Source organism: Hyaena hyaena, unplaced genomic scaffold, assembly GCF_003009895.1.
Source record: "Hyaena hyaena isolate Hyena2069 unplaced genomic scaffold, ASM300989v1 scaffold_21, whole genome shotgun sequence".
Taxonomy (NCBI): Eukaryota; Metazoa; Chordata; class Mammalia; order Carnivora; family Hyaenidae; genus Hyaena; species Hyaena hyaena.
In genome coordinates this window covers 446,300-509,727 of record NW_024080653.1, presented here as the reverse complement: position 1 = coordinate 509,727, position 63,428 = coordinate 446,300, and the positions used below count along the sequence as shown (strand labels likewise).

The window sequence follows — 63,428 nt, the reverse complement described above, 5'->3', positions numbered from 1 at the left end:
TCTGTTGATGGACACTTAGGCTCTTTCCATGTTTTAGCTATTGTGGAGAGTGCTGCTATGAACATTGGGGTACATGTGCTCCTATGCCTCAGCATTTCTGTATCCCTTGGGTAAATTCCTAGCAGTGCTATTGCTGGGTCATAAGGGAGAAGAAGAGTCAACTTTTTGAAACACTTGGCAGGGAACCATAAGTCTTTTAACGGGTGCCCTTGGGCTTCTGACACTTATTTATTTTGGCAAGAGTGAGGGGCAGCTCAATGAATGTTATTTAACTTTTCACTTTAAGCATCTGTGCACATATGTGTATACTGTTAACAACACGGGTATTTGGGGATGGCTCTTCTGAGCCTTGCAGAATATGTGACATCCCTGATGCCTCCCCCTGGTCCAGCTGCTCAGTTTAGATAGGCGACATGCCCATCTAGGTAGGGTGAGGTGTGTGAAGCGTTGGCCTGGGGCTCAAATTTTACAGGGACACCAACAGAATTCAGTAATCAAGGTAAATAATTTAATGCAATAATTACAGAAAATCAGATCCACAAACTATGGCCAATGGTGTCACTTAGCTTCATGGATAAAATTTTATCAGAATCAGGGCCAGGTTTAGTCTGAGGGGTTACAAACCAGGTAGTGCAAGTACTGAGTCAGATCTGGTCTTTATTTACCATTTTGATACTGTGTCCATCATAGATTTTTGCATTCATTTTGATTTTGTAAAATATTGCATTAAAATATTTATCTTTTTTTTTTGAGAGAGAGAGCGAGCACACATGCAGCAGTGCAAATGAGCAGGGGAGGGGCAGGGGAGACGGAGAGAGAGAATCTCAAGTAGGCTCCACACCCAGAGCAGAGGCTGACATGAGGCACCGTGAGATCCTGACTTGAGCAGAAATCAAGAGTCAGAGGCTCAAGTGACTGAGCCACCCAGGTGCCCCAAATATTAATCTTGATTACTGAGTTTTTTTGAGCCCTTTCTTAAATTTTGTGCCTGAGGTGAATCCTTAGTCCTGGGCCTGCTCAAAATGCACGTTTCCTGGCTGCTTGGTTTGAGAAGTCCTGGGACTTGTATAATCTTTAGCAAATATGAACAGTATCCTTATCCATCAGGAAATGAAGGCTGAGAGAAGTTATGTGTTTCTCATCTTCACATACCTGGTGGAAGATACTTAGCCTCAAAGAATCTTCAGGCTAAAGGGAAGGTTGAGGGGCTCCTGGTGCCTCAGTCCATTGAGCATCCAACTTCGGCTCAGGTCATGATCTCACGGTTTTGAGTTCAAGTCCTGCATTGGGTTCACTGGTGTTAGTGCACAGCTCGCTTTATGCTCTGTTCCCATCCCCATTCTGTGCCCACCGCCCACTCTTCCTCTCTCAAAAATAAAAAAAATAAATACAGTGGAGGTTGAAAATGGAAGCAAATGGAGGAATAATAGAAAGACTCTTTGCTTCCACCTGGATACAGGGCTTGCACAGACTTCACTTAGCAAAGGGATGGCAGAGGGAGGAGAAGGAAGTCAGTAAGCAGCTGCGTCAGACCAGTCACACCCAGCCTGACCTGGACCCAGGAAAGGATCTGGGTGGCCTCCCACCCTCCAACCTCTGCAAAGCTTCCATCAGTCTTTGGGTCAATGTTTATTAGGCACCTGCTTTCTTTTTTTTTTTTAATATTTTTATTTTATTTCTAGGAGAGAGAGAGAGAGACAGCGTGAGCAGGGGAGGGTCAGAGAGAGAGGGAGACACAGACTCTGAAATAGGCTCCAGGCTCTGAGCTGGCAGTCAGCACAGAGCCCGACGTGGGGCTCGAACCCACGAACCGCGAGATCATGACCTAAGCGAAAGTCGGATGCTCAACCGACTAAGCCACCCAGGCGCCCCTAGGCACCTGCTTTCTGACAGGCATGTGCTAAGCACGAGAGGCATGAAATAGGCAGCCTGCCCCTAGGTCCTATGGAGGATTCACACATGAAACAAGTGGATGCCAGGAGGGAGGCATGCAGGGGTATTATGGGAGCAGAGAGGAATGAACCCCACTTGGCTTAGGGAGAGGGGGGAATCAAGACTGGCTTCTTGGAACATAGGGCATCTTAGCTGTCTTAAGGGCCATCACAGTACATGAGAAGTGATCAGTAAGGGGGTGAGGTGGAAGGGGGCTCCAGGCAGCGGGAACAGTATGAGCAAAGGCCAGCAGGGAAGATGCTTTGGAGGGTAGAATGGGATGAGGGCTGGTAATGGGGCCCATGAGAGCTACCGGAGACTGATGTTTGTATCAAGGAGATGGGGGTGGAGTTGGGGTGGGACTTAGGCCAGCAGAGGAGGCTGGAGATGGCTCACCTCTCCCTAGCTGCTAGAACCTGGTGTTAAACTTATGCTCTCTTGGGTGAGATACTCCTGACCACCGTCAGGTGCCCACTTTATGCCAGGCATACTCTGCCCAAGGTTCCCTTAGACATCCTCTCCCTTCTACACCCAGCCTGAGCACACCCTCCCTTTTTTTCATTTTGAAAGTACACAAATGTATAAGTTTTCTAGAGCAAGTGTGGTATAGGAGAGAGGGTATAGCATAATGGTTTGTTTTTTTTTTAAATTTTTTTAAAATGTTTTATTTATTTCTAGGAGAGAGAGAGAGAGACAGCGTGAGCAGGGGAGGGTCAGAGAGAGAGGGAGTCACAGACTGAAACAGGCTCCAGGCTCTGAGCTGGCAGCCAGCACAGAGCCCGACGCGGGGCTCGAACCCACGCACCGCGAGATCATGACCCGAGCGAAAGTCGGGCGCTTAACCAACTAAGCCACCCGGGCGCCCCATATAGCATAATGGTTTAAAAAAAGCTTAGATATGAACCCTGACTGCTCAATTATATACCTTCATGACCTTGGACAAGTCACTTAATCTCTTTTCAGTTTCTCAGTTTCCCTATCTATTTATAAGCTTATGAGGATTATGTGAGTTCATATTTGCCATGAACTTTTCATTTGCCATGCACAGTGGCTGACCTATGGTAACATGCTGTTGTTACATAAAGGCAAAATTGCTTTTACAAAAATGTAAAAAGGTTAATTTTAAAATGACTCAGTAATACAAGATCAAAATCTTTTTGTAAGGTACAACATGGACATTTTCAAAAGGAAGTGATCCTTGGAGACAGATTAGTTTACAGCCTGTTCAGATTCACAATAAAAAAAAAAATTTTGTTGAGTGTTAAGGCAGAGCAGGAAGGCCTGAGAAGTGTGTGGGTGGCATTCCAGGGACACTCCTCTCCCAGGTCTCTCCACTGTGCGAGGTTGGGGGGGGGTCAGGGGTGGGGTTTACAGATGTAGATTATCCAAGAGCACTGGCTGATCTTTTATCTGGAAGGACCCCTCTCTGATACTTCCTCTACCAGCCACATGCCCAGCCATGAGCAGAGAACCTGCCATTTCAGTTTGCTGGCTTGCCGGCTGGCTTTTTTTTTTTTTTTTTTTAATGTTTTATTTGTTTCTGAGAGAGACAGCATGAGCAGGGGAGGGTCAGAGAGAGAGGGAGACACAGAATCTGAAACAGCCTCCAGGCTCTGAGCTAGCTGTCAGCACAGAGCCCGACACGGGGCTTGAACCCACAAACTGTGAGATCATGACCTGGGCCCAAGCCGGACGCTTAACCAACTGAGCCACCCAGGCGCCCCATGCCTGTTGGCTTTTTGAAATACTAAAAGTACTTGAGGACCCCCAGGACTCTCACTGTGAATTCCTAGCAGCCCAGGAACTGGGAACGAAGAGCTGTCTAGGAAAACAATTAATTTCCCTATTAAGTTCAGATGTTGATTTCACCCCAACAAGTGCCTGAGGGTGTCAGGATGGTTCCAGCCTGACACAGTACCCCAGGAGGAGCTGGCAAGGGTAGCCTCCTCGTCAGCTCCCGGATGGAGAAGAACTCGGAGCTCCATGCAGCTAGCTAGTGTAGACCCCTGTCTCCTTGTACCCTACATTCACCTCCTCAGCACTTCTTGACCCCAGCCCGGTGCTGCCCAAGCCTTCAGCCGCTTGAGCCAGGAAGAATGAAGATTGGAGGTGGGAGCCAAGATTAAGGATTTGGATGTGAAAGGCTCCTCCTGAACGTTGGGGGAAAGTTTACATTTCATTTCTATTCATCAGCGCGGGAAGCAGCCCTTGAGGAATAAGAGTCACGGGGCGGGGGGGGGCGGAGAAGCGATTGGAATTGGTGCTGAGTGAAGACTCCAGAAATGAAGGTCAGCAAGAAACTACAGCCACAGCTTGCTCAGAAGAGCCAAATGGGGGCCCCCTTATATCTGAATCGGGTCTGGCCTCGCCCTGGGCCCAAAATGATGTCTCCTGATGGGAAAACTAGGGTCACTAATTTCTCTTCCAACAGGCCAGGTGGGGATGGAATTCAGGCACATCCCCTAAGAGCGCTTTGGGGCTTGGTTCTGGACTACATTGATTGCCCCAAGAGTTTTTCTCCCTTGACTTGTATCATTTCCTTTTCAGAGCCAATCATTAACCTGAGAGGGTGGTTCCCCAGAGGGGGAGTCATGCTCCTGCCAGGGTTGCTGGCGGGGACCCAGCCTCTGGAGGTGACTCCCACACCCCCAGCTGGGCGGGTGGGATTGCAGGGGCCTGGAAGCAGCCCCTTTACTTTGGGACAGTGCTACACTCTGGGGGTGGAGCGCACTGGGCAGATGGAAAACAGCTGCCGGCAACACAGAGGAGGGTGGAGAGTGGATGGCCTCAGTTCCGCATCTGCTCCAGACAGAGACACCAGCTGTGTGACAGGCCTGCTCTGGGCAGTAGGCCCTCACCTTTCTTCTTTGGGCCTGAGATCGGCCTGGGTTCTTTGGCTTAACTTCCCAGCCCCCATTTAAGCAACTGGGACAGAACACCCCTAACCCACCTGTGAGGTGCCGCTCTCAGTCTGGCCCCCTGGAGGGGGAGGAGTAGTGAGCAGCCATCTGCAAGCCCTTTGGGGACAGATCCCTGGGCCCCTGATGCTGAGAAGCCAGGACCGGCCTGGAGAACCAAAGCCTGAGGCCTCCGATGGGCCTTCGCGAAGGGGCGGGGGGTCGCCACAGAGCGGGAGGCTGTGCACCCAGATCGGGAATTCCCCCCTCCGGAGGCCTCTCCGGAGGAGGAGGGGAGTGGGGTGGGCCTCCAGCCTGGCTCAGAGCCCTTCTCCTGTGGCTCCGGGAACGGAGGGGTCTGCCTGTTTCCTGGGATTCCCGGGGGGTCGGCCGGTCGGGAGGCCGGCTCGCCGCCCACCCCAGCCCTCAACCCCGGGGGCCGGGACCTCCGGCGGCGCGCATCCCCGGCGCCCCTTCCCGCGGACCCAGCCCGCGCTAGAGTCCAGCTTTATTGGCTGCCGCCTAGGCCTCCGCCTCGGGGCGCTGCTTGAGCGTGACCGAGGCGCCGCTGCTGACCATGACCGCGGGGTAGAGAGGCTCCAGGAAGGAGGCGAGGAAGCGGTAGAGCAGGCTCGCGCCGCCGGCCACGCCGTAGAAGGAGAGGCAGCCGGCGCCGCAGTCGAGCGCCACGCCGAGCGTGCGGTGGTAGCCGCCGTGCAGCACCGTCTGCGTGTTGTTGTGCCACACGGAGAACTTGAGCGAGTCCCACTCCAGGCACCACGAGTACGGGTTGCGGCCCAGCAGGTAGACGATGTTGCGGCGCGGGCGGCCGCGGAGCGGGGGGCTGCGGCGGTAGGTGAGGCCCAGGCACACCCACGAGTTGGACACCTCGGCCTCCCAGTAGTGGCGGCCCTCGGACAGGCCGCGCGAGCACAGCACCTGCGGCCACTGCTTGAAGCCGGGGAAGGGGCCGCCCGCGGCGAAGGGCTCCAGAAGGATGCCCAGGTTCAGCACCGAGTGGGTCTCCTTAAACAGGAACAGCTCCTCGCTGGCTGTGGTGGGGTCGAAGTTCAGGTTGCAGTAACCTGGGGGGGCGGGAGGGGAAAGGGAACTTGGATGGGGGGGGGAGGGGGGAGTAGGGCTGAGGAAGGGGATACTAAGCTGCATGGCATCTGCACAGTAGTCACCAAGTGCTTCCTGCCTCCTCCCCAGCTCCTGGGAGTGGCCCTTCTTTTCCCCCGCGCCCCTGCTTCTTTTAGTTCCACCCCCAACTCTGGCCCCAGGCCATTGACTTCTCTGGAGAAAGGAGTTGTGTGCTGTCCAAAGGTCTACCTTTCTAGAGTAGCTGAAAATCAATTCCTCCTCCCTGGCTCCACCAGACTCTAACATAATCTCCCTTTTCATTTATTCAGGGCACAAGACTGAGGGGAATCCAGGGAGAGTCAAGGGCTCCTGGAGGAGGTGACTCAGGGGTTCACCAAAGAGACCTATGATATCTCAGAGAAGTCGCTGGGATTTGCCTCCCAGCCCAACTCAGGAGTGGGGCTGCCTAGGCATCAAATGAAAAGGGAGATTGCTTGAGGAAGAAGCGGACAGGGTCATCCAAGCTGGCTTGGCTAAACCCCGGTGGGGAGGTGGGGGGACACTGGCAGACACCCAGCTGAGGGCAACAGTTGTGCCACACCAGAGCCAGGGAGAGTGGGCAGAGCCAGCGTCTGGGCAGGAGGCAGGGCCTTACCCTACTCATGGCCTGTCCCTATCATGGCCTTGAAGTCACAGGCTGAGTCCTTCTGAGGTCTCCAGTCCCAAGTACAAGTTCTGGGCAAGCAAGAGCTGACATCTCTCTGGTGCCCTGGACTGAATGGAGATGGGACTAGGGAAGTCAAGGCACCTGGGGGTCCCACCCTTAGGTCTGGACCTTGGTACTGAGGACTCACACTTGAGAAGTGTTTTCCTGTCCACAGCTGAGGGCAGCAATTCATAGGAGTTCATCTTAATGCCTGGGGGAGATGGAGGGGCTTTGCTGAGGACACTCTTACAGCCCAGCGTCCTTTCCGAGAGGGGCTTGGGATTCCAGGAGGCTGCATCACCTGGGGAAGGTGCACACGGGCAGGCAGGGCTCTCCACCAGTGCCTGCAACCCCAAACACTGCCCCGCAGGGCGGTCCCACCCCCGGAGTGCAGGCGAGTCTCCAGGGGCCCCAGGCTGCCAGATACTGACCCTTCAGAAGGAACTGATTGATGAAGCTGAGACCCACGTCCATCAGCCGTGTCCGGAGCTCCGCCAGGGTCTCTGGCAACTGGAGGAAGCTCTGCTTCTCCTCGCAGTTGGTGCCCATCAGGGGTTCCGAGCAGGCAGGAAAGTGCTTCAGCCTGGGGAACTCCTGAATGCAGGGAGTGGCCGGCAGTGCCGCCCGTTAGCCAGGGGCCAGGCAGGTGCCAGGAGGTCCTGCTTATGCTACGGGCCCCACTGAGCCCAGAATCATGGGGCAGGTGGAGAAATGGCTGGTTTTCAAACCTGGACATCTTTCCTCGCCCTGTCTCTCCCCTCCCCTACCCCCACCCCAGTAGTGTCTTAGATCAAGGCTTTGCCAAAAGTATGGCAAAGTCCATTGAGGAGAGTGGATTAGAAAACATGGAAGGAGGATTCCTTTTAATTGCTAGTCAAACACCTTGCCAGATCTTTCCTGTGGTGTGTGTGGAGAGGTGGACACTGTGAGCAAGAGCTTTGCTCAGAGTTCCCGGGCACAGGGTTTGGGTAGCCCTGGGCCCCACTCATAGAGAAGGTTGCTGTCATGCAGCCTCCGTCAGCGACCCTGCCTGGCACCCTCTTGTGACAAGGACCGGGCCAGGGCTGGCGAAGGAAATGGGGTTTCATTCCAGGCTACATGGATTGGTCTGGTCTCCTTCCCATCCCTGGTCTGGGGGAATCTGGAGAAAGTTAGGCTGTGGCAGATGCCAGGAATCCCAGGGTACACTCCCTTCTGTTCCCGGGAACACGGAGCCGGGCAAAGTTAGGATAAGAAGCCAAGGATATTGGTGTAAGCTCCGGACCCACGGCCTGGGGTGGGGAGGCTCCCTGAGGCAGAAGAATGGACGAAGAGTTGCAGCCCCAAATGCTGATGGCTTAATCCTAGGCCTGAGCAGATCTGGGGTGTCTGGGGGTGGAGAGGGAGTGGAGTTTGTGTCAGGGCCTGGGGCAGAGATAGGAGTGAGGGCGCACAGCTTGCCTGCAGAAATTGCTGGTCACTCTTGTTGGCGAGCAGGGTGCGAAGCCAGATGCTGTCCCCTTCTAGCTTCAGGAGCCGGTTGTGGCTCTGCTGGATGGAGCTGCCCAGCTTCCCCAGAGCGGCTGCCTCCTCTTTCTCGACAAAATCCAAGACCTTCATCTGCAGCTGTTTGACCTCCTGGATGATCTCTGAGAAGCAGGCATTCACCTCATCGCGTGTTGTCTGGATCAATTTCTGTAAGAGTTGGGGGGGGGGCGTTGCAGAGGGTGTGTCAGGAGGCAACTCTGAGCCCCAGACCCCATTGTTGTGGCCCGGAGCCTGCCTAGGCACCCTGTTGCCAACTGCCGGGCCCCACGACATCCACTCCAGGCCCTGAGGGTGCCCCTCAGCCAGATGCAGGGCGCTGGGGGGGAAGCCTGGGCCTGGGAGAGGGTGGGCCAGCCTTACCGAGAGAAAGGCCACCTGCCCCCGGTGCCTCTGGCTGTCAGAGTTGATGATCAGCATCTGGTTTTCCACACTGGCCTGGACCTTCCGAACCTCCACCTGGGGTGAGGCAGGGGGAGGAGGAAAGAGGGCCCCTGATTCTCACAGGTGGCCTTGGAGAAGCCCTTTTGCAAACCCAGAGGAGACATATCTCTTACATTCTTAAGATGCCTTTATGAGATACAGAGAGAAAGGCAGAGCTGAAGGGCAGATGGCCGGGGTCTACCCTACTCTCTCCTCATGGTCTCTCACTCCCTGAGGCTCTCTCCCCATTCTTTTTTTTCTTGAACTCACGAACCCGAGATCATGACCTGAGCCAACATCGAGTTAGACGCTTAACCTGAGCCACCCACGTGCCCTCTCCCCATTCTTAGGAATCAGGTTCCCTGTTCCTGACAGTGATGACCACAGGGTTTCAGGTCACCAAAAGGGGCTGCAGAGGGTTCAGGGGGTTGAGAGGAGGCAGCGGGTGGAGGAGGGGCCGCATCAGACATGGAGCCTTGGAGATAGCTCGCTGGGGTGGTGCTGCCGGGGACACGCTGTGTCCCGAGTTCTATGAAGAAGCCTCCGGTCTCCACCTATTCTAGGAAGAGGCATGTTCTTGTTTATAACAGATGATAGAAGCGTGTTGTGCCAAGTGCCTGTCCAGTGGGACTGCCGCTGGCACACAACAAAATGAGCAGCTTGTCAAGCCAGACCACAAATCAACACACTACCTGCTTTGTTGCCAAAGTGTTACTCTGGACAAAGTGTCAGCTGAGCTGAACAGTGTGGTCAGTTGGTTTACATGCCCTCAGGAGCTCCCTGCAGGGGACCATTAAGTGGTGGCTATGTGGGAATATTACCATTACCGAGTACACTTGATAGAATGACTGAAATAGAAGTGTTGCGCCGTGAAAAGCAGTTCAAATATATTAAGCAAAATTTGAAAGTAGAGATTTGCCCAAACTAACATGACATGTTTATACTTTGACATGTTTTCTTCCAGCCTTTCCTTGATCCATGTGAAAAAGTTAACATGGAACTCACACATACATACAATTATGGACGCTCATTCACCGAACCCGCCAACCCTTTTCTTTTTGATCATTTAATTTTTTAAAAAATTGTACTTAAATCCAAATTAGTTAACATATAGTGTAATAATGGTTTCAGAAGTAGAATTTAGTGATGCATCACTTCCATGTGACGCCCAGTGCTCATCCCAACAAGCGCCCTCCTTAATGCTCGTAGCCCATTTAGCCCATCCCCCCACACCTCCCCTCCAGTAACCCTCACTTTGTTTTCTGTATTTAAGAGTCTCTAATTGTTTGCTTCCCTCTCTCCTTTTATCTTATTTTTGCTTCCCTTCCCATGTTCATCCGTTTTGTTTTGTTTTTTTAATATTTTTTATTTATTTCTAGGAGAGAGAGAAACAGCATGAGCAGGGGAGGGTCAGAGAGAGAGGAAGATACAGACTCTGAAACAGGCTCCAGGCTCTGAGCTGGCAGTCAGCACAGAGCCCGACGCGGGGCTCGAACCCACGAACCGCGAGATCATGACCTAAGCGAAAGTCGGACGCTTAACTGACTAAGCCACCCAGGTGCCCCAATCCGTTTTGTTTCTTAAACTCCACGTATAGTGAAATCATATGATACTTATCTTTCTCTGACTTATTTCACTTAGCACGACACACTCTAGTTCCATCCACATTGTTGCAATTGGCAAGATTTCATCCTTTTGATCACTGAGTAATATTCCATTATATATATCTTCCATTATATATTATACCTATTATATATTACAGAGTGTGTGTATATATATATATACATTATATATTATATCTCCTTTATCCATTCCACAGTTGATGGACGTTTGGGCTCTTTCCATACTTTGGCTATTGTCGATAGCGCTGCTGTAAACATTGGGGTGTGCGTGTTCCTTCGAATCGGCATTTTTTGTGTCCTGCCACCAAGCCTTTCTCAGGTCATGGGCGTGTCGACCCTCCTGACTGTCACCTTGATGGTTGCGTGATTTCCCTCCAAGGGAAGGTGTGCCAGGGCTGGTGAAAGGCTTTCAGGGAGAGACTCAGAACCAGGAGTCCCCTGCGCCTCCGCCCACCCCTCCCCCACCTCCGGCCCCACTCCCTCTTCACCTCCTTCCGGGCGCGCTCCTCCTCCAAGGGGATGGTGTCGTGGTTCTTGTGTTCCTCCAGCAGGCAGGCCCCGCACACGCAGCTGCCTTCCGTGCGGCAGTACAGCCGCCGCAGCTTGCGGTGCTTCCGGCACAGGCGGCTCTTCAGATCCCACACGGGCTCCAGCAGCTGGTGGTCCTGGAACATCTGGTCCTCGAAGTGGCTGCTCAGGTGCTTCTCGCACAGGGAGGCCATGCACTGCAGACACGACTTGACTGACTTGAGCTTCTGGGGGGAGCAGAAGTCGCAGGGCACGTCCCTGGGCCCGGCCAGGGTCCGTGAGGGCCCCAAGGCCTGACCCTTGACCTGGATGAAGCAGGTCACCATCTCCTCCAGGATGACATTCTTGCAGAGGCGTGGCCTGGAGGGGAAGCTCTCCCGGCACTGGGGGCAGTACAGGGTCTCGCCTGTGGTAGCCAGGTGGTCCCAGAAACCTTGGAGGCAGGTCATGCAGAAGTTGTGCCCGCAGGCGGTGGTGACCGGGTTGCGGAACACCTCCAGGCAGATGGGACAGAGGACTTGGTCCTCACATGTGTGGAGACTGCTGTTACTCATCAGGAGCTGAGCCTGGGAAGGTCTTGAGGGCTGGGCCGGGGGCTGCGGGGCTGGGCTGTGGTCCTGGACTGGCCCTGAGAAGATAGAGCAAAGGCATGAAGAAGCCAGGGCAGGAGCTGAGGGGTCTTGGAGGGGCACACCGCTCCTTCTCATAGAAGCAGCTTCTGCCCATGGGGTACAGAGACCATGTCATTGGTCAACCAACCTGGGGGGAGGGGGCAGGGCATAACGGGGATTGTGTTCTCTGTGTCCCAGCCCTGACTCCTGCAACAAACCTTGGACAAGCAAGAGGGTGGACAGAGGAAGTCACATTGACGTAAAGGAAAGGAGCCAGTTCTTTGGCCCTTCGGAAGGAAGGCAGGAAGCGCAAGTACTTACGTGAAACTTTCTGCATGTCAGGGAAGGCTAGAGGCTTGGTTGCCCTGTGGTGGGACAGAAAAGAACCCCCAGGCACTTAGGTGCAGGGGACTTGCCCTGGTCCCACTTCACCAGCTGTTGGGAGGGTCCCCATCGGGGGGGGAGGGGTCCCTGTGTGCCCCCACCCCGGCCCTCTCCATCTCCTGGGATCTGATGACCATCTTCTCACCTTTCCCTTCGGCTGCTGTTCTGTTATCTCCCTATCAAGTTGGCCCCCCTCCTCGAAGACTACCCCCAGTTTTGTTCCCTGACATCACAATTCAAGTATGCCCAGACCCCAGCATGCTGCTTGTGATGTCAGTAGGGCAAAAGGTGTGCCACCGGACGTGCAACGGGTGCTGACGTGTCCTGCCTCTCTGTGGGTGACTCTTCACTCCAGAGCAGTGTCGCTGATGCACCTGGAGCCACTTGCAGTGGACCTAAGGGACTCACATTAGGGACTGGAGAGGAAAATGGGAACAAAGTGACGGTAGGCTCTTGGGCAACTCTTTAATGCGTCTGGACCATGGTTCTTTTCTTGTGAATTGACAGGGTTGTTTTAACGATATTCCAAGGCCTCTTCTTGGTCTAAAGTTGAACGATCAACACTATCTGATTGGTGATTCTCAAGACTGTTGCTTCCACTCTGATTCTGATCTTCAGAAGGAGAAAATGGATGAGCGAAGCAGAAGAGGGACTCTCCTGGCTCTGTGATTGCTTCCTTGTCGGTTTCTGTTTCCTTTTCTCCCCCACCCAACAGGATAAATGCCCTGAAAAGCCTGCAATACATCACCGTCTTGCTCCAAAACATTAGAGTGGCCCTGTTTGTTGGCTAGAAATGGTAAATAGAAGGCATCTCCTTTCCCCATCTTAGAAGAAACATTTTCAACATTTCTCCGTTAAGAATGATGTTTGTGGGGTGCCTGGGTGGCTCAGTGGGTTAGGCATTTGACTCGACTTCAGCTCAGGTCATGATCCCCTGGTTCGTGAGTTCAAGCCCTGCATCAGGCTCTGTGCTGATGGTGCAGAGCCTGCTTAAGATTCTCTCTCTCTCTCCATCCCTCTCTCTCTCTTTTTTTTTTAATTTTTTTTTAATGTTTTGTTTATTTCTAGGAGAGACAGAGAGACAGCGTGAGCAGGGGAGGGTCAGAGAGAGAGGGAGTCACAGACTCTGAAACAGGCTCCAGTCTCTGAGCTGGCAGTCAGCACAGAGCCCGATGCGGGGCTCGAACCCACGAACCGCGAGATCATGACCTAAGCGAAAGTCGGACGCTTAATCGACTAAGCCACCCAGGCGCCCCTCCCTCCCTCTCTCTCAAAAGAAATAAAATATACAACAAAAAAGGCTTCTGATAAATTCCTCTTAAAAACAAAATACTCTTTTCTCCATGTTTTATATTAGAAATCATTAACAGAAAAATGACATACACACATTCTGGTATATGAGACATAGACTCTGAGCAGTCAGGTTTGACTTGGGGAAAAGAAATACAGAGGAGGGAATAGCCACAAAAGAAAGCCCACAAAGGCAAAAGGTACAGCCCATAAGGGCAGGCAAGAGCTAGAATTAGGTTGAGTTAAATTTCCATGGTAACATCTCATAGAAAACAATGATCTTAATAAAAATATTTTAGGGTAACAATGAAAATAAAAACAAAACTGAGAAACAATTTAACGGCAATGAATAGTAAACTCATCAGGGAATTGGGCTGCGTGGGTGGCTCAGTAGGTTGAGCGCCTGACTCTTGATTTCAGCTTAGGTCACAATCCTACTGTTCATGAGCTTGAACCCCATGTTGGGCTCCATGCTGACAGTGTGGATCCTGCTTGGGATTCTCTCTCCTCCCTCTCTGTTCCTACCCCGCTCATGCACTCTCCCTCTCAAAATAAATAAACTTGAAAAAGAAAAAACTCATCAAAGAATGAATGGGGCTTACTGGAGTTATAGTTCACTCCAAGGGAAAGCTTTACTGATGAAAATCTATGTGGTGGGATTCTTATTAAAAACTTAGCTCTGGGGTGTCACCTGGGCTTTATGACGGAGTGGCTTCAGCAATACTCAAGTGAATCTCTTGCCAAGGCTGATGCTGTGTGGAGCCTCCAGCAAGCCCTGACTGGGGAATCACCATGCAGAACTCCAGGCTTTTGGAAAACACCCCTGCCTTCTTTTGCAAATAACTCTTCTTTTGCAAGCCAGCTACCAAACCACGGGACATCAAGTGACCATGAGGCCTGAACCTGCAATGCACTAGGTGTTGCCTAACCTACCAAGCCAGTTTGAGGAGTAGTCAATCCAGCCTGGAAATGGATGTGACTCTCAGACCGGGAACACTGACCTTTGGCACTGTTTCACACTGGGGAGAGGACAAGATCACCTTTGTGTGACGAGTAGCTGCATCTTGTTACGTAGAGGCATGGAGCTGTTTTTACCGTTTAAGTTCAAATATACAGAGAAGTGTGTATATGGATGCGGAGCAGCCCAAGATGGGGCAGAGGTGGCTGTTATTAGGTCTCAGCTCCAAGCCGCCCTCCAGACTCTGCTCTGTGCGTCTTTAACAGGTCATTCGCAGACAGGTGCACCCATGGGGAACGTGAGAGGGAGACTGCAAGGCTGGGGGCAGGGGTGCGGAGGGGAAGAAGGGACATGCTTCTTCCTGTTGCTTATGGGAGACACCACAGCACCGCAGCCTCGCTCTGGCAGCAATGGCTGGGTGCCGGAGTCTTGTGGTCCCAGAGCCCGCCTTGCTGGGCCCCCCCGCCCCCCCCCCAGGCGGGAGCATGTCCTCTGTGCGGCCCCTCCTCCAAGCCTGTTACATTGTAATAATCCCACCCTCTTCCTTCTGCTCCCCTGTCCCCGGAGCCCTGTGTCCTGCAGTCACTCCATCTGTGACACCTCCGTGCCCCTGGGGGCCTTTTCCTCCTCTTACCACTTGTCAACAGCTGCTGTGGTCTGTCCCCCATTGGACCCTGGCTGGTACAAATATACAGCTTGTTCGCTCCGTGTGTGTGTGTGTGTGTGTGTATATCTCCCTGGCTGTAAGCGCCCTATTGGGGGTGGGGAACTAACATCTTTTGAGGGTCCCACGCCTTGCCTGGTGCCTTAAGTGACCAACACCTGGCTTGCTGGTTACTCATTTCACCTCCCTTTTATTCCTCTTCTTCTACCTTGCAGAGAAAATGGGCACCTAGTCACTTACTCTCTTCCAGGAAGACTTTTTCCCCCCTTAAAAATGGTCTCCTACTCTTCCCCTTCTCGGCCCAGCTCCCTGGTGGGCAGACCATCTGTCTCCCCTTCTGTCCCTCACCACTCTCCCAGTACTGAGGAGGAAGGCCCAACACCCCCTCAGGCAGTCTCGGCAGCAGGAGAGAGATGAGGACTTTCTAAGCAGCTGCGGTGGGGCAGGTGCCGTGAAATTCATCTCCTGAGAACAGTTTGAGAACCATCAGTGGTGACAGGAAACCAAGGAGATTCAGATGTTTGTGTCTTGTCTTTATTGACAAAAAAGGGTCACAGCATTTCAGACTTTATTCAAATACACAAACAGTAACAAACAATACCCACAAGTGACAGGCATGGTCCCTAACCTCTGCACCCAAAGGCCATGTCGGAGTTGGCCAACCCCCAGCATCTCTGTCCCTACCCCCCCACACCTTGCTGACACCCCTGAGATCAGTTAAGACTGCAGAAACGAAGTCACTCTAGAGGAGGCTGGGCCACGCCTCGCTGCCAAGGAGAAAGCAGGTTCTGAGAGACAGAAGCGCGCTATCATGGCATCTCCTAGGAGAGGCCGGGCTGCTTCGTGAGCTGGGCCTGCATTGCCCGCGCCCTCAGGCCTGGGCACGTAACGAAGAAGACGCTCACCACCCAGCAGCACTGGGCTGCTGGAGAGAGCATGGGTCACTGGACATGTGACAGCCCCAAACCGATGGCCATGCCTCCCTCTGAAGTCATCAGCTGGGAGGAGAAGGCTTTCAGTAATTAAAAAAAAAAAATACTGACTTGGTTCATAAAAGGCTGGGGTGAATACTTTTCCAGAAACCTTAAGAACTGAATCGTCCTCAGATTCAGGAGCATTGGAATAAATGTCATTGGGTGGCCTCATGAAAGCCAGCCCTCTAGGGGAGCAGAAATATCACTTGTGTTGGTTTCTCAGAGCACCGAGCGAGGGGCTCAGCACTCTTTCTACAGGATCCACTGGGGGACTCTGCAAAGACAAATGACTACGTGTTCCTGAGGGGCTTGGCCTCTGCCCTCTGGCCCACCTCGCTTCATCCCTCCGTGCAGGCTTGGGAGCATGGGGAGCGCAGGCTGATGCCCCAGGAAAAGCAGATCTGATTGGGCTCAAGGCCCCAGATGCAGCCACTTTCCCTCCGTAGAGTCAAATGTCACTTTTTGGACTTGGCCAAAGGGCAAGTCTTCTAGGGTCCTCTGTCCTACTCAGGTCAGTCCTACTCAGGTCAGAGAGGCTTTTCCTTGACACGTGCCATCTTGTGCTTTCCGAAAGATGACAGAAAGATGCCTGCGACCTTTTTGAAAGATGACTGCTTCTGCTGCAGGTAGAAGTTCCTCTAACGTTTATAGCTGTAGAAATCGTAGGCATTAGGCCGGAATACAAGGTGCCAATGTCAACATGCACGTTCACGTTGGTGTGTAGACACACACATATCAGCAGACACCCTTGTACACACTTTTCTATCCCGCTCTACACACAGAGATAAGGTCAGAGTGAGAATCCCGGAGAAGAGTTACACCATCTGCACACGGGCAGGTCACGAGCTCATAAGACATTTGGCATCGTCTGTGAGTCATTTCCAAAAATTACAGCCCCACACCCACCTAGTAAGCATAGAGCTGTGGAGCAGAGAGAACCTCACTGCGAAGGAAACCAGGAGTGACTGACGTGAGGTGGCTCTTACAGGTGCAGAGGTCCCCAGGGGCACCTTCTCTGGGCCATTTGCCACACTAGGAAAAGTCATTGAAGGAAGAATAAGGATTCTCCAGCCCTTTGCGTTCAGTGACTGCTCACTAAGGCTCAAAAGCTCAGAGAGGAGGCCCAGATACAAGCTCTGTGGTCCCAGGGCTTTACTCCCCTCCTTGGTCAAACAAGCACTTGATTCTCGAGGACATGGCACTCTGTAGATAGAAGTGGCGGGAAGGGGTTGGGCTCAGAGACGCGGGGAGTCCTCAGACTGCCCAGCAAACACATACACCCCACTGGGGCTGGTGTGGGGCCACGGCCACGGCCACAGCCGCGGGGCAGGTTTGCCAAGGTTAGAAACCAAGGGACGGGGACGGGAACAAATATCGAACGTTCAGTCAAGGCATTTCCAAGAGACAATCACAGAAATAACAACACTTGGAAACTACAACAGAACACATTTGGCAACTTTCAAAGAAATAGCTGTCCCCACCCGGGCCATCAGAGGATCCAGAGTCCCTTTATCTTAGGTCCAGTTCAAAAAGTCAGGGAAGGAAGATGGGCCAACGGAGGGTGAGCAAAGGCTGCAGACCAGTGACACCGGCCTCCTGCAGCTCCCATGTGTGTGTGACACAGCGTGGGATGCCGCCTGCCTCGAACCTCCACCTGAGAAAGCAAGCTACCGGACGGTCCGGGCTGCTGAGGGCGGGTGAGGTGGGGATGCACACGGCAGCTGAATGCCCCGAACCCAGAGCAGCGATCCCCAACCTCCACCTGCAACCAAGGATGCCCTGTCCTCCCCTTCCTCAAAGAGGGTCTGTCCACAGGAACATGGGGGATTCTGCTGACTCGCTCCTTTACCCAAAACCTCAATTCGACAAACTGAAGCTAGAATCCTTGGCATCTGCTGCATCTGTGTGGAGTGCGGGCAGGACGGGGAAGAGTGTTACAAAGTGGCTGCCAACATCCAACGTGGCACCCAGGCGCACTCACGGCACAGCCCAGGGACGATCCTCTGTAGCTGCTGCGGCGTCCCCGAAGCACAGGCGTGTACAAGGACCTAGGCCTTCCTCTTCCCTTCCCCCAGGTTCCCCGTTAGGGCTCCCACTGGGAGCCCAGCCCAGCTGCTGTGGTAAGGATTTGTTCTAACACTGGCTAAGAAGACAAAAGCAGGTTTCTGAAAAGGTATTCTGCGGCCGGAAGTTGTGTCTGTCTTCATGTTCCTGGGGTGGGTGGGTGGAGGGGGGAAGGGCAGGGGTTCCTTTGGTTTTGACCAGAACACTTCTCCACTGGGGGGCCAGGCTCAGCTTTGCCTTGCAGGAGCTCGGTTACTGTACAGGAGCAAGAGTTAACTTCACGAGGTGCTCTGCCGGCTCTTGATGGTTAAGAATCTGGAATTTACATCCGAGATCCCCTCTCCTGTAGAATCTGCAAGTGGAAGATGGGAGAGACGGCTGAGGCTTGGGCTGGGGAGCCAAGCAGACTACTTTCAGGCTGAGGAGCCAAACAGACTGCTGAGGGAAAAGGGACTCGCAGCTGCTTTCCAGACCGCTGAGCAGCACAACAATCCTGTTACCGCAGGAAGCTCGGCTGGGTTCAGCCCTGGCCTCCCCTGAGGCACTTCAGCTGGAAGAGCCTCTGGCCAACAGCACTGTGCCCTCTGCGTGCGTGCGTGCTGCCGGACCACTCCTCCCACACTAAAGGAAATGGTTCAGACGCACTATGCATTGCTGACTTAGAAGTGTGTGTGAGAGACAGAGAGAGATTCGGGGGGGGGGGGCCACAATACAGGAAAAAGCGGATAACTGTACAATTTTCCAGTAACTTAAGGTGGGGGAAGTCACAAAGGTAACCAAATACCTTTTCTCTTGAGACAGGACAAAAAAAGAGAGAGAATAGTTTCAAAGAATGAACACAAAATATTTTCCAATTTTAAGTTTCAGAATTCTCACTTTGCAATTCGATTTTTCCTTGATTTGATAGTGGGTACGTAAAGCCGACCCTATTTCAGTATCCACTTCCTAACTTAAAACTCTCGGTCCCTGCCCCATAAATCCTGATTTACTTATTTATTTACTTAAATGTTTTATTTATTTTTGAGAAAGAGAAAGAGAGAGACAGTGTGAGCAAGGGAGAGTCAGAGAGGGAGATACAGAATCTGGAATAGGCTCCAGGCTCTGAGCTAGCTGTCAGCACAGAGCCCGACGGGGGCTCGAACCCACGAACTGTGAGATCATGATCAGAGCCAAAGTCGGACGCTTAACTGACTGAGCCACCCAGGTGGCCCCATAAATCCTGATTTAAATTCCAACAGTCAATGACTAGAATAAAGGAAAAATGTGAACCTAGCTTTAGAAGGGAAGGAAGAAGCCAGGAGCAACCAACAGCCCAGGCCAAGCCCACCAAGGGGCTGGGAACAAACGAGTTGGAGACAAAATTCTAGTGACATGATTTCTTACCTTTGCCTTTTCGCTTGGCTCTATGACAATGCCATTGGTAGAATTATTGAGTTCTCTGGAGACAACACAGAGGAATTCGGCCTGATCCTCATTTCCATAGTTATAGGAAGATCCGATGCTGATTAGCTGACAAAACAAGAACATGGTGAAGTCCCCCTACAGTACTGAAGTGCCACACAGATCCAACCCTCCTCCTGACTGAACTTTGGGGTTTTGCTTCTCACAGGATGATGGGCCATCTGGGACTACCAAGGCCCAAGGGATAACTGGATCTGTGATTCACTAGCGCATCCTCGATGAGGCTTCCCCAGAAAGGAAGAGCACGGGTTCTGCCACTGTCCCCCACCCAGGCACTTGAAACAATCCGAAAGGCAGCAGCTAGGATTAACATGATCGTATTTCTTCCAGCAAACACTGAGGTGAAAGAGAAGGTTTGTGTGAATGAAAATGGACACTTGCTTCAGCCAAACACCTACACAGAGCTGGCTCATCTTTGAGCAGAAGTCCTAGACAGGAGACTGGCACTCAAAAGGCTCTGGAAAGCACCGAGTGAATCACTGAAGAGTTACCATAAACCATATGCTGCTGGGACTTTTAACCTTTTCGGCAAACTAAATTCAGGATTTAACTCTAAATAGGAAATAAACATGCACGGAGAAAAACGGAGCCCAAGGGTAAGGTCCTCCAGGCAATCATGCAGGGCCTCAAGTCAGAAGAACACGACTGACTTGCTCTATGAATGGGCTATGGGTCCCTCTGCCTTCCTGTGCCTGAACTTCCTCATTTGTAGAATAGAGTCAGTGGGAACATGCTTCACCGGCCCCTCGAACATTAACAAGATGAGAAAAAGAAAATAAAAAAATCATTCACTGGTTTTCATCAAGAACGCTTAAAAAACATTTTTGTAACATTCTTTGCTTAAGACTTGAGAAAGGGCGCCTGGCTGGCTCAGTCGCTAGAGCATGTGACTCCTGATCTCAGGGTTATGAGCTGGAACTCATGTTGGATGTAGAGATTATTTAAAAAAAAAAAAAAACATTAAAAAAAAAAAAAAGACTTTTATCAGGGAAAATATTCATGGAGTGAAAGTATGGCAACATTTTGCCCCCACCTGAGTAAAAACTAGGCTGACATATAAAAGAAGGGGCGCCTGGGTGGGGGCTCAGTTGGGAGAGCATGTAACTCTTAATCTCAGAGTCTCAGGGTCGTGAGTTCAAGCCTCACACGAGCTGTGGAACCTACTTAAAAAAAAAAAAAAAAGGGAAAAGGAAAGAACTAGGCCAACATACACAGGCAGAATTGATTCTGCAGCAGAGGGGTGAGGAATGATTCAGTGTTGGCTCTGAAGATCAAGTACCTGTGTATTTGATCTGTAACACAGTACCGTTAACACGACGAACAGCATTTATTTGAGAAGGTTAAGTTTATGGTGACAGTTCAACTGACACTTAAACTCTACATTAAAAATAGGCACGATCCACATAACATATATCCCTTCTATATATATCCATTCTATTCATGCCAGCCTCCCTGCTGTGCACACAATAGATGAACTGAACAATTCTGCCATCTAATGGAAGAAACAGTACAATTCTGCCTGCCTGCCTGGCTTTGTTTTGGTAATTCTGCCACCATGCAAAGCTAAAGGAACACAGAAATCCACAGCCTGATGGGAAATGGCCAAGCCCCACTTCTCATCACGTCTGGCTCCTCTCACACCTGCTCTTGTTTGTGGCAATGAGTTATATGTATGTTCGTAACGACAGTTCTTAGCCTGGGGGAAGGAAAGGAAGGGTAGTTTCTGAGTCCTAGTGTTCTTTATGTACTTATTCTAAAATATTTCAAGTGAGCACTTTTGAAAGGAATCCCTCTGAGGGAGAAAAAATACCCCAGAGAGACACTTTCAAGCCTCAACAGGCTGGCTGGCTCTCTTGGGACACAGTCAAAAACTTGGATAAGAAGTTGGGAGACATGATACTATTCTGAACTCTTCCCAACTCATCCTAGACGACGAGCGAATAATCCCCATGTTTCTGAACAGGTGCACGCATGGCCCTATGGACCCCCGGGGTCAGCTGGTTACCGATGGCAGCTATTTGAGGGGCGTCGACTCCTGGGCTGAGATGCTGCGGTGGCTGCCACTTAGGAAACATACCTGTTCGAATTTCCAACCATCAGACATAGTGGAGACCATCTGTGTGAGCTCCTCTTCCTGGCACTGCAGGACTCTGTACACGTGCTTCACGGGGCCCTGCAACAACCAATGGACTTGGGAGAACAATTTCAAGGACAGGACAGTTCGCAGCTGCCCTGGGGAGGCTCATCCAAAGAATGAACACTGAAAAGGAAACTGCTTGGACTTTTCTTCCAGACAGCCATACACTGTCCCCTCTTACAAGCAGTAATGTCATCTTTCTTTTTTTTTTAAGACCTTAGTTTATTAAAAAAAAAAAAAATGCTTACTTTTTATTGTGACACTAAGAGAGCAAGTGCATGTGCGTGTGAGCAGGGAAGGGACAGAGAGAGGGGGGAGAGAGAGAATCCCAAGCAAGACCCCATGCTTCCTGTGGAGCCCGATGAGGGCTCGAATTCACGACTATGAGATCATGAGCAATATCATCTTTCAATAAAAACTTATCCAAGAAAGAAAAGAAAAAGGCCCAAGGATATGAATTAGTGGGTAAAATAATTCTGAAGTTCAGAAAAATGAATTATGTGGTTAGATTTCATCTGTTTCCCAGAGTAGAAAATAGAGGAAAATTGCTTTGGGCAGGAAAGCCCCATTTTCTTTTTAAGTTGTTCCTATTGGACATACATGCTGAAAATGTAGACCATACTTTGGTTTCTTCAGAGTAATACCTTATTATGCCTAATATATTAAATAGGAACCCTGCAACATACCAACGTCCAAACTATTTTCACATTCTGCTGATGGTACCTGAGTGTTTCAGTGTTAAATGGTAACACTGCTGTTACGAAAGTGTGTAACAGAAAATAAGTATTTGGTCTTTGTTCCTGGTTCCTAGCACAGAGCTTCTAAAACCCTTGGAATTTCCTGAGTGATAAAAGTATCTTTTTTTTGTGCCAATGACTGGTCCCCAGAATGACCGAACAAGCACCCTTAGAGGGTTAGAACTTTCAGTCCTACCCACTGACCTCAGCAGAGACTGAATTCAATCACCAGTAGCCAATGACTTAACTGAATCAGTCAGGCCTACTTAATGAAACATCCTTAAATTCCCAACAGTGGGGTTCAGGGAGCTTCCGAGTTGGCAAATGCCTCCATGTGCTGGGCAAGTACATCCCAACTGCACGCACAGACGCTCCTGTGCTCAGGACCCCACCTACGTCTCTCTTCACTTGGCTGTTCCTTAGTCTGTGAGAGATCAACTCTAATAATAAGTTTAGCATTTTCCTGAGTTCTAGGAGTTATTCTAGGAAATTACTGAACCCAAAGGGGGATGTCATGGGAACCCTTGAATTTGTAGCTGAACTGGACAGAAGTACAGCTACCCTACGAACCTGGGACTTGGCGCTGGTGTCCGAAGGAAGGGCAGTCTCGTGGGACTGAGCCCTGAAACCTGTGGAAATAGTTACTACTTATTAGTTAGTGTCAGGACAGGATTAAACTGCTGGACACCCAGTTGGTGTCAGAGATTCAGACAGAAGTCATTTGCTAGTTGACTCAACTTTCTAGAACAGAAGAGAAAGGCGGCATGTCCTAAAGTTGCAGCACTAAGGCTCCTACACTCCAACCACCGGAGGACTCCCACACTTATGACTTGGCCCTTGACGAATGAGAAGCCAGAGTCAGGTGATGGCCAGGGCTGCCGCAGAGAAGCGTGCTCACCAGATGGAGGCTCCTGTTCATTGGAGGACAATTAGAGGCCCACAGGGAGACTCAGTGCTTAGCAGTCTTGGACTACTCGGCGTTGGGTCCAATAAATAGCTGCACATCCATTGCCCATCTTGGAGGCCAGGAGGCATTGGTTAGAGAACAATGACGCTCCATCAGGGAGAGAGGGATCAGTTAGATTCACAGGAATTTAAGAAAATGTGGACTGTTTCCTTAAGAATACTGAAAACTTAGCTTTAGTACTTTTGCAAAAGGATGAATGGGCTTCAGTTATCTGGAAAATTAGTTTTGGAAGAATCACTACTAGGGAAATAGTGGCTCAACAATCGCAGCTGTGGATCACGGAGTGCTATGAGTCCAGAGTGGCTTCCATGGGACACTGGTGTCAGCAAGGCGTTTCGCCTGAGCGAGGCGGCGCTGTTGGGTTGGAGGCAGTTGGGCTGACCTGCCGACTACACTGTGACTACATTGCGCTCTTTCTTCCAAGCTCTCCCCTTCTGAACCAAATGCAACTATTGTTACACAACGTACCAAGAAAAACATTCCCTCCTCATAAAATATAGGGCAAATCTCAGGAAGATTTCAGTTGGCGCTAACCACACATTTTGGAAACCAAGTGTTTTCTGTTAGAAAACTCAGTGCATCATGAAAGATCTACGATACCAGTCATAACTGTCAAAGTCCCAGGTATTTAAGATGCATGTGTTACCTCTTTTTAATTTTTCTCTTCCAAAGTAAACCATGGATGTTCTCAAATGCACCAAGGTCGATCACCTAACATAAATTATTATCAAAGACAGTCAAGTAGTAGAATGGTGGCAGCTGTTAAGAGATATGAAGCATCACCAGAAGAAGGTGGGGTGGGACACCCCCATCTTGGGCTTTGCCTGAATGTCTACCATGTGTGTCTCCTTAAAACACAGACAAGTTGGGCTGCCTGGCTGGCTCTGTCAAGAGGAGCGTGCTGTGGCTCTTGATCTCAGGGTCATGAGTTTGAGCCCCACGGTGGGTATAGAGATTACTTAAAACTAAAATCTTAAAAAAAAAAAAAAAAAGTTAAAGGAGATAATGTGTCTGAAGAGACAGCTACAAAAACACACACATGGCCAACTGGGCCTCAGAGCCATGTGTGACACAGGCAAAAGAGGGTGTCTTTGCATAACCTCAAATCTGCTGCTCAGAGTTTCACTCAATAAAAAGGACAGATGGAAAGATCAATTAACATCAAAAAGGCCTTTACATCCCTAGAACAAAAAAGCTTCCAACTGGGTCTATATCCACAAGCCTTCAGAACCTAGAGGACTAATTAACTTCATCACTGTCATCAAACAGAAATCTTACAATGCTCTCAAGGAATCAGCTAATGGCAAGGAGCTCAGAACGTTCAGGGTTGAATGGCTTCAAGTTACATAATTCATGGCACCATCAAAATTTTACAGTAAGCAATCAAAAGCTTTTTTGGAATGTGGAAAATAAAGGATGAAGCTAGATTTTCAGAATGCCCAGCTATTAAATACCCACAATAGTGAAAGATGCCATGTAAGTTTAATATGAAATGGTGAAAAGACTGGCATCACTAGATCATATTTCATACAGCAAATGGCAAACCAACTATAAATTCACTTTTGAACATTAGAAAGATGTCTTTCAGGGGCGCCTGCGTGGCTCAGTTGGTTAAGGGTCTGACTTCAGCTCAGGTCATGATCTCATGGTTCGCAGGTTCAAGCCCTACATAGGGCTCTCTGCTGTAAGAAGCCTGCTTCGGATCTCTATTTCACCACCCCCCCCATTCCCAGCCCCTCCTCTGCTTGTGCTCTCTCTCTCAAAAATAAACATTTAAAAATAAAAATAGGAGGGGTGCCTGGGTGGCTTAGTCGGTTAAGCGTCCGACTTTCGCTTAGGTCATGATCTCGCAGTTCGTGGTTTCGAGCCCCTCGTCGGGCTCTGTGCTGACTGCCAGCTCAGAGTCTGGAGCCTGTTTCAGAGTCTGTGACTCCCTCTCTCTCTGACCCTCCCCTGCTCACGCTGTCTCTCTTTCTCTCTCTCCTAGAAATAAATAAAAAAAATAAAAAAATAAAAAATAAAAAATAAAAACAAAAATAGGAGCACCTGGGTGGCTCAGTCAGTTAAGCGGCCAACTTCGGCTCAGGTCATGATCTCGCAGTCTGTGGGTTCAAGCCCCACGTCGGGCTCTGTGCTGACAGCTCAGAGCCTAGAGCCTATTTTAGATTTTGTGTGTGTCTCTCTCTCTGCCCCTCCCCAGCTCGTGCTTTGTCTCAAAAATAAAGAAACGTTAAAAAAATTTTTTTAAAGTAAAAATAAGAGACACCAGAGGAGGGCACTTGTGGGGATGAGTACTGGGTGTTATATGGAAACCAACTTGACAATAAACTATTTGTAAAAAAAAGAAAAAAAAAAAGGACACCATTCAGCCAGCAGCCAGCAGGAAGAAAACTAAGGAAGCCCTTCTTCCCACCTTTGCAAATTACTATAGATTAAGTGAATGAGAGATCATTTTTGAAAAAAAGCAAAAACAAAAAAAACAGGTGTCAGTTATTCAACCAGATAATTCCATTTGGAGTTAGAAAACTTGGATATGTGAACTCCAACACAGAAAGAGCAATGAACTATTTTCTATTTTTTTGAGTTTTGAAAACAAAACGTATTACCGTCTTCTTAATCATAGGAAAATTCTACATTGCAATAGACTGGGTCTCAGGAGAGCAGCTACCCCCAGTACCTGATGGGGTGACAGGCAAGTCCTGCTACAAGACAGATGGTCACAGTGGAGACCAACCATGCCCTCCGTCCCTGCGGTGGTGCCATCTTAAAATAGAACCTAAATACAGGAAAGGGAGCATCTGTTTTCCCTGCTGGGCTTCAAGCTTCTAGAAGACATAGACCCTCTCCCAGGAGGCAGAGAATCTCAAGGGTCTAAAAGATGCCACCGTGGCCACTTAAGACATGTGATGGGTGACGTGATGTGAAATAAGCTACCTGTACCTTCTCAGAACTAGGTGGCAAACTGTGTGTTTCTTCTTGCTACTGTATCTACTGTGTTCATAGAAAAACCCAGACCTCATAATAAACAGAGAAGCTTATTTCCTCAGAAGCATGATTCACAAGCAGCTCCTTAAAGTCTAGGCCACGAGACTCGTCTCACGTGGCCATCAGGAGCCAAATGCGACATGGTCATGCTTTAAAAGCCTGGTCCTAATAAAGAGTTAAAGAGTGGCCAACGGGTGGAAGTAAGAGCTCGCTGGGGCTTGACGTGGAGGGAGACACATGCTCTGTGAGAACAGGTTCTGGACCTTAAGTGCAGTGGGCCCCTTCTGCCGCCCCCTCGTAAGCCTCCGCCGCAACCTCCCCACTCTCCTAAAGGGATACGGGGGCTGTTTCGTTTTGTAATTTCTTCTTCTGTTTCCTTGTTCTGAACAAGTCTGGTGGCGTATGTGCTGTCTGCCTGGTGGAAGGCCCATGTTCCAAACAGACTCCAGCTTTGAGGGGAGAGGTAGCCCTTGCCAGGCAGCATCCTTTTCAAATCCCCCACCCAGACATGGGGACAAACAGAGCCACTGAGACCTTTTCCCCTTAAGAGTTCAAAACTGGGGTGTCGGGGTGGCTCAGTCTGTTAAGTGTGCGACTTTGGCTTAGGTCATGATCTTGCAGTTTGTGAGTTCAAGCCCTGTGTTGGGTTCTGTGCTGACAGTTTGGAGCCTGGAGCCTGCCTTGGATTCTGTGTCTTCCTCTCTCTCTGCCCCTCTGCCTCTTGTAGTCTGTCTCTGTCTCTATCTTTCTCTAAAAAATAAATAAACAATTTAAAAAAATTAAAAAAAAAAAAAAGTTCAAAACCTGTGGGGCGCCTGTCTGCTTCAGCTGTGGAACACGTGACTCCCGATCTCAAGGTTGTGAGTTCAAGACCCACGCTGGGTATAAAGATTATTTAAAAAATAAAATCTTAAACAAAAAAACAAAACAAAGAGTTCAAAACCTGTTACCTGAGAAGTTCTGTTCTCATTGTCCCGTATCCTTTCCTTAACCAGCCGCACAAGAGATGCAATGTTGTAAAACTCCGCTTCTTCCAAAACACCTAGGACAAGAACCAGTTCGTACGTAGTTGGAGATGTATTACATTCCCCAGAAAATAATGAGAAGAGGCTAAAGTTTACATGCTTGCTAAGAGCTGCACTTTTTTTTTTGAGAGAGAGAGAGAGAGAGAGAGGGAAAGAGAGAGCGCGCGTGAGCATGCTCAGGGGGAGGGAGAGGAGGAGAGGAAGAGAATTTTTTTTAAGTTTATTTATTTTGAGAGCAAGAGTGAGCATGCTCGAGGGCAGAGAGAAGGAAGAGAGAAAATCCCAGGCAGGTTCTGCACTACCAGCGTGGACCCGGACACAGGGGGGCCAGAACTCATAAGACATGAGATAATGACCTGAGCCAAAATCAAGAGTTGGGGTGCCTGGGTGGCTCAGTCGATAAAGCATCTGACTTTAGCTCAGGTCATGATCTCACAGTTCATGAGTTTAAACCCCCCAGGGCTCCTGTGCTGACAGCTCAGAGCCTGGAGCCTGCTTCAGGTTCTGTGTCTCCTTTCTCTGCCCCTTCTTCACTCACACTCTCTCTCTCAAAAATAAATAAACATTAAAGAAAAAAAAAAAGTCAGATGCCTAACAGACTGAGCCACCCAGGCACCCCTTGAAACTTTTTTTTAGAAATTTTTTTTACGTTTATTTATTTTGAGAGGGAGAGGACAAGGGAGCAGGGGAGAGGCAGAGAGAGGAAACAATCCTAAGCATGCTCTGCACTGTCAGCGAAGAGCCTGATGTGGAGCTCAAACACACAAACTGCGAGATCATGATTGGAGTCAAAGTCAAGAGTGGGACACTCAACTGAATGAGCCATCCAGGTGCCCCTTTTTTTGAATTCAAGAGAGAGAGAGAGAGCAAGTGGGGGGAGAGGGGCATAGAGAGAGAGTGAAAGAGAATCTGAAGCAGGCCCCCCACTCAGCTCAGAGCCTGACACAGAGTTTGATCTCACAGTCTTGAGATCATGACCTGAGCCAAAATCAAGTAAGAGTCTAACACTCACCTGACTGAGACACCCAGGTGCCCCTGAACTGTACTTTTCAAATGGAAGTCTAGTCTCTCTCCTTCAGCCTAGGAAACATTTCGTCGCTGTATAGGGTGTACCCACTCCCTTCTCCTCAAAGTGAGTGAGTCAAGTTCTGGGTCTGCTCTGTTCACTCTGTTTCATCCCTGCGGTTTCCCATTTGGCATCGCCTCTGACTCTCCTTGCACCTGCCCATTAGCTGCAGGGCACCTTTCCCATATGTCACTTAGTTCCTGGAACTTGTCACATTGGAGAACTCCCGAGCTTGTAATGCTTACCTAGTTGGTCCTAAAAATTACTGGGGGTGGGTGTGTGTATCTAAATTTATATGGACCAAATTTTAATAGGGTGCTTATTATTTGAACAAGATAAAAAGCAATCACTGAGAGAATGCTGTGCTAAGTAAAATCAAAGGCCATGGACAGGACAACCAAGGGGGTGTGTGATTCCGTATCAGGAAAAAAAAGCTTGCTATAAAGGATGTTCCTAGAACTGATAAAATTGGAATATAAGCTGTAGATAAAAGTATTTATCAATATTAAATTCCCTGATCTTGATAACTATACCGTACTTACATAAGGGAATATCCTTGTTCTTGGGAAATACACTGAAGTATTAAGGAGTGAATCTGTAATCTAGTCTCAAATAATTCAGAAATAAAAACTATGATGGGGGTGAAGGAGAAGTGCAAGACAGGGGACAGAGATAGAACAGAGGATAACATGGATGACAAAAAATGGTGGTGAAGCTGAGAGTTCCCTATGCTATACTCTCCCTTTTCTCTGAATTTGAAAATATTAAAGGGGCGCCTGGGTGGCTTAGTCGGTTGAGCGTCCGACTTTCGCTTGGGTCATGATCTCGCGGTTCGTGGGTTCGAGCCCTGCGTCGGGCTCTGTGCTGACTGCCAGCTCAGAGCCTGGAGCCTGTTTCAGTCTGTGACTCCCTCTCTCTCTGACCCTCCCCTGCTCACGCTGTCTCTCTCTCTCTCTCTCCTAGAAATAAATAAAACATTAAAAAAAAAAATTAAAAAAAAAAGAAAAGAAAATATTAAAAAAAATTTTTTTTAAAGGACTTCAGAAAAGATGCTTAAGATTCCTTTTTTCCAGAAACAAGATTATCAATGAGATGGTAACTAAAGAGGCTAGATGGGTACATGACATTTATTGTACTATTCCCATTATTTTCGAATGCACCTGAGATGTTGAAAAAAGAGAAAGCATGTGCACAAGGACTCTTTTTACTAGCTGAAACAGATACGCTTTGCAGCCACTTAGTTAACTAGCACGGCCATTACAGCTTTCTTACTCAGAACTAAAGCTTTCAGGTCAGGGTGCCCTGGATTTAGGGAGAGGCCCCAATCTTCAACGGAACGCCTTTGGCGAGACCACACCAAGCCTTTTGGAAAGATGTCTAGACCTGCTTACGGTCCGAATGTCCTACCAACCAAAGATGAGGATACAGCTGACAATGGGCTGGGGAATGAATTAGGTCAGCTGCAAAAATTTACAAGGAAGCATGAGACCAGTCTTACAAGAAATGAGGCCAAGCCTTTATTATTTTTTACAGCTGCAAGTTCAAACTAAAAGTGAAAATATAAATAATTAATGTCAGAGATGTGGTGCTTCAGGGTATGGACATTTCACTGCCAGCAAGCACATAAGCGAAAGTAAAGAGGGATCCAGACAATTCTGCAGGTTTGAAAAATGCTCCTGAAGCGATCTGCAAAGCTGACTTACCTATTTTCCTTCTCATTAAGGAGGCTGTGAGCCCAGTGGGGATCCCTTAAATAAGACCTCCTCAGATAAGAGGAGATAACTAGAGACTCTCTGCTCATTTATTTCCTTCCTTCCTTCCTTTCTTTTTTAATGTTTATTTTTGAGAGATGGAGGGAGACAGAGAATCTAAGGCAGGCTCCAGGCTCCGAGCTGTCAGCACAGAGCCCGACATGGGACTCAAGTCCGCCAACCATGAGATCACGACCTGAGCCGAAGTTGGACGCTCAACTGACTGAGCCCCCCAGGCGCCCCCCTGCTCACTTTCATAAACCTTTACTACACCTGCACGTGACCTTGATGAACATCTCAAACAAAATTCCAATCTGTGAGACAGCTTTCAAGACATGGGCTGTGTTTTGAAAATGTCCAGTTCAAACGCTGTTCTTACCTTCTTCAGCCAACTCCTTCGTAATGATGAGTTTCCCATGGCGGAGGTAGTTTAGGATAGGACCGAAGTAGGTGGGGTCCCTGTCAATCAGATAGGCTCCTGTCTCATCCTGCCAACCAAACACAAAGATACCACTTTGGAGCTTTCGGACTAAATCAGGGCAGGGTTCCAGCCTCTCTGTCACCACTCATTAGCAAGAGGACAAGTTTTGCTAGACATTGCTTATCAGAAACTACTGGCAAGAAGGCCAGCTTATGTTTCTTGTACTCAGATCATTTCAGGTGCGGTGTTACAGACAGATGTACAGTCATCATGCAGGCATTTACTTGAACTTCCAAAATCTTTTTTTTATATATATATTTGTTTATTTTGAGACGGAGAGAGAGAGAGCGAATGGAAGAGGGGCAGAGAGAGGGAGACAAAGAATTCCAAGCAGGCTCCGCAGCTGCCAGGGCTGGAACCCATGAACCAGGAGATCATGACCTGAGAGCTGAAACCAAGAGTCAGATGTTTAATTGAATGAACCACCCAGGTGCCCCTGAACTTCCAAAATCTTTACTTGGACACAATAACCACCAATCTTTTGAGAGATATCTGTTATCAAGAAAGAGGAAGAAAATGCTGTATTTTAATTACTTAAATCTTTGCTTGAGATGGACATTTTGACTTCCCTCTACTGCCCCCAAATCACATTCCTAATTCTAAGAAAACCTCTGTATAGTTGGCAATGCTCCTGAGCTCAAGGCCAACATCAGTGGGAGTCTGCATTGCCAGCTGTAGCTCACACACCCCAGTTCTGTGCCCAGAGGAAGCTTGGCACTTCCAGGACTTGGCTCTGAGCAGCTTTAATCCTACTCATCTTTACAGTAAAAGGAACAAGAAGAAACTGGCTTCTGCAACAAGAAAGATTTAGGGTAGATAAAAATAATTCCTTTATAAGCAAAGGTTTTGTAATTTCTTTAAAGTTCGGGCAGGACGGGTTTCCAGAAGTCAGATTTATTAGAGGAGAGGCAGTTGGTGAATAAAAAAACAAAACAAAACAAAAAAACACACCAAAAAACCAGCGAATCTTTACCCAACCCCAACTCTATTTCAATGTAACTGGCTGAGTGCTATATAGGATATACGGTGGTATAAGCCATGGTCAATGCCTTTAAGCTGGCAACTGAAAGATGAATGTGTAAAGTTAATAAGTAAACGACACTTCAAACTGGAAAAGGGTGGGAAGTGTCTCGTCACCTCTCAACTTTCTGTTAGCAGCCATGCATCTTGTCCAACAGCATCCTCAGTTTTCATTTTCCGATGGTCTTAACCAGTCAGCTTAGGTTTACACTGGCAACTGGCAATCTGTTTCCAAGGAATGTATCTGAGCTCTAATATAGTCTTAAAACAGCGACTGTCACCAGATAAGAGCTCAGGGCCCAGGACCACAGGAAAGAAGTGTGGTATCACGAGAAACACTTCCTGCAGCTGTCAGACCCAGGCTTTCACCCAACTTGGCAGAGGGGTCCGAGAGGAAGTCTGAGAAAGCTAGAAAGATGCCTTGGCTCACCCTGACCCAGTTCTGGACGCATCTGGCACAGGCAGTGAGGGGCTGACGAGGAGCCAGGGGAAAACTCATGTAGATCGGAGGGGCGGGTATTAGAGGTGTACGGAGAAGGGGTGTGGAGTGGGTTCTCGTGGGTGCGGGTGGGCACGGCGTGGGGACCGAGTTGCTGCGAGTGAAGGGCGGGGTCAGAGACAGCCGGGGTGCGACTGAAGATGGGGGAGAATGACGCCCAGGGCCAGCCTGGCGGGGGAGGGACGGCAAGGGGGTCCGGGCCCGAAAAGCCCGTGAGGAGAGTGTCGCAGGAATCTGGGGACGAGCTAGGAGGAACGAGGGGGTCCGAAGAGCGGGGGCGCGCCCGAGGGCGGGGCGCACCTTGTCCGAGTCCAGCTCCGGGTCCTCCTGGCAGCAGAGGCGACAGAGGAAAGACTTGGGCTCCCGGCCTAGGGTCTGTCTGGTGGTCACGAAGTAGGTGCCGCCCACGTTCAGCCGGACCCAGCGGGCCGCACCGCCTCCCCCTGCCCGCTCTGGCGGTCCGGGACCCGGTTCCAGCGGTGGCGCGGCGGCGGCGGGCGGGCGGCCGTGCCCGCGGGGCGTGGGGCCGGCCGGGCGAGGGCTGGGGGGCCCGCGGCCTGGGCCACCCCCGTCGCCCAGCCCGCTCCCGCCACCCCCTCCCAGCCCCGCCATCGCCGGGTCCAGCTGCAGCTCCGCCATCTTGGGCCGCCGCCGCCACCGCTGCCCGCGCGCCGCCGGGCCGGCCCATCTCTCGGCAGGGAGAGCCGGGCCGGCCCATCGGCGGGGGTGGGGCCGGGGGAGAGGGACGGGAGCGCCCCCAACCAGCTCCCGGGGACCCGTGCAGGGGAGGTGCCGCGCCCGCCCTTGGGGGCGGGACTTCCGGAACCAGCCTCCATTTCTACGGGATGACCGGCGAAGCAAGGCCCTCCCCTTTCGCGTTGGGATTGGCTCAGGGAGGCTTTCCGGTGACCCACTTCCGTTCCTTGCTGCTTTGGACTGTGGGCCGCCCGGGTAGGTGAAGGTGAGTGGGGTTTGGGGCGTTGGGTCCGACGCTGGCCGGCTGCCCTGCTTTGCCTCCTTCAGACCTTGCGCAGACCCTTGTCGCACCCCTGACGAGGACGCCCGGCCCTGTCGTTGTCCCACTGGCAGAGTGTCCGGGTGTAGTTGCAGCCGCCGCTCTGCTCCGCGCTCCCTTTCCCCTCCTCCGCGCGAGGTCGCCGGGGTCGCTTCGCCACCTCTGACTGAGGTGCTTCCACGCACCTGATCTGTTTCGGTCCACTCCCACCGCGGCCGACATCGGCAGTCCGTTCTGGGGGCTGGGGAAATGTTACCCCGAGATGGTATTAACTTGTTGAGGGACTCTCAGTCTTTTCCTCTTGAGGGTTCCAGCATTCGAGAGTGTGGAAGGTTCAGAGCAAGACAAAAGCGCCATCATTTATGAAGCCTGCCTGCGCTGGTGCTTGGAAAAGTCTCTGTCAAAGCGCTTATTTCTCTGGCGTTTTTAAGGGTCACCTGCTCATCACTTCCACTCCTGGAAACCAGCTATACCTGAGAGGGAAAGAAAGCAAGAGGCAGGTGTTGGAACAGTTTAAGATTCCGAAGAGGATTTCTTCCACCTCCCTTGTGATCCACCCCGTAGTTCGTAAAGACTTTTGACATTCAGTCTTTCTCCTAATGTCTGTTATTGATCTTAAGTTTAGTTTGACTATTTTCTCATTTTTTTAGTTAAAAAAAAAAAAAAAGGCTGTAACCACTTTCCATATTCTCTCACATTCACACATATCGAATACCTATGTTAAAGTTATTGCTAGAATGCACAGGGCATGTGCTAGTGCCGCAGAGGATAATCAGACCTGAATAAGAAAGTGCAGGTATTACCAATCCGGTAGGGAGGGGATAGAGAGCTTCTTAAGCTTGTATGAGACTGTAGGGCACATTGGCGGGCACAATTTCACTTGGTGCTTTCTAAAAAAAACTTTTTAAATGTTTATTTTTAAGAGAGAGAGAGACAGAGTGCGAGTGGGAGGGGGGCAGAGAGAGAGAGAGAGAATCCAAAGCAGCCTCCAGGAGCTCAACGTCAGCACAGAGCCCAATGCAGGGCTGGAACCCATGAGCTATGAGATCACGACCTGAGCTAAAGTCCGATGCTTAACCGATAGAGCCACACAGGTGCCCCTTACTTGGTACTTTTAACAGACTTTTGAGATAAGCAGGGCCAGTATTATCCCCATTTTTTAGATGAGGAAATTCCGGCATAGGGTCTGCTCTATTTAAGCTTTGCTGAACTCAGGTTCTGTGCACTGGATAGAATCAGTGAATAAAATGCACTTAATCTGGGCAGAAATGTATTTAAATGATTAACTTTTGTGCAATGCATGAGTATTACTTTAGCAATGTTTCCGAAGATGTGTGAAGAGCAAACACTAGAGAACTGGGCTTTTAAGTATGAGTAGGAGTTGGGGAATAGAGGGGGACAGGCTCAGGGGAGATAATGTAGTTATATGCCAGGTTCCATGCCTTGAATTTGAAAAGCTAAACAGTCCTTATTTAGTAATCCTGATTCCTTTAGTTGATAGTCACCAAGTGTTCAGATGCTGCTGCTCTATTTCTTAAAGATTTTCATATTTCTAAGGTGCCCTTTAGAGGATTCACGCTAAGAGCCCCCCCCTTTTTAATAGTTTATTGTCAAGTTGGTTTCCATATAACACCCAGTGCTCATCCCCACAAGTGCCCTCCTCCATGCCCATCACCCACCCTCCCCTCCCCTCCCCTCCCATCTGCCCTCAGTTTGTTCTCAGCATTCAAGAGTCTCTCGTGGTTTGCCTCCCTCCTTCTCCCCCACTATTTTTCCCCTTCTTCTCCCCCATGGTCCTCCGTTAAGTTCCTCCTAATCCTCCTATACATGCAAACATATGGTATCTGTCCTTCTCTGTCTGACTTATTTCACTCAGCATAACACCCTCAAGTTCCATCCATGTTGCTACACATGGCCAGATTTCATTCTTTCAAATTACCATGTAGTATTCCATGGTATAGATAAACCACATCTTCTTGATCCATTCGTCAGTTGATGGACACTCAGGCTAAGAGCCCTTTTTTGATCTGATCTGTTTTATCTTCCAGAATCTCGAGATGGCTGGGCGAAAACTTGCTCTAAAAGCCATTGACTGGGTAGCTTTTGGGGAGATCATACCCCGGAACCAGAAGGCCATTGCTAACTCCCTGAAGTCCTGGAACGAGACCCTCACCTCCAGGTCAGTACCATTCTGAGAGGGACCATCTTAACTTGCTATGAATGTGGAAGCAAAACAGTGCTTTGGAATTACATACGAATTTCCAATGCTCTTCTGGTGTAAAGTAATTCATATATTTTACAAATGAAAGTAGTTTTTTGGCATTCCTGTGATCCCTCTCCTAGAGAAAAGTGTGATGACAGCTCTAGGCCATAGGAATAAGGAACAGGGAAAGTGCTGTGTGAATGTTCTGTTGCTCATAGAACAGTCTTAACTTTTTTTTCCTCATGTGAGCAGGTTGGCTACTCTCCCTGAGAATCCACCTGCTATCGACTGGGCTTACTATAAGGCCCATGTGGCGAAGGCTGGCTTGGTAGATGACTTTGAGAAGAAGGTGAGACGTCGGGCAGCTAAAGCAGTGGTCTTGTGGCTTGTGGGTACGGAGTAGAACAGGAAGTAATTACATCCACGCAGGATGACACCGTGGAAAGAGGGGTGCTGTTAACAGGTCCCATATTAAATAAATATAATTTTACTCTTGGGGAAAAAAAACCAAATAGATCCCAAAGGAAGCTCAGGAAAAATGGGTGTGGCCAAAGGTCTTGAGGTGGTAGATGTATATGGTAAATGCATAGAATTCAGGGTGTATTCATTGGCAGGTGTCTTACTCAAAGAAACAGCCCATACAGGGGCACCTGGGTGGCTCAGTTGGTTGAGCATCTGACTTAGGTCATGATCTCACGGTTTATGGGTTCGAGCCCTGCGTCGGGCTCTGTGTTGACAGCTAGCTCAGAACCTGGAGCCTGTTTCTGATTCTGTATCTCCCTCTCTCTCTGACCCTCCCCTGGTCACGCTGTCTCTCTCTCTCTCTCTCTCTCTCTCTCTCTCTCTCAGAAATAAATAAAACATTAAAAACAACAAAGAAACAGCCCATACAGCCTTAATCAGGGAGCTAGAGGGCTGTGAAGTTAAATGTTTCCATCCCACTCTTCTTGAATTATTTTTTTGCCCCTCACCTGTCTCCCTAACACCTTTTTCTACCCTTTCATTGTTTTTCTCCTCTTTCTGCTCCTTTTTACTGTGTCTCATGGCTTCATTTCTCATCCATCAATCTCCTCTTCTGCTGTTTACATGTTAAAACTCAGTATCCGAAATTTATTTATTTATCTATTTGACAGATGCTTTTCAAAGGCCTGCTCTGTGCCAGGTGCAGTGCTGGGGCTGTGGGATTAGGCAGTCATCTAAGGAGACCGTCTCTGTCTCTTTTCTGCACACATTACTTCTGCCAGTCAGTCCATTAGGGTTTCGTTTGAAAGAAGAATCAGAGTTTTTTTAGACTACAGAGTTCTAGGAGGCCGTTTTCGAGATCATCAAATGCAACCGTCCTTTTCAGACGAAGAAACTGAAGCTCATTGTCATAAAGAATTGTCCAGTTAGTGACAGGACTGAGAACCTTGAGCTCTTGTTTGCATGCTAATGTTCATTCTACTGTAACACTCTAGATGCGTACTGGTTTTCTCTTGGGATGGAGAATGTTTTTATCTAGAAGGATTGGCAGTTTTGAGCCCTTTCTTGGACTCCCGGGTATATTAGTAACAATTGTGTCTGTGTTTGTAGTTTAATGCCCTGAAGATTCCTGTGCCAGAGGATAAATATACTGCCCAGGTGGATGCTGAAGAGAAAGAAGATGTAAGTAGTTGAGACTCTTATTTTAAAATTCTCCTAATTCCTGATTGCTCTGCATTTCTTAGAAGTTAGGTGAAGTAGAGTGAATTAAAAGAAGTAATAAAATAAAACTCTAGAAAATGCAAGTAATCTATGGCAGCTACTGAAGCAGTTACCTGGGAATGGGAGGGAAGGGGTTGATAAATCTGTTCAGTGTCTTACTGTATTGCTGGTGTCACAGGTGGATACACATGTCACAACTTTAATTATATGCATTTTATTGTATGTTAGTCATACCTCAACTAGGCTGTTAAAAATAATTAAGGAGTTAGAATTAGGTAGGGAAATTATCCAAGGTAGCAGGCAAATACCTAACTATTTGCTTGAAAGTATGAAAGCCAAATGTGGGAACACAGGTGGCTCCACCGAAGAGAAGTCTGGCGAGGCCATCAGCCGGCTTATCCTGACTGTTCAGTAACCAGCCCCTGTGAAATACTGGCATTTTGTAGGTTGTCTAGATGAGCAAATTGTTGACGAACCCTGGTCCTGCTATCATAAGCTGGCTCTCCCGTATGGCCTTCTTTGTGCATTTAGGAAAAGCTATAGTTTACTTCCCAAAGCACGCTCGCCCCAGGAGTCCGCATGTGCAGGAGTCTGCCCGGAACGGGAAGGCAAGAGCGGTGGGCTCTGGGACTTTTCTCTTGGGAGCCTCAGAATCAGGACAGTACAACCTGGTTTCAAAACAGAACGTCTCCCTTCTCTTTAAGGTGAAAAGTTGTGCTGAGTTTTTGTCTCTCTCAAAGGCCAGGATTGAGCAATATGAAAAAGAGGTAAGAATGAGCCTTGGCCTTTGTCTGTAATATGTTTTCTCTGTCTCTCACAGCCACACTCCTTTTACCCAGTGGCAGTAACATACCTTGCATTCATTTTTGCATCTCTGTGGCCCTCTTTACCTTAACCCAGTTCTTCCTCCTTCCAGCTAGAGAAGATGAAGAACATAATTCCGTTTGATCAGATGACCATTGAGGACCTGAATGAAGTCTTCCCAGAAACCAAATTAGACAAAAAGAAGTATCCCTACTGGCCTCACAAGCCAATCGAAAATTTATAAACTTGAGTTGGGGAGAAAGCTCTGGCCCTCGAATTATAAACTCTGGACATTAAAAATAATGATACGGTGCCATGTGTCTGTTCCTTTGCAGTTGAGATAGTTATAACTCTGAGGTGCCCTCACTGGAAGTGGTCTTTATATTAAACTGGAAAGGTGAGCCTACAGGTGTGTGCTGGTCCAGTTATCTCATGGTTAGGAAGTATAGGAGCCAGTTAGCCCCCACTTCGTCTTTGCTTTCAAACCACTGGTTCCTAAGCAGTGAGTGCTCCCTTATGCTTGTCCGTAAGTCAGTCATGAGGATAGATGTCTACATTGCAGACGTAACAGCAGGGTGAGTAGCAAGCAGAGATCTCCTTTTCTCTTTCAGTTCTTCAGCATAAATGTGAGATAAAAGGAAATTTTGTTGCAAAGTTAAAAGCTAGTACAGCTTTGTATTTGAACATAGAAAATTATTTTAATTCCATCATTTCATTAAAAAAATTCCCACTATTGATCTTGGTTAGCAGGACTTCTGAGCAGTGCCAGGAAATACAGGTGGTTTAAAATAAAGTGAGGGGCAGGCATTCGGCCAGCTTAGTGGGTAGAGCATGCGACTCTTGATCTCTGGGTCTTGAGTTTGAGCCCCACCTTGGGTGTAGAGATTACTTTAACAAAAAAAAAAAGAAAAGAAAGAAAGGAAAAAAAGAAGTGAGGTGATAGAAAGCTTTCTATTGCCCTGAGGTTAGAGGACCTTATATGCCTACCATTTTACTCTTGACCATTTAATTGCTGGTTTTAGTCTCCTTGTTTACTGTCTTAGGATTTGTCTTTTCTCATTCACAATGATCAGGATAATAATGAGAATTAAATGTGAAGTTTCCAGGTAAGCATCGGTTTTGAGCAGAGATGTCTGACCGGATAAGGCTTAAATCCTGTAGGACAAACCTGCAAGAGGAGAGGCAGCATGCACAGACTGACAGTTTTGTTGACATTGCTTACAAAAGATTTGCAGATGGGCTGTACTGGAGAAGAGCAACAACGGCTGGTAGTGCTTAGAAAGCGATGCGGTCTTAAAGGGCATAAGCAGAGGAGAGCCTAGGCACTGTCACCCCTGATCGTAGGGGCAGGCGCTATGCTGAAGGTAAAAGGTCTTTTAAGGGGTAAGGGGTGTCCACTTAGAGCTACTGTAGTTATGACAGTCTGTGATGTAGCTGTGCCAGAAGGCCTTTCATGCACAAAGCAGAAATTAGTACCACACACTCTCCGAATCCCTCATTCACTTGGCGCTACGAAGGATTCATACAAGTGAAACACGGGATCTGAGAAAAAGCTGTTCAGTTTGCTTTTGGAGTGTGGTTAGAGCTCCCCTTCAAGGGGGAACCCAACGCCCACTCTGAGGAAGTCTTGTAACAGAAGTCCCTAGCAGTGGAGGGAGAACCCTTTGGAAGACTTACTGGAAGAGACACAAGTGAACCACTGAGAACATGCTCTCTGCCCAAGGCACTTGCATAAGATTGGGGCACAATTTAATTTGTTGATTAATTGTATCCCCTCCAGGGTTGTTTGCAGTTTTTTGCATTGAGCATGCATTGATTTTTACATAAAAATTAATCACTGGGGGCACCTGGCTGGCTCAGTTTGTGGAGTATGCAACTCTTGGGTCAAGCCCCACATTGGATGTTGAAATAATTTAAAATCTTAAAAAAAAATCACTAGTGAAATAGGATTCTGTTTTTCAAATCAATAGAAAAAAAGAGCAAAAGTTAAAGATAGAAATCGGCAAAAACGAGGGCATCTGGGTGGCTCGGTCTGTTATAAGCACTTGACTCTTGATTATGGCTCAGGTCATGAACTATGATCTCATGAACCAGGAGATTGAGCCCTGCATCTGGCTCTGATTTGACTCCAAGGAGCCTGCTTCAGACTCTCTGTACCTCCCCATTCATGTGCATGCTCGCTTGCTCTCTCTCTAAAATGTCTTCCATTAAGAAAAAAAAACAGAAGTAGCATAAATACAGAAACATACTTTGGATAATGTGGGTCAGTAAAGACCCCCATTAGGAGGCAAATATTCACACTCGGTCAGCCCAAAATCCAACCACAAGCTGTCCATCCAAAAAAAAAAGGTATCAAGGGTTTTAATTTATTATTAAAAAAACAGGCACCTTAGGAGTACCTGGGTGGCTCAGTTGGTTAAGCGTCTGACTTTGGCTCAGGTCAGGATCTCAACAGTTTGTGAGTTAAAGCCCCGCATAGGGCTCTCTGCTGTCAGCGCAGAGCCTGCTTTTGGATTCTCTGTCTCCCTATCTCTCTGCTCCTCCCCTGCTTGCGCGTGCGCGCGCGCTCTCTTTTTCTCTAACAAACAAACATTAAAAAGGAAAAGAAACCTGGCACTGAAGGGGAAAAAATTAAGCATTTATCCTGCCTTTTAATTTTTTTAAAAATGTTTTAAACATTTATTTATTAAGAAACAGAGAGACAGAGCATGAGCAGGGGAGAGGCAGAGAGAGACACACACAGAATCTGAAGCAGGCTCCAGGCTCTGAGCTGTCAGCACAGAGCCCGACGTGGGGCCCAAACCCACAAATCGGGGGATAGTGACCTGAGCTGAAGTCAGACGCTCAACTGACTGAGCCACCCAGGCGCCCCTATCCTGCCTTTTTAAACAACTGTATTTTGGGATAAACTGATAGACATAATTAATGAAAAGTTCTTTACAAAGTATTTCAGCTAATAAATGTCGAAAAGAGTATTAGAAAAGTCACTATTCTGTAATCCCTAAAGAAATAGTTAACTCAGGCAAAGCGCTCATCAGTGGATGAAACCATTACATGAAAGGTTGAGGAACTTGACCATGATCAGGCTGTTACCTCCTGATGCCAAGGCTATCTCCTGAACCTTCTGATCTACCATATTAAATACATAGCACTATTTGAAATCAGTTTTTTTTTCCCCCAAAAAGTTGAACCTGAATTTAATCGAGGCATTGAAACTCACTAACAATTGAAAGGAACTATCTGGGACAATCCCAAGAAGGTTCTGTGCTGTTAGTGCAGGGCCCAAAGCGAGGCTTGATTTCATGAATGGAACCAGCCGAACTGTGAGATCATGATCTGAGCCAAAATCAAGAGTCAGATGCTCAACCAACTGAACCACCCAGGTGCACCGAGAAGAAATATCCAGGATAGAAGAACAAGTTAAATGACACCATGAAGAAGTAAAGATAAATCCAAAATATGAGACATTTGACCATTGTTTTTCAACAAGTCAGTGGTATGGGGGAAGGTAAGAGGGAAGGCAGCTTACCCAACATCCAGACTTGGTGTGTAACCTTATTTGGATCCTGGTTGGCACCAATCAACTGTGAAAAGATAATTAAGAGATGAATGTTGAAATATGTGAATGTCTACTGGGGTGAAATCATACAATGTCTGGGATTACTTTAGAATACCTCAGAAAAGGGGCTCCTGAGGCACCAGGGTGGCTCAGTTGGTTAAGCATCTGACTTTTGGTTCCAGCTTGGGTCACGATCTCAGGGTTTGTGGATTTGATCCTAGAGTCGGGCTCTGGTGCTGGCAGTGGCAAGCCTGCTTGGGATTTTCTCTCTCCCTCTCTCTCTGCCCCTCCCCCAATTGGGTGTGTGCTTATGCACACTCTCTCAAATAAATTTTTAAAAAAGAGAGAAAAGGGGCTTCTGGCTGGTTTAGTTGGGCACCCGACCCTCGATTTCAGGGTTGTAAATTCAAGCCCCATATTAGGTGTAGACATTATTAACAACAACAACAAAACCCCCTAACGCTTTATGGGGAAAAAGGATAAAGGAATTAATGCAGCAAAAGTGAAAAAAATCCTGATGACTGATAAATCTAGGTTGGTTCATTCACTATTCTCTGGTTTGGGGTATGTTTGAAATCTTTCACAATACACATGTTTAAAGGATGGGCAAGAATGTAGACTTATATTACCATCTATGACACACATAACTGTGTCAAATGTAATTCTTTTTAAAAAAAACTTTTTAAATGTTTTATTTATTTCTGAGAGAGACAGAGTGAGCAGGGGAGGGTCAGAGAGAGAGAGTGAGACACAGACTCTGAAACAGACTCCAGGCTCTGAGCTAGCTGTCAGCACAGAGCCTGACACGGGGCTCAAACCCACGAACCGTGAGATCACGACCTGGGCCGAAGTCGGACGCTCAACTGACTGAGCCACCCAGGCGCCCCCAAATGTAATTCTTAAAGGGAACAGTAAACATGAAAAATGATTGGAACCTTGATGTGCTGAAAAAATTAAAATATATGAAGCATCAAAATATATAAAGCAAGAAAAGTTTTAAAAAATCGCTAGAAGCATAACATTTGTAAAGATTTTAACACACCTATTTTGGCATTTGCAAAGCAAATGAGACTATAGCAGACTAATAAAAAGGCTCACTTAGCTTATATACTAAATTCTATGTCATACAAACAAAATAACTGGAAAGTGATAATGTTAGACAAGAAAGCTTCAAAATAAAAAAAAGAAACGTCAACTGATCCCAGAGCAAATGTTACATAAAATCAACAATTAATAGCTAAAGTATAAATTACAATGACACGAAACAATACAAAAATGCAGGAAACAGAAACTTCATTTTCATGAATTCCAACGAAAAACCAAGCAAGTAAAGAATGTTGGAAGATAAAGATAACCCAAACATTTCATAGAAATGTTCAATCCTAGAGGATTAGACAGATCTAGAGGATTCTAGAAGATTCTTTGTTGAGTTCTAGCATTATACCTTAGTCATGTCTATATTCCCCAGGGCTTAGCACTGTGCTTGGCATTCAAAAGAATCTTAATATGAATTCATAATGAATGAAGGAAAAGAAGAGATTTGGGCTTTTAGGGATTCACATCTAGCTAAGAGAATATCACATATAAACCTTGAATAATGGGGCAAAATACTCTGTTAGTAAATGATGACAGTCATGACTTAGAGAGTCCATACTGTGTTCCAGGCATCCTACTCACTTTACATAAAGATCATCTCATTTACTCCCCACAACAACCCAAATAGTGTATCAGTCATATTCATCAGTTTACTTGTTTACTTCCTTCTCTCTCACTAGAATGTAAGGACCCATGGAGATATGGTCCTGAAGCTGGTTTTAGACCTGAAGCCTGAAATCCAGAGAAAATGCAGTGGCTGCAGCGGTACAGTCTAGGGCCATGATGCTGCAGCCATGTGGAAGGGCTTGGGAGTCATGCAGATAGCTTAAGAATAACATCCATGGAGTGCCTGGCTGGCTCAGTCTGTAGAGGGTGTGCACCTTTGATCTAGGGGGTTGTGAGTTCGAGCCCCACCTTGGGTGTACAAACTACTTAAAAATAAAGTAGAAGAAGAAGACTGGTTTGGTGTAGAGAGAGCACGAAGAATTCTGGGTGATCCTGGAGAAGGGAGAGGAAGATTCTGTACTTCAGAAAGTTTGTTTGTTTCTTTTGGAAAAGTACAAGGAACAGTGCTTTTTAAACTCTTTGGGGGTAAAGACTTAAAGTCCAATGAAGAGTACAGCCTCCCCCTACAGGTAGACATGGTATCCTCCAAGTGCACATAAAATGAGCGTCAACATGGAAAGACCAACCACAGCCCTGTGTGCTCCAAAATAAAAAACAGAAGACAAAAGAAAAACATCTGGCCAATAATCGTTTTTTAAAATTATTTTACTAAATGATCATATGCATAGGAAAGTGCCGAGATCATAAGCGTACCTCTCTCTGCCAGCCCCTTTTTAAGCAATCAGTGCCACCATTTTCCTGAGGGCCTGGGGTGATAGCAGAGACTGCACTGTCGTTCCACGGCGCGTGCTTGCTTGTGTTTCTGCGCACCCCTTGTCGTCCTGGCCGGGGCAGTGGGCGGGAATGGGCGGCACCCCCACCCCACCTGCCCCCCGCTCTCGCGGGAGGCTAGAGGAGCAGTGGGCTGTCGTTTGTGCTGCTTGTAACTTTCCTGTGTCGGACTCGTGAAACACGCGCGTCTCATTCGCACGTGGATCTGTAGCCTGCGCAGCACTTTTCAGGTGTGTCTGGATACTAACCGGGGCAAGAAGTGGGGCCACGTTCGCGCTCACAGGGGTTTGTCCTTCAAAGTGCAGTTGGGCTTGATCAAAAAGAAAAGGCAAATTACTTGCAACCGAGGCATCCACACACTCCAAAGAAGAATAACTAACGTTATTATAAACAGACTAGTTAGTTGGTCGTGTCTAGATGGTATTTGTTCTATTCCTACCTGACTAACGACGATAGGAAAACACACTTTTCAGACAAGCAATTTCACCCCAGATGGGACTCGAACCCACAATCCCTGGCTTAGGAGGCCAGTGCCTTATCCATTAGGCCACTGGGGCTACACGTAAACGCGGCTCGATCACATGCCTCTTGAACTGTGACGCCTTGTGGCTGCGTAACTACGTCAGGCCGGAAGCTCTCCGGTACAAAACTCGATTGGAAAGGAACCCTCACGATCAGCTTCGAGAGAGCGGGGGCTGAGGGCCCGACTGGGTACGGAGGCCTGACTGTGTCTAAAACGAGGGTAGAACCTTGGATTTGGTTGCGATACAGGTGGATTAAAACATTTCGACCACGAAGGGACTCGAACCCTCAATCTTCTGATCCGAAGTCAGACGCCTTATCCATTAGGCCACGCGGTCCCTGCACGTACCCAGCGGTGCCAGGATACCTATTTAGTAACCTAAGGCTGCACTGTCTGTCGCCGGCTGCCGGGATCGCACCCGGCCCCGGCCCTCCCGTGGCACACTTTGAGGTCGGGGGCGCGCGGTCCTGTTCTGCCCACATCCAGGCGCCTCCACCTGCACAGGGGCTGCACCTGGCCTACGCATTATGGCGCCCCGGGCGTCGGGGCCGCGTGGCCTAACGGATAAGGCGTCTGACTTCGGATCAGAAGATTGAGGGTTCGAGTCCCTTCGTGGTCGGTCTCTTTTTGGCGGCGGGGCTCATGCCCTTCGGTGGCGCGGGCCCCAGCAGCCCCGCTCGGTCTCGTTTGTGGCTTTGTTCCGTCTCCCTCTTCCTCCCCTCCCGGGTCGCTGGGGCTGCTCGGCACTCGCCTTCCGCGAAGTCGGGTCCTCTCCGTGCAGCTGCGCGCCTCCAGCGTGGGGAGTCCCCGCGGAGCACGGGCTCGTCGTTTCGCCTCGGACTCTAGCTTTTAGGGTGGGGGCTGGTGGCCACTCGGTCCTCGGGGTGCGCCGTCGGGGTGGCGGGAGTCGCGCGCGCGCGCGCTTCTACGCGTTACCAGGGACCACGTGAGCGGTGCGTGTTGTCGCGCCCCAGTGGCCTAATGGATAAGGCACTGGCCTCCTAAGCCAGGGATTGTGGGTTCGAGTCCCACCTGGGGTGGTGCGGCGGCGTCTCCCTGCCGGAAATTTTGGCGCCGGGAAGCCGCGCGCCTCGGCGCACCCCGGCCACCAGGTCTACGACCCGGTCCCCAGGGGCTCCACGCGTCTCGCCCCTTAGCCCAGGGCTGGGATCCGGGGGTCAGTGCGGCCCGTCATCCCCTCGCCTTCCTTAGAAGCTCTCCACCCCTTTAAGCCTCCAGGACGGGTGCGCCTCCTTACCGTCCTCCCGTGGGCTGTACAAAAGTTGCGGACGGTCTTCAGGCTTTTTAAGCGGGCCGCGGGGCCGTAGATTGCAGGGTGCGCGAAGCACCAGGCTCCGAGGGCCAAAAAGGCGTCCCTACCCCAGGTGGGACTCGAACCCACAATCCCTGGCTTAGGAGGCCAGTGCCTTATCCATTAGGCCACTGGGGCCTGCGGCTGGGGGCCGCCCCATTCCGCCCCCTAGACGCGGTCGGCAGCGAGGCAGCGGGGCCCGCGTCCCGGGAAGCCTGGCGCCCCGGCCGCCGTGTCCCCCGGTGCAGAACGGACGGAAACGCCAGGAACCTCAGGGGAAAGTGGTGGGGAAGTGAACGGGCACAGAGCAGCGCCCGTCACGGATGCCGTCGTCACCATCGCCAGGCAACGCACCACCGACCAGAAGGAACAAATCCGTCCGGTCCGAAATGGACGTCATATATAACAGGTTCTATATAAAGCCACCTAGAATGTTCCGCCTGTTATTTTGTTCCTTCTTTTTTTGTTGTACAAAAGGTAATACAAGTAAGGAATGAGCTCATTTTTAAACGTCACACACGGTTTAGAACCCGCTATGAAAATCCCTGGGCTTCTGAAAGACGTACCTACGGGCAGCGCAGCTCCGCCCAAGGCGGGTTTTATCCCCGGTCGTGCCCGAGTGGAGACCCCGCCCCTCCCATCTCCGCGCGTCCAGGGCGCAGGGAATTTGGACACATTCTGCTTTGTTTTTCTCTCTCCGACGTGTGCAAAGTCTTGACAAACTCATTTCCTTCCTCCCTTAACATCAGCAAGAAGGAAGAGTTTGACCCACCTGGCTCCCGTCCCCTGCCTTGAGGGTGCTCTCCTTTTAAACCGTGTTGGGTTTGTGTGTGTGTGTGTGTGTGTGTGTTTTGAGCTTGTTTATTTATTTTGAGAGAGAGACAGAGAGACAGACAGAGCATGAACAGGGGAGGGGCAGAGAGAGGGAGAGAGAGAATCCCGAGCAAGCCGGTCTGGGGGCTGGATCCTACCAACCATGAGATCAAGGACCCCAGAGGAGGTCAGAAGCTTAATGGACCGAGCCACCCAGGCGCCCCCATTCTTGTTCATTCTTTTGTCCTCAGCCTTAAAACAAAACAAAACAAAACAAAACACAAAAACAAAAAACAAATAAAACCTTTATTTATTACAAGACCTACATAGGGCTTGAGCTTATAAACCTGAGATCCAAGAGTCCCATGCTCTACCTACTGAGCCAGCCAGGCATCCCAAATCCTTCCTTCCTTCCTTCCTTCATTCATTCATTGTGTGTGTGCATGCGTGTGTGAGAGAGAGAGAGCGCGCGCAGGGGAGGAGCAGAGAGAGAAACGGAGGGAGGGAGAGAGAGAATTCCAACTCGGGCCCTGAACCCACTAACTGAGAGATCATGACCTGAGCCAAAATTGAGAGTTGAACACCCCCCCCCCCAAAAAAAAGGGGGTGGGCACCTGGATGGCTCAGTCTGTTAAGCTTCTGACTTTGGCTCAGGTCATGATCTGACAGTTTTGTGAGTTTGAGCCCTGTGTCAGGCTCTGTGCACTGTGCGGAGCCTACTTGGGATTCTCTCTCTCTTTCTCTGCCCCTTCCCTGCTTGCACTCTCTCTGTCACTCTCAAAATAAATAAACAATGAAAAAAAAATTTTTTAAATAAGGGCTGAACACCCATTGGACTGAGCCACCCAGAGCCCCCGAAGGTGCTCTCCTTTAAGATAACCAGTTGAGGTGCACATGCAGCAAAGTGTACAGATCTTAAGGGTCCTAGCAGAATGAATGCAGAATGCTTCATTCTTGTTTATTCTTTTGTCCTCGGCTTTTTAAAAACATATCTTTATTTATTCCACACCCTACATGGGGCTTGAACACATGAGCCCGAGGCCAAGAGTCTCATGCTCTACCCACTGAGCCAGCCAGGAATCTCAGTCCTCAATATTTAAGTTTATTTATTTATTTTGAGATTGAGGCAGAGAGAGAAAGAGAGAACGCTGGGGAGGGGCAGAGAGAGAGAGAGAGAGAGAAATCCAACTCGAGGCTTGAACCTACTGAGAGACCTTGACCTGAGCCGAAACCGAGAGTCAGATGTTTACTGACTGAGCCATGTAGGTGCCCCCTCAGCATTTTTGAAGGGTGGGTCCTCCTCCTGTGCTCTACTCCCTGTCCCCCAGCCTGCTGTTTCTCTACCCCTTTGTCCCCTCCTGTGTGTCCCAAATGCCTTTCCAGGTCTTTTCGTGTACCCCAAATGTCTTCTGAGGGCCGCATGGGTCTAGCGCTTTACTCCAGGGTCAGCCCACAGGGATGCCTCTTCTGGTTTCCTGCTGCCACCGTCTAAGCCAGCATGTCCCCATGTTCCGCTCTGCCTTGTCCCCAACTGCTCCCACCCATTCCCAAGGCTCTGCTCGGGTCCTCCGCCCTGCACCCTCCAGCTGCAAGCTCACCCCGAGCCCCGGGGCTGCATTCCCTCTCCCACGGGCAAAACCATCCTCACCCCACCGTCCCCCCCAGGCCAGTCCTTTGTGCCTTCCCTGCCTCGCTGCACAGCATCACACACGTCACTCACCTGCTCCCACTCCACCTGGGCCCATTTTCTGTCTCCGTAATCCTTTTTCGTCTACTTTCTCTCCATCCCCATTGCCTCTGCCCCAGTTCCAGGATGGATCCCTGACCCCTACATGGGTCAGTCCAGCAGCCGGTGCGGGGTGCGGATCTCCCTGCGCTCGCCTCGCCTGCTCGCGGTCAGGTTAATCTTCCTCTGACAGCCTCTGGAGAGGTGGCTAAATGTCCTAGTTGTCACACTGAAGGCCTTTCTAGACCCGGCTCCCACTCCACGTGCCCAGCATGGCTTCCACAGCTCCTCATCCCCTGGGTTCCAGCCAAACCGCACTGTCCATCATGGTTAGCATTCCTCAAGTACATGCTCAGTGCCATTAGCCACTTACTGATTTATTTAAACCACACAACAATCCTATGAGGTAGGCACGGATGAGATAACATCATCCCTAGTTTATAGCTGCGGAAGCGGAGGTTCAGAGAGGCTAAGTGGTTTGCCCAAGGCCCCACAGCTGGGGGTGGTGGGAGGCAGGAGCTGACACCATGCGCACTGGCCTCAGAGCTTATTCTCTCAATACTGTAGTTCACTGTCCCAGCCACAGGCAGGCCTTGGACACCACTGGAGCTTTTAGGTGACAAGGTCTTCTGGTCTTGCTCGCATGGCCAGCCCCTCCCCCCCATCTCAAGCGCCTCAAGTATATCTTCTCTGACCCTCAAGCTGGAACTAGTTGCTTCTAGAGTTCCCAGAAACTACTTATTTTTATTTATATGGGTTTTTTTTTGGGGGGGGGGCGTGTGCAGGGACCAATGATCACCGGCCGCCCGGGCAGCAAAAAATCATGCTTCTGAAATCTCTTGACGTCGATTCCACATGAAGAGAGATGGGGCTGCCCTACATGTGCCCCTCATGACAGAAGCCCTTTTTCCCCGAGAACCTCCTTAGATTTAAGCTACTTACCACACTTTAGATTGTATTACTGTAACAGAAATCCATTTTTCTTCTCAGCTTTTATAACCTGATTGAATGTAAGTTCTCTGGAAGACAGGGCTTTTTTTGTTCATTGCTGGTTCCCTGGGACCTCACCCAGGGCCTTTCGCTCAGTATTTGTTGAATTAACAAACAGACCAATGAATGCTGCACTGCCTTGGATCTATGAACTTTATCCCCGACAAGGTGCTGAGTCTCTTGAGGGGACCCTTGGAAGAATCATTTATCAATAACTTTTTGTCCCTTTTTTACACTTCCATGGATGATGAGGTCCCTGCTCACATAAAGTTGTATATGCCACCAGAGCTAATTGTCCGGCATTTAGAGCACATCACAATGCAGTCTTTGTTGAACAGGTGTAGTAGATCAAAATGACAGAGAACATTCCAAGAAATTCGTATGCACCAGAGTAATCTGCTTTAGTCGTGCTGGCCTCGGTTCTTCCCGTACCCATAGGATTGCAAAAACCTATTTTCAGTTCTGACTTACTCTTTCCCTGCCTCAAAGACCCCACCGCATGCAACAGCACCTAACACATGGCATTCCTTCCTGCTTAAGAACCCCAGCAGTTCTTGGTCACGTACTAAAATCGAAACTCTTGAGGGGCGCCTGGGTGGCTCTGTTGGTTAAGCATCCAAATTGGCTCAGGTCATGATCTCACAGTTCATGAGTTTGAGCCCCGAATCGGGCTCTGTGCTGTCAGCTCAAGGCCAGTTTTGGGTCCTTTGTCCCCGTCTCTCTCTCCCCTACTCATGCTCTCTCAAAAATAAATAATAAAAAAATAAAACCCAGCAGAACATAATGTTAAAAAGAAAATCTAAGCTCTCGAACTTGAACTCGAGGCTCCGCACTGAGCTTCTGTCATCTCCTTTCCAGACTTCCCTTCCGCAGTCCTCTGGATGGATCCACCATTCAGCTGGCTTCCTCAGCTTCTCCAGCCCAGCCTTTTCTTCGGTTTCCCTTATTCATACGGTTCCCTCCAACTGGCATGGCCCCCCCGCCCCCCGCCCCCCTACCGACTAAAATTCAATTCCCTTTTCAAGGCCCAGCTCAGGTGCCCCCTCACCTGTCTCAGCCCTCCTAACCTGAGGTGTGTTCCCTGAGCGAGGACACCGCAGCTCCTTCCTATCTCCCCCTGGCCGATCAGTGCTGGTCAGCAGCCGTGAGGCAGATTTCAATATCCAGAAAAGGTCGGAATTCAGTTCCGAAGCATTGGGAATGAGAGGCGAAGCCCGTTGTGTTTACCGCAGCATTTTATTACAGCTAACGCGCTAATGGATAGTGGACGTCTGACAGCACATGACTGCCCATAAAGACCTTCATAACCAGTGCCTGCTGCCCTCCTTCTAGATGAACATTCTCATGGCGGCGCCCATGTGAAAGCCAAGCATCAACAGCCACAAACAACCAGGGGTCTCCTGGCGGTGTTAGAGCTCGCGGCCACGGCCTCCTGGAGGCCCTGCGGAGGGTCCGTGTCGGCTCTGGGGGCGGATTTCAGTCCATGTCCACCCTCCTGCCTGTCTTTATGATAGAATTTATCCTTTTTTTTCTCAGCCTTTCCCGATTCATGTTTTCTATCCTGAAAACAAAAAGACTGCAATTAGGTCCAGATGCCCAATCAGTGCTTTGCAAAGTGGTGAGAGGCGCTGGCAGCGCGGCGGGAAGGAAGCAATGGGCTCAGCAGGCGTTGGGGCAGTGGCTTCTCTCGGTCCTGGAACCTTCCCACCTTGGGCGGGGAAGCCGTGGCCTCCCCCTGCCTCCTGTCTTCTCTGTGCAGCCCCTTGTCCCCACGACTCAGCTGAGAGAAGCCTGGGGGCACTGTCTGGTACCTGATCCTGTGCAGTACAGTATCTTCTTTGGACGGCTCCTTAGCCGGCTGGCTGGCCTCAGCAATCATGTCTCGAATTTTCTGAAGACAGTCTGCCAGATTTCGGAACTGATAGCGGCTGCATTCGGAGGTGAGTATCAATTCTCCTGACTTGTTGATCTTATTTTTATGCTGTAGAGAACAAAGGCAACACCAGAGTTCTACAGAGTAAAAGGTTTAAAAGCGACTCATACAGAGGGATGACAGAAAACAGAAAGGAGCCCGTGGTTACCGTGATGGCCATCTTCTGCCGCACAGGCTCTGCGATCCACTCGGCGGTTGCCAAGTGGAACCTGACTTCGGCCTTGGAATTCACTGTAAATAAAGGGACCAGAGTGCATGGGTTACTGAGATGCTCGAGCAGGCTCGGCGCCCGGTGGCTGGTGACAATCCTGAAACGGGGAGGCAAGACACGCAGTCAGGTGTGACCCGGAACACAGGTCCTGTGTCAACTTGGGAAAATACAAAGTTGGGGATGGAACCAGCCTACAAAGATGGTGAGGAACTTCTGGACAAAAATGAACTTCCAGGAACTAAATGCTCAGTGCTTCTCTTAGAGTTTAGTGGGGTCTGAAGAGAATGGGGGGATGGGTTCCACGAGAATGAAAGAAACCTGTTCTCGGAGCTCGCTGCCAACTCACACTGTGATTTCCCTTTGTTTAGGCTCACAAGCCAACCCTAGTCCTGGCAATCCACAGCTGAGAGTCTAAGAATCGGACCACATTCAAAAGAATAAAGAGGATTATTATAAACTGGTGGTATTTAAGCTTCTCTGCTAAAATAAGCCCTTTATTCCACATGAATGTAAGCACAGAACTCAAGTGCATCTCCCAGCAAAGTTTCAAAGTGAAAAACAAGGTGCCTTGTACCTTTGTTAACATTCTGGCCCCCAGGACCGCTACTCCGACAATAAGATATCGTCAAACGATCTATAAAAGAGAACACACACCAAAAAAAGATTATCCATGGCAAAATGCGCAACCCGTTCCTTTATTATCAATACAGCATGGCTATCCCTGTTACACATCTTTCTTTAAAAAAAAAAAAAAAATTTTTTTTTAATGTTTATTTTATTTTTGAGAGAGGAGAGAGACACAGCATGAGCAGGGGAGGGGCAGAGAGAGGGAGACACAGAATCTGAAGCAGGCTCCAGGCTCCCAGAGCCCGACACGGGGCTTGGGCCCACAAACAGTGAGACCATGACCTGAGCCAAAGTTGGACGCTTAACCGACTAAGCCACCCAGGTGCCCCAAGCATCTCTTTCAATGACTTTTATATATACAAATGCAACATTCAGAGCAGTAAAGTCTGAGACTATTTATAGATGTCAAAGCTAAAATCAAGAGTAAGTGCCTTTCCAAGGTGGGACACACCGCAGAGGAGGTACATTTCACCAGATCCGGCTGCCCTAGCTTTTTGCTGTTCATTTTAAAGCAACAACTCTGTCAAAAGCTCAAACTGAGGGGCAAAGTTAGTTTAATGCTGTATTTCAGAATGTGGTAGGTATGGAGTCCCAGTAGACTGTAGGCTCTAAGGGGGCAGAGGTTCTCTGTGTATTCCCGGTGCCCAGTGCCCCATCAGTCAGTGCTTAAAAACATCCCCGCTGGGTGAAAGCATTGTAAGTTTATTTATTTATGAGAGACAGAGAGAGAAAGCACAGTTGGGAAGGGGCAGGGAGAGAGAAAGAAAATCCCAAGCCAGCTCTGCTGTCACAGAGAGTCTAATGTGGGGCTCGAACCCACTGGCCATGAGATCACGACCTGAGCTGAGTCGAACGCGTAACTGACTGAGCCACCCAGGCGCCCTTGGATGAAAGCATTCTAGAATCAGAGCTGGGAGTCTGGCCTCTGACACCGGCACAGCCAGTGGCCGAATAGGATCTTGGCAAAGTCCCTCTGCTTCTCTGAGCCTCAGGTTTGTCTGTAAAATGTAAAATGGGGTTTCTTCCTTCTATTTTTATGGTTCATGAAAAGAAGACTCACGGTGCCCGAGGAGAGGCAGGAAGGCGCGGTAGTGGGAAGACTTCGGAAGGCTGGACGGTGAGCCGCAAGAGGGCCGGGTGGCAAAGACCTGGCACCATGGTGGCAGACGGCAGGTGGGCAGCGGTGGACCATCTAGGGACGGCTTTCAAGAGACCTCCTTTCTTTGGAAAAATCCAATCACTTCACTTTTCTGCAGCGGTAAGGACTGCGCGGTATGGTCGGGGGGCGGTTCTAGCATGGGGTGGGCGACCTTGCCGGTACCCACGCAGGCCGCCGAGGCAGGGTTTGCACTGCGGCCAAGTCTGTCTTCTAGGAAGGCCTGTGAGGCCCCCAAACTCAAGAGCACCTGCGGCAGGTGAGGAGCTGGGACATGGAGGGCTCCCAGGCTCCCACTCGCCTCCCTGTCTCCCTGGAGGCTGTCACGAGACCGTCTCTTCACCCCTGGTTCTGATGAGATGGGCTATGCCGCCTCCAGCCACATGCGCGCCTCAAGGTGCAGCTGACGGTGACCAAAATGCCAGCTGCAGCGGGGCCCCGGCTCCTGAGCCACGGGGAGGCCACTCCCTTGTGCTGCAGTTGACTAGGCTCTAGGTGTCTAGGTGTCCCTTAGACACCTAGGTGTCTAGGTTGACTAGGTGTCTCCGTGTCACCTTGAACAAGGGCCTTGGGGAGCTGGCACCTGCAGCGACGCCTCCTCTCATGATCCATGGATGTCACGAGCTCCCAGACCCTAAAAGGGGCTTGTAGCTTCGCAAGCTATGACTATGAGGCCTCACCTTGTGTTCAACAGGCACACAATTCTAAAGTTATGCAAACGGCTCACAGGGAGGAGCCCCACCTGGGTGCCTCAGCCACCAAATCCTTTCTTCTCCACTCCCCGAGCCAGTCCTCGTACCCAATTTCTTGTACATCCTTTCAGATCTATGCATATGCGTAGAAATGCATGTTTCAGACATATAAATGTAAGACACAAATGGTAGCTTTCTATATGTATTCTTCTGCAGCTTAACTTTTTCTGGATAACCGTCAGCTCATGTACTGTAAACACTGTCCTTGTTATGAGGACAGCAAGAGCTCTGATTCGTCTCACACGCTGCCCGGTGTCTGTACCATCATTTCTGTGCTATTCTAAAGTGCTGAAAGGGCTCTGCTGTGCACATTTTTTAGGCTGGAGAGATCTGGAAGCAATGTGTGAGTGGGGGGAAAGTGACTTTTGTTTTTAAATGTTTATGGGGGGGTGGGAGAGAGAGAGAGAGCGCGCGTGCGCGCGGGACTGGGGAAAGGGCAGAGAGAGAGGGAAACACAGAATCTGAAGCAGGCTCCAGGCTCCGAGCTGTCAGCACAGAGCCTGATGCAGGGCTCGAACTCATGAACCACGGGATCATGCCCTGAGCCAAAGTCGGATGCTTAACTCACTGAACCACCCAGGTTCAGTGCCCCCTGACTGATTTTGTATAAAACAGAATTACTTACCTAGAGGGATGTCATTATTGGTTTGGTTTGCATCATCCTGTAATGTAATGTACACAGTGTTAAATAAAGAGCACCCGCTCTGTGACTCCCAGACTGGTCCAGGGCAATCAAAGAAAGGATGTAAAGCCACGACGCAAATGTAATACAACTATTTTCAGGCCCCCAGCGAAATCTTATCAGGGTGACAGAAAAAGCTTCCCTGGACTCCAGAGGTAACACCTCTGAAACCCTATTCCAGGAAACTGGAGCTGACGTCTCGAGCCTGAGCTGGCGTCGGGCATCATCGGAGGCCTGGTGCCTTGGAGGGAGGGCAGGCTCCACCGTACACATGCCTCGGGGAGACTCCAAAAGGAATGTCCTCTGCTAACCTAGAGCAACAAACCCGGTGAACCACAGGAGGCCCACCTGGAAGCCAGCCGCCTTGAGGCTCTGTGTCAAAGGAGACTACTCATCTCAGCGTTTCTCACCTCTGCTGTTTCTCGGTAGTGATGTCCTTGAACCTGAGCCCCAGGTCCAAAGGTCCTGTGCAGACACTACCCATTCTGAGGCTCTTCTGCCTACCGAAACTCATGGTATCCTCACCTGCCCCCTCTCTGGCTGCCTTCATCCCTTCATGTCTTAGAATTATTGGAGAGTGAGATCCTCATCCCTGCGGCACTCCCTGCGGCGGCACTGATGAGGCCGGGCCTGCCCTTCTTAAAGCCTGTTCTCCCTCTTCCTCCAGCTTCCTTCTTTCCTCCCTATGTTTGACTTTCCCACTCTCCTTCATTTGCTCTTTGCCATTTTTTTCATGTTTATTTATTTATTTTGGGAGAAAGAGACAGAGCATGAGCAAGGGAGGGGCAGAAAGAGGGGGAGGGAGAGAATCCCCAGCAGGCTCAGTGCTGTCAGCACAGAGCCCAATGTGGGGCTTGAACCCATGAACTGTGGGATCATGACTTGAGCCGAAATCAAGAATGGGGACTCTTAGCTGACTGAGCCACCCAGGCGCTCCTGCTCTTTGCAACTTTTAAACACCGACATGCCCCTGGAATCCTTTCTCTTCTCTTACTCCTTCCCTGGAACATTTCAGGCATCTACGATGATGAAAATATTGTCGGTGTTTATGACTCCCAAATGTCTGGCTCAAACTCAAAATCTTCTTCAATTCCAGACCCAGATAGGCAACTGCTATTTGATGTCTCCTCCTGGCTGCCTAATGGTTTCCTCAAACCTCAAACCTCCTCAAAGAGGACACCCCTTACTAACAATATGAAGTAGCCCCCCAGCACTTCCTCTGACGGCACCCTGGTCTCTTCATCACCTGATATGTTTTCCCCATTTCTTTACTGCCTACTCCTTCTACTAGAACATAACCTTCATGAAGCAGGGACCCTATCAGTTTTATCTGTATCTGCTGTGTCTGCAATGTCTGAAACAGTGTCTGACACAGAAGGTATACAGTACACTTTTTATTGAATGAAAGAACAAAGGACTTTCTTGTCTCAATTAATGGCAACTCCGTTCTTCCACCCCAGACTTCAATTCCTCTCTTATTCTCACTTCTTATAGAAAATGCATTAGCAAGGGGCTCCTGGGTGGCTCAGTTGGTTAAGTGGCCAACTCTGGCTCAGGTCATGATCTCCCGTTTCGTGAGTTGGAGCGCCCCATTGGGCTCTGCGCTGACAGTGCGGAGGCTGCTTGGGATTCTCTCCTCTCCCCCTGACCCCCCCCCACTCATGCTTTCTCTCTCAAAAGAAATAAACTCTAAAAAATGACATTTTAAAAGAAAAAAATACGTTCGCAAGTCTCATGGGTTTTTGCTTCAGAATACAGCGAGACTTGACCCATTCTTACGACTCCTATTGCTTCCTCTCTGCTTATCATCTCTTGCCTGTGTTCCTGCAGTCTTGTACGTGGCCTTCCTGTTCTTGCCATTCTGTAGTCTACTCTCTCGGTAAGGCCCTAGAAGAGCCATCATCTTTGTTGTCCTTGCTGTTATTTTAAGATTTTATCTTTAGGTAACCTCTACAGCCAGTGTGGGGCTTGAACTCACAACTCCAAGTCACATGCTCCACTGACTGAGCCAGGCAGGTGCCCCAAGAGTGATCCTGGTAAAACTAAGCTGGGTCATTCTGCTCCTCTGCCTTGACCTCCCATCTGGGTAAAGCTAAAGACCTATTAACTCTGTAAACAGGCCTCCCTTCACCCCATCCCTCTCCTCTTTAGATTCGCCTGCTTTGACCTCCCTGCTCAGCCATACTGGCCTGTTTGCTGTCCCCTGAACAAGCCGAGCATGCTACTGCTTTGAGGTGGCGCAGGGATGTTCATCTCCTCTCTCTTCTCATGGCTCACTGCCTTGCTTCATCCGGGTCCCTACGGAAATGTCATCATCCCAGAGGCGTTCTTAGACCATCCCACTTAAAATTGCAGCCCTCCGCGCTACCTTAGGACTCCTTCCTTCCAGGCTTTATATTCTCCAAAAGTCCTTATAACCATCTCACACACTCTGTATTTCTGATTTTATTTATTGCTTGCTTCCCTCCACTAAAAGATAAACTCCAACAAGCATCAGATCATGTTCTCCCGAGCCTCTCTATCTCGCATGCCTCCACGGTGCACACACCAAGCTTTCAACTGCAGTTTGTTGAATGAGTGAGCGAATAAATGAATGTTCTCTTTTCAGTCCCGTACGTGGAAACTCAGTAGAACGGACTGGGTCCTAGGTCTCCTGCCCCGGGGTCTAACAAAGAGCCTGGACATAGCAGGCTGGCAATAAATGCATCCTGCAGAAACCAAGCCGTTTCCTGTCTCCTCAGGCGCGCTGGGGTTCCTAGGAGCTACGCATAGTGTAACTTCCCAAAAGGCTCCAAACAAATTGGCAGCCTCTGTGTTTTACTGTCCACTCGGAAGGGAAAAATCCCACATTTGGGCCTGGAGGGATCGAATTCGGAAAAGGCGGTGGTCCCGCAGGAAACACCTTCAGCGTGCTCTCGCGACGCCCACGCACCCCAAGGCTTCCCGGCGCCAGGACACCCAATCCACCGCCCCAGCGCACAACCCCCCTCTCCCGCCCCCGGCAGCCAGCTCCCTCCCGCCACCGCCACCTTCTTCGAGCGGCAGCCACTCCCAATTTGCTCCAGCCTGGCCAATGGAGGCCCGGCTTCATGATGTCACCGCAGAGGGGGGAACGCCCCTTCTGCCTGCTCTCCCCGCTCACCGGGACCCTCCAGGCGGTGTCCGAGCCCCGGGATTCGGGGTAGAGCTTGTCCAGGCTGTAGATACTCTGGAAGTCTGTGCCGCTGGCCTGCTTGTGCAGAGCGCGCTGGGGGCAGCACGCGGGCGGCGGGAGCAGCCAGGTCTCGGCTCGTCTCAGGCCCCAGCGTAGGCACCGGGCGGCCGCCATGTTCGGGTCTCGGGGCTGCTTCCGGGAGGGGTGCTTGCTTCCGCGGTCCGTTAGCTCGCGCTTCCCTCGGGACTTTGGTTCCGCGCAGTTTTTAGCGCCCGCCGGGGTCGCTGCGAGGCGGCAAGCTGAGCTCCCGGAGTCGCTGTCTCGGGCACTTGTTAGACATCCCCCTTCGGCCACTTCCAGGAGGCCTGGTTGGAGCGCCAAGGCTCCCGGGGAAGACGTTGTTCAGACAGAGGGCTCTAAAGGGAGCCTCCTGGTGAAAAGAACCCCGGATTGCGTGTTCCCCAGAAACACGTCTTCTCCCCGTTACCCGGGCTGTGCCCTCCTCCCAGATCGCTCTCCCCTCGAAATTTCACACTATCAGTGAGGCCTGCCTTGCCTGACCTAGTTCGTCTCCTTCCCCTTTACTCTGCTCTACTTCCCCCCCCTCCCCGCCCCTTAAACATCGCTCAGTCTTATTTCTAGTTTATTGCCTCTGTCTCCAGCCAGATTGTAATAATTTGCAGGAGGGCACTGGCTCACTGCTAGGTCTCCAGCACCCAGCACCTGACACATCATAGACCCCCCCCCCCCACCTAAATATTTATAAGATGAATTCTTTGGGAGCGTGCTTTTGAAAGTTGGAGTTCTGCTAGAGCTGAATTTTAGTAACTTCAGGCTCATTCGCAAGGCAGTCAAAGCATATCCCAGCGGAGCAGGAGTGTGAAGTTTCTGCAAGACAAATACCAGGTGGGAGGGGAAGCAGGCAGGTGGAGAAGGAAATGTTTTTTTGTTGCTGTTTTTGTTTTTTCTAAACACCAGCCGGTTGTTTTTTTTTAAATGTGTATTTATTTTTTGAGAGAGACAGAGACAAGAGTGTGAGCGGAGGAGGGGCAGAGAGAGGACACAGAATCCAAAGCAGGCTCCAGGCTCTGAGCTGTCAGCACAGAGCGGGACAGGGCTGGACCCCATGAAGGGCCGGCAAGATTACCACCTGAGCAGAGTCAGACGCTTCACGGACTGAGCCCCATGAAAGGAATGTTTTTAAAAGTGGACCCACAGCCCCTCACAGAAGAAACAGTAGTTTTGTGGTGCATGATGACAGTTTCTCCTAGCCAGGAGATAAAGGAAAGCTGGGGAGGTGAGTAGGAGATTCAGGCAGCCAAAGACAGGCTAAGCAGAGCCCTTTTTCAGGGTTCTTAATGATCCAATTTGAAGTGTTGGAGTTCCGAGCTGAGGACTACGAAAGAATTCTTGAGATGTCTTCAGTGGAAAAAAGGGTGGTTTTATGAAAGCTCAGAGACAGGACCCATAGGCAGAAAGAGCTGCACTGGGGTTGTGAGGAGTGACTGATTCTCTAAGATTTTCTATCCTAAGAAGGCGAGGGTGATGTCAGGGTCTCAGGAAATTGAATCTATAGGTTTTTGGGAGTTTGGCTGTTGATAACATTGCTTTTTTTCCTTGTAAGTCATCAAGACAGTTGTAAACCAAAGAGACCCCTGTCCTATATGACTGTGATCTCTATCAGTTTGTCTTCTAGCAAAGTATTAACATTAACATTAAGAAAAGTGGGCATTCTTGGAGGAAGGTCACTCTGCTGTCTCAGGGACTTGTCAATGGGCTGTAAGTTGTTAGGAAATTTAATTTTTCCATGTGGCTCTGTTTCGCACATCATTAAAACGTGAACTTCAAAACAGAAATTCCACCTCTGAGAAAGGTCCAAAGTAGAGCACGCACTGTTTGTAAACAGCTAAGTGTTGGGTGAGTTACTTTGTTGAGAGGCACCGTGTTTTAATAAAAACAGCTCAATAGATGATTAGCGATTATTAGTAATCCTCGTGATTGTTTTGTAATAAGCGTTCTATTTTTAGTTAAAGCACAGTTCCCTAGAAAAATATGCCCCTTGGGGATGCTGCCGGTTTCAAATAGGAGATTGTCATCAAATACAGGCTTTACCATTTTAGCCTCGTTGCTACAGGCATATTCTTTAGGAGGGAATAAACTCCTTCCCAAGCACTGGCTTTGTGAAAGCAACCTAGAAAGGGAAAAGCAATTGACATACACCTTTTGGGCTGTAGGCTGGAAGGGGGATCTCTTGGGTCCTTCCTTGTCTTAGTCCCAAGACCTCAGAGGGAACAGAGGCATCTCCATGGTGACTAGAATAAACTGCTCTCGGGAGCAAAGCCAGGAACTCACTCAGGTCGACAGCTCAGGGATTATGAATAATAAAGTCAGCACCATTCCAAGGCATGATTGCTCTGAAGCTGGGCTCCAGCCCTGTTCCTGACACAGAGTGATAGAAAAAGGGAGCTGTAGGTTTCCATGGCCCCAAATAAACACAGCCTGCTCAGGCCATCTGGTGGCCTGGATTCTGGGAGAGGAGAGTGAGACAAGCTACCCCGGGGTAGAGAGAAGAGCAGCTGGCAAGCTCCTCTCACCTGCTGCTGTCCCGAACCATCCAGAATAGAGGCCCTTCTGGAAGAAACAGGCCTGAGAGGTGCCACCTGTTCCCCTAAAAAGGTGGCCACTAAAGGCAGAGGCCAGCCTTCTCCTTCCCTCCTTGGTCCTCCACAGGCTGAAACGGTGCTTCAAGAAGGGGACATTCACAGGGGCAAGTAGAAAAGAAGGGAAGAAAAGATAAAGCATCACCAGGACATTCCCGGCAGCCCCGGAGCTTGCAGGCGCCAGCCCTTCTCTATGGCCTCTGAGCTGGGGGACCACTACCTTGTAGGGGACCCACAGGGTCTTCGTTTCTTCTTTTCTGGACTGCCCTGGGTCAGACTGGCTCTTAAAAATGAACATTATAAAGAGATAGAGAATGTGCAATATTGCATGGTGGAATTGGTTGGTTGATTTATTTATTTATCTTGAGAGAGCATAGACAGCGCAAGCAGGGACCCAATAGAGAGAGGGAGAGAGAGAATCCCAAGCAGGCTCTGCATTATCAGCAAAGAGCCTGAGGTGGGGCTCGAACTCAAGAAACCATGAGATCATGACCTGAGAGCAGAACCTGAGAGTCAGACGCTTAACCGACTGAGCCACCCTGGTGCCCCAGGTTTTAGTATTTCTATGTAACCTTGAATTACTAACTTAACCTCTAAGCCTCAGAATCTCCACCAGGAAGATAGAGATTTGAGAGCTGCCTCCCAAGGTTGCTGAAGGTATTAAACCCAGGAAAGCACTCAACACTGCCTGGTACAGAGCCAGCAGACAACCAAGTTAGCTGCTGCTAAGGGGTGATAAGGAACTTCTTACTTTCAGAGATCAGGTGGCTTTTATTTTTTGTTTCTCTTTAGCACTGGGGTGGGAAATCCAATCTTACTAGCTCTATTCCAGACCCACCTCCTCTCCCCCCGCCCTCCACCTCCCCAGGGGCTGGGCAGATAGCTCATGCCTCTAGGCATGAGTGGGTGGGCAATTCCACCTCTTCTTCCAGGAACCTGATTCCTTCACCACCACCCCCTCTCTGCCTGGATAACACCCCCAGGCACTCAGCTGTTTGGCTGCAAATCCCAGGGGAGTGGAGCTCAGGACTCCCAGCTCCCCTATCCCCAGAGCTATGTGATGAGAGGTGGGTGTTTGAGGTGCACAGAGACAGGACCATGGCTCCAGGGCCATTTCTGCTTTTAGAATACTGGTGCATTTTTTATTAAAGAAGAGAATAAAGCATTTGTAAATATATTTCTCTCATGTATACTTCAAAGGTGACGCTGGTCGGCCGCTACAGAAATGGGGAGCAAACAGGCAGGAGCCCTCCCCCCCCACCCCTTCCACCCTAGATAACAGAGACACATGGAGGGCTGGGAGCTGCCCAGCTCCAAAGGACAAAGGGCTCCAAGATGTGTGAACGGAAGGACCAGCCGACAGCGCTCATCACAGTGATGCCCAGAGAGCAGGGTGGCGCCTCCAGGGAGGTCGGGCACGCTTGTTACGAAAACCCCTTTAGAAACAGATAAGGCATGAAGGTCCCTGCTGGATTCCCAGCACAGAGGCCACGGCTGCCGCCTTCCGCCGGGCTATGGAGCTCCTCTATTTTCTGGGATCTCAGGATGGGTGGCAGAAGGGACTGGGAGCCGCGAGGAACTGCTCAGGGCAAGGTGGAGGCCTGGACATCTCTTAGCTGAAGCTGGACTTTCTGAAGCCTTAACAAAAGGTTTAGCCCGTGACCCAGCTGGGTCCTCAAAAGGCCCCCACAAAGGTGGGAGGTTAAGAACCAGCATTTTATGGGAGGGAGGAGACACGTTCCCCACCAGGTCCCATTTCAACACTGCTCAGTACAGGGTGGGAAATCTTGGGGAGTCCCCCATGAAGGGGGGGGCAGGGGCGGATGCCAGGACCACTGGCTGGTGGCACACACCTGGGACATTCTGGGGGCAGCAGGCATGATCTGAGGAGGGGTCGGCCTGTGGGGAGCATGGGAGTGAGTGAGACACGTCATGGTCCCTGAGATGGGGGCAGGCAGAGGCCAAGCTCGGCAGGTCAGAGGTGGCGTGCAGACATGGGGGCTCCCCGCCGCCCAGACTCCTGGAAGGCTTAATGGCCAGAAGGCATTTCCAGGGCCGGAGCCCGAGGAGGCTGGCTGTGGGGGAGGCAGGGTGCACTGTTCATGTATGGCTGCCGAGGGGCTCTCTGTTCCCCTCCTCTGATTGGCTACAGATCTGCAGTGGGCTGAGGGTCTCCAGGGGAAAGCCTGGCTCACCAGGGCTGGAGTGGGGGCACTCGGGGCCTGGCAGAGGCTCTGTGTGGCAGGAGCCGTCTCTGACCCGGTCAGGACTCTGGGGGGAGGAGGGCAGCTGGTGCTAAGGGAATGACAGCGTGTCACAGCTGGGGAGAAGCAGTGGGTGGTCCAGGAGACCCCTGGAACCCGCAACGGCTGGCTCTGGGATCCCCCTTCAAGTGTTTCCAGTTGTGGCAAGGGGTCAGGGAGACCTTGCATTGCAAATCTCTAAAAACAAACAAGCAAACAACAACTTTGAAAGGAAAAAGAAAAAGCCAAGTGGTCCAGAATGGCTTTCAGAAGCCTGGCCAAGAATCTGAGAGCAAGGCCCAGGGTCAGGAAGCCAAGGGCTGGGGAGCTGGGAATCCCCGGGGGTGGGGGTGGGGGTGGGGATGTTTGGCTTTGAAACTCTTAGCTGCGTCTTTGGGCTGACGCAGGATGCTGGAGGCTTCTGGGCGATCTGGGAGGTGTCGAACACCTCCCAAGTCAGCAGAGAACAGGCTGGGTCCCCCACGCGCTCCCTGGGCCAGGCAGCAGCCTCCCCTGGGCTATATTGCTGCTAAAGGGTTCCCCCACTCACCAGAGGCTGCAAGGGGGGGCGTGGTTTGACCCTCGGGGGAGGCTGCAGGCGGGGGGAAAGGGTCACTTGCTGCTGTGCGTCTTCACTTTGGTGGCATTGATGTCGGCCTTGGTCTTCTGGATCCTGGAGAAGATCTCTTTGAAGAGCGCCTTGTACTCAGGCTGGCTCTGCTCCAGCCGCTTGTCCACAGCCTCCACGTGCTGGCTCAGGCTCTTCTCACCTGCCCTGGCCTCCCCCTGGCCCTCCTCGCCCCCGCGAAGGTCTCTCCACGAGCTGTCTCGCGAGATGGGCCGCGAGGTCTGCACGCCCGCGTGCCGCACGCCCGCGCCTTGCTGCCGGCACTTGCTCAGCAGCTCCTCGTACTTCTCGAGCAGCGCGTGGTACTGCTCGTCCACCTCGCGCAGGATGGACATGCCCCGCTTGCGCACGCTGTTGGCATGCAGCGTCAGGTTGCCCGCGTGCCGGCTGGCCGGGTCTTTGGCCACGATGGCGTTGAGCGCGGTGTCGCTGCAGCTCTTGCGCACGGCGTGGCCCGGGGAGGCGGCCGGGG

The 63,428-nt window shown here is 49.9% G+C and overlaps 5 protein-coding genes and 7 non-coding genes across 16 annotated transcripts in view; 3 read left to right on the top strand and 9 right to left on the bottom strand.

Moving 5' to 3' along the window:
* Positions 1-2,708: 2,708 nt before the first annotated feature.
* TRNAE-UUC lies at positions 2,709-2,793 on the bottom strand. Its single transcript has one exon. It is a non-coding gene; the product is annotated as a tRNA-Glu (tRNA).
* A 2,532-nt stretch (positions 2,794-5,325) lies between these two features.
* Positions 5,326-11,918, bottom strand: LOC120228272 (E3 ubiquitin/ISG15 ligase TRIM25-like). 3 transcript variants are annotated; one of them, XM_039226566.1, is made up of 8 exons: positions 11,856-11,918; positions 11,648-11,691; positions 10,676-11,343; positions 8,506-8,601; positions 8,059-8,292; positions 7,050-7,212; positions 6,767-6,919; positions 5,326-5,914 (listed from the first exon to the last, which is right to left on the bottom strand). In XM_039226566.1, the coding sequence occupies exons 2-8, from the start codon at positions 11,661-11,663 to the stop codon at positions 5,352-5,354; spliced, it is 1,893 nt and encodes a 630-aa protein (XP_039082497.1). In that variant the 5' UTR covers positions 11,664-11,691; positions 11,856-11,918; the 3' UTR covers positions 5,326-5,351. The 3 variants fall into 3 exon arrangements, with proteins under 3 accessions (XP_039082497.1, XP_039082498.1, XP_039082499.1); XM_039226567.1 differs by having other exon boundaries at positions 6,767-6,829; XM_039226568.1 differs by lacking the exon at positions 6,767-6,919.
* Positions 11,919-15,134: 3,216 nt separating this feature from the next.
* On the bottom strand, positions 15,135-32,487 carry KCTD2 (potassium channel tetramerization domain containing 2). Its single transcript, XM_039226316.1, has 6 exons — positions 32,090-32,487; positions 30,169-30,277; positions 26,898-26,989; positions 21,199-21,294; positions 19,044-19,169; positions 15,135-18,012 (listed from the first exon to the last, which is right to left on the bottom strand). The coding sequence occupies exons 1-6, from the start codon at positions 32,426-32,428 to the stop codon at positions 17,983-17,985; spliced, it is 792 nt and encodes a 263-aa protein (XP_039082247.1). The 5' UTR covers positions 32,429-32,487; the 3' UTR covers positions 15,135-17,982.
* Positions 32,488-32,646: 159 nt separating this feature from the next.
* On the top strand, positions 32,647-37,807 carry ATP5PD (ATP synthase peripheral stalk subunit d). Of its 2 annotated transcripts, none has more exons than XM_039226317.1 (6): positions 32,647-32,750; positions 34,853-34,983; positions 35,260-35,356; positions 36,580-36,651; positions 37,395-37,457; positions 37,607-37,807. In XM_039226317.1, exons 2-6 carry the CDS (start codon positions 34,862-34,864, stop codon positions 37,736-37,738), a joined length of 486 nt encoding a protein of 161 aa, XP_039082248.1. In that variant the 5' UTR covers positions 32,647-32,750; positions 34,853-34,861; the 3' UTR covers positions 37,739-37,807. The 2 variants fall into 2 exon arrangements, with proteins under 2 accessions (XP_039082248.1, XP_039082249.1); XM_039226318.1 differs by lacking the exon at positions 32,647-32,750 and adding an exon at positions 33,140-33,300.
* A 6,223-nt stretch (positions 37,808-44,030) lies between these two features.
* On the bottom strand, positions 44,031-44,103 carry TRNAR-CCU. Its single transcript has one exon. It is a non-coding gene; the product is annotated as a tRNA-Arg (tRNA).
* Positions 44,104-44,333: 230 nt separating this feature from the next.
* TRNAR-UCG lies at positions 44,334-44,406 on the bottom strand. The gene has a single exon. It is a non-coding gene; the product is annotated as a tRNA-Arg (tRNA).
* Positions 44,407-44,615: 209 nt separating this feature from the next.
* Positions 44,616-44,688, top strand: TRNAR-UCG. The gene has a single exon. It is a non-coding gene; the product is annotated as a tRNA-Arg (tRNA).
* A 348-nt stretch (positions 44,689-45,036) lies between these two features.
* On the top strand, positions 45,037-45,109 carry TRNAR-CCU. Its single transcript has one exon. It is a non-coding gene; the product is annotated as a tRNA-Arg (tRNA).
* A 337-nt stretch (positions 45,110-45,446) lies between these two features.
* On the bottom strand, positions 45,447-45,519 carry TRNAR-CCU. The gene has a single exon. It is a non-coding gene; the product is annotated as a tRNA-Arg (tRNA).
* A 3,176-nt stretch (positions 45,520-48,695) lies between these two features.
* On the bottom strand, positions 48,696-48,829 carry LOC120228309. The gene has a single exon (XR_005527457.1). It is a non-coding gene; the product is annotated as a U11 spliceosomal RNA (small nuclear RNA).
* A 1,298-nt stretch (positions 48,830-50,127) lies between these two features.
* MRPL58 (mitochondrial ribosomal protein L58) lies at positions 50,128-57,632 on the bottom strand. Its single transcript, XM_039226574.1, has 6 exons — positions 57,414-57,632; positions 54,215-54,251; positions 51,629-51,688; positions 50,992-51,074; positions 50,722-50,891; positions 50,128-50,471 (listed from the first exon to the last, which is right to left on the bottom strand). The coding sequence occupies exons 1-6, from the start codon at positions 57,597-57,599 to the stop codon at positions 50,387-50,389; spliced, it is 621 nt and encodes a 206-aa protein (XP_039082505.1). The 5' UTR covers positions 57,600-57,632; the 3' UTR covers positions 50,128-50,386.
* Positions 57,633-61,156: 3,524 nt separating this feature from the next.
* The window catches only part of CDR2L (cerebellar degeneration related protein 2 like), a 13,501-nt gene continuing 11,229 nt past the window's right edge, over positions 61,157-63,428 (bottom strand). Inside the window, exons 5-6 of one of the 2 annotated variants that reach the window (XR_005527450.1) lie at positions 62,879-63,428; positions 61,158-62,526 (exon numbers count right to left, since the gene is read on the bottom strand). The exon at positions 62,879-63,428 is cut by the window's right edge and continues 401 nt beyond it. Coding sequence is in view for 1 of the 2 variants with exons in the window: in XM_039226599.1 (XP_039082530.1) it covers positions 62,941-63,428 (488 nt within the window). In the remaining variant the exon portion in view is untranslated. The other variant, XM_039226599.1, reaches the window with a different exon arrangement.

Bases quoted from the DNA above. Each gene is read 5' to 3' on its own strand.
- LOC120228272 (XM_039226566.1), bottom strand. The intron at 8,602-10,675 runs GTGAAGAGGGAG...GCCTCACCCCAG, and splicing joins AGGAGCGCGCCCGGAAGGAG to GTGGAGGTTCGGAAGGTCCA. The intron at 6,920-7,049 runs GTCAGTATCTGG...CACCTTCCCCAG, and splicing joins CAATCAGTTCCTTCTGAAGG to GTGATGCAGCCTCCTGGAAT.
- KCTD2 (XM_039226316.1), bottom strand. From the start codon at position 32,428: ATGGCGGAGCTGCAGCTGGACCCGGCGATGGCGGGGCTGGGAGGGGGT. The intron at 30,278-32,089 runs GTGCGCCCCGCC...TTTGGTTGGCAG, and splicing joins CGGAGCTGGACTCGGACAAG to GATGAGACAGGAGCCTATCT. The intron at 18,013-19,043 runs GTAAGAAATCAT...TTCCACTTGCAG, and splicing joins AGCCAAGCGAAAAGGCAAAG to ATTCTACAGGAGAGGGGATC.
- ATP5PD (XM_039226317.1), top strand. From the start codon at position 34,862: ATGGCTGGGCGAAAACTTGCTCTAAAAGCCATTGACTGGGTAGCTTTT. The intron at 36,652-37,394 runs GTAAGTAGTTGA...CTTCTCTTTAAG, and splicing joins ATGCTGAAGAGAAAGAAGAT to GTGAAAAGTTGTGCTGAGTT. The intron at 37,458-37,606 runs GTAAGAATGAGC...TCCTCCTTCCAG, and splicing joins TTGAGCAATATGAAAAAGAG to CTAGAGAAGATGAAGAACAT.
- MRPL58 (XM_039226574.1), bottom strand. From the start codon at position 57,599: ATGGCGGCCGCCCGGTGCCTACGCTGGGGCCTGAGACGAGCCGAGACC. The intron at 51,075-51,628 runs GTACAAGGCACC...CTTTATTTACAG, and splicing joins GGGCCAGAATGTTAACAAAG to TGAATTCCAAGGCCGAAGTC. The intron at 50,892-50,991 runs GTAACCACGGGC...TGTTCTCTACAG, and splicing joins GGCAGAAGATGGCCATCACG to CATAAAAATAAGATCAACAA.